Source organism: Protopterus annectens, chromosome 1.part2, assembly GCF_019279795.1.
Source record: "Protopterus annectens isolate FY-2018-M chromosome 1.part2, PAN1.0, whole genome shotgun sequence".
Taxonomy (NCBI): Eukaryota; Metazoa; Chordata; order Ceratodontiformes; family Protopteridae; genus Protopterus; species Protopterus annectens.
Genome location: NC_056727.1, coordinates 329,605,092 through 329,677,180, shown reverse-complemented (window position 1 = coordinate 329,677,180; position 72,089 = coordinate 329,605,092). Strand labels below are relative to the sequence as shown.

At 39.6% G+C, this 72,089-nt stretch overlaps 1 protein-coding gene across 4 annotated transcripts; it reads left to right on the top strand.

Annotated features, from left to right (window-relative positions):
• Nucleotides 1–39,955: 39,955 nt before the first annotated feature.
• On the top strand, nucleotides 39,956–63,560 carry NKX2-2 (NK2 homeobox 2). 4 transcript variants are annotated; one of them, XM_044056269.1, is made up of 3 exons: nucleotides 39,956–40,399; nucleotides 54,362–54,670; nucleotides 55,384–56,499. In XM_044056269.1, the coding sequence occupies exons 2-3, from the start codon at nucleotides 54,412–54,414 to the stop codon at nucleotides 55,941–55,943; spliced, it is 819 nt and encodes a 272-aa protein (XP_043912204.1). In that variant the 5' UTR covers nucleotides 39,956–40,399; nucleotides 54,362–54,411; the 3' UTR covers nucleotides 55,944–56,499. The 4 variants fall into 4 exon arrangements, with proteins under 4 accessions (XP_043912204.1, XP_043912196.1, XP_043912220.1 ...); XM_044056285.1 differs by lacking the exon at nucleotides 39,956–40,399 and adding an exon at nucleotides 63,141–63,227 and having other exon boundaries at nucleotides 53,837–54,670; nucleotides 55,384–55,573; XM_044056278.1 differs by lacking the exon at nucleotides 39,956–40,399 and adding an exon at nucleotides 63,141–63,560 and having other exon boundaries at nucleotides 53,847–54,670; nucleotides 55,384–55,692.
• Nucleotides 63,561–72,089: the final 8,529 nt, after the last annotated feature.

Sequence of the window (72,089 nt, the reverse complement as noted above, 5' to 3'; positions counted from 1 at the left end):
GGGAGAACCTGTGAGGCGACAATGCTACCGCTGCACCACCGTGGCTTCTAAAATGTGAATTACCATAACATTGTTAAAAATATATATTTTCCATTCACAGTGTTTCAGACAACTGGCAAGAAATTACTTAACAGAAAATGACAATGATACATTTTGTTTCATTAATTATAAATAATTTAGTGGTTACAGAAGAAGTGGGATGAATTAAATGTAACAAATCTGATAGCTTTCTACTATAAATGCACTTAACAGAGAAGGATACAGTGAGAAATGGCTTTAAAGATTATATAATCATGGCATAGTCTTTGTTTATACAAGATGAGTGATTATATTGTGGAGAAATAGTTCAGTTACACCTAAAGTTGATTTCTGGTTTACTGACATCAATGGGATGTTTATTGTGGCAATAATTAAATACCAAAATAACTTACCTTAGCTAATTCACGTTGTATTCCTGGATAGACGGTCTTTAAATTGTATGTATTAATCATATAATTTTGTCAGAGTTTTGATCTTCAGAGGAATAGCCTCAAAGACTGGCTTGTGTAAAACCATTACTTTTCCTCTAAGAGTCTACAGTGACTTCAATTTTAGATTAAATATTAATTACTAAAATGTTATAAAAGGATATCAGCTTACAAAATGAAGCTCAAGGATTCTAAACAATGACTCACAAAGCATTAGAGAATTATCCATGAATGATAAGAGGGAGGTGGCTTAATCCATGGAATAGGATTCCATGACAGTGTGTTTATATGATAAAATTACTAAATGTGTCAAAACAAATTAAATGGAAGGAATAAGCACCTAACTCAGATACCAGAGGATGTATATTATGCTACAGATTACCTACCAGTGGGGCAGATATTGTACTGTACCATGCTTTGTGCAATGTGTTTGTAGCCATGTTCCCTGTGTGGACACTATCATTGCTGGCCTGTTATAGACTATGACACCTGCATGATAACCAACATCTTGTCATTGTGGAATGTGTCCGCAGGGAGTAACATAATGGTGGGAGACATGGCCTACAGTAGTGACATGTATGGAACAACACCCATAAACAGTGCAACACCAGTGTATATACCTGTAGGAAAATGGCAACTGCTGCAGAGATACACTATGGCATAAGGCATTAACAGTGGTACACATTATCAGCTGGGATTAGGCTGTAACATGTGGTGTTCAGTGTATGGGACACTGCAAAGTGACACACATGTGTAGGGCTTACTTGTCATGCATCTACAAAAAGGCTGAAGGATGGGGAGGTGTCAGAATGACATGCCAGTGCACTGTAGCAGGGATCATAAGGATGCTAAGAATGGCTGTATCTGCACATAGTCAGGTTCAGGACCTGTGGCAGCCGTAACCCTACCCTCACAGCAATAGTGACGGCAGTGTATGAACACCAAGGGATGTGCACATGACTAGACCTTGCAATCATGCAGATTAGGGGGACATGTGTAGGGCAGGCTGAACATACACTGCTATGTGCAGGTGGCCAATGCTGGTATACCCCTGCCAGGAGTAGTGACAGCTGTAGTACATACAACAAGAGGTGCGACAAACCATCATGATAAGGGTGTGCACACATTTGCCCACACAGTGTGTATGCATCATGGTCAGCAGCCGCACACCTAACACATTCCGTAGACATTGCATGTGAAAGTACAGGACATATGTCACATATCTGGCTCATGTACTGTAAGATATGTGGTGATGTAGTCCCATGGCAGATCAAGGATGGGTGCGTCATATCAATAAGGGTGTGTACACCCCCCATAGCCATGGTATGCTTTAATGGTTGTGTGTAAGAGTATTGGATTGCTCATACATGGTCTGCTAATGTTGAGAGTTGTGAATCAGACATCAGGCATTCACAAATGACATCTGTCCACATATCATCCCAGATATGTGTTGCTGGAAAACACAGGGGCTGTGAGCATTAAAGCTGACATAACCAACACAGTAGTACACATTCAGCAATGGGCTGTACACCTGTGAGGTGTGGTGCACAGCACATTGCAGGGTGCAGAAGAGGTGCACAGCAATACTGTGTACATGGGTGCAGTTGTATCCAGGGAAAGGAGCTTCACCTAGTGATACAGCACATGCATCACACACATGTATACTGTTGCTAGCATGGATTGATTATAGCTGCACTGCATGCTGTTGGGTACCATATGTTATGCATGTTGACAGATGGGTAATAGGAGGACTGTGTGTACTATCATTGTGCAACCTCACCTGTGTGTGTGTGTGTGTGTGTGTGTGTGTGTGTGTGTGTGTGTGTGTGTGTGTGTGTGTGTGTGTGTGTGTGTGTGTGTGTGTGTCCATCCTGGTGTTTAGTTAGTTTATCTGTAGGGTCAGTCTGGTGAAGTGGAGGGAGGTTGATGCATGTAGGATGCATGTGTGTGTGTTTGTGTGGCTGGCCATGTATGCACATGTGTGATTGTGGGGTGTTAATACAACAGTACCTCCCTCTGGGATCATGCAGTACATGGACATGGACTGTCACATTACACACCAGGAATACTTGTCATGTGTATAATCACATGACAGCTGATAGTTTAATATGGTCTGTGGCATGGAACAGGCATTGAGAGGGAAGGAAGACACCAGGTACACCCTTAATATCGCATTCATCAGAGAGGTCACCTACAACCCACATATGCAGCACTACAGATGCATTGGGGAAGTACTAGACAACACCAGGGAGTGCATCCATATATTACAGTTGTCACATGATAGGCTGATTGAGCAGCATATCTGGCATGTACTGAGCATTACATACACATGACACACCAGTGCATGATATTATGGATTGAACATAGTAGCCCACACTTATAGGGGCCATGCTCATGATTCCCGGACATACACAGGGTGATCACCAAATGACAGCAGTGAGGCCATCTAAAACCACTACACACAGGTCATGCAGGTAATGTAGTAACAGGTCTTGTGTTGTGATCATTTGTGTAGGCATTTAGAGGACTGATATGTCAATGAGTGGTATCAATATGTGCATGTTACCAAGTGTGGTGCAGGATGGGGTACACATGGACATATACATGGGACTGTCTGTAAAGTCATGGACAGGTAAGTATTACAGTGGTGTGTGTGTGTGTGTGTGTGTGTGTGTGTGTGTGTGTGTGTGTGTGTGTGTGTGTGTGTGTGTATGTACTGTTAGGTGATGCTGTACAGGTTTTAAAGTGTTTTTATTGTTTTCCTCCACAGGTGGCAAGGTGGGTCAGGGTCCCTCCTGCATACAATCTGATGTTGGTGTCCATACAGACACTGAAGAGGATGACAGTACTGTTGAGGCACAGGTGGGGTTGTCAGGGGCCGACACTGTGTCATCATTTGACATCCCCCTTTTAGCCACCCCAAACCAGCACACAGTTTCAGTGCCTATACATACCCCATCACCAGTGGCCATAGCGGAGGGACAGCTGGCATTTGTTGGCAGTGCACAGGAAAGTGTGGTAACCATGCCTACTGTGTCTGGTCTCAGCAGGCATAGCCAGATGTCCAGCAGGGCACCACATAGGCAGATGTCCAAGGATGCTCTTGGTGGGGCTGTTGGACATCATGCCCCTGGCAGAGGCGACATAGCTGGTACCAGCAGGTGCATGTTTCAGGCTGTCATGGTGGTGCAGGCACGTATGGAACGTTACACCAGACAGGGCCTAAGGCTGCAGAGAGCTGATTTCACATCTGTAAGTGACAACTTCTGTGAACTGTCTGGTGCCATCCATGCTTATACCAAGCTCATGGATAGACAGTCTGGTGAGATGATGGTCCTCATCGACCGTGGTATGTCCATGCTTGAACATGTGGTGGGGGTGTAGCGATGGCCGTGTGGACATAGGCCAGCAACACTAAAAGCTGGCAGTCAACATGGATGTGCTAGGACACCAAGGGGCTCCCATAGTGGCAGTACCAGCCCCAGCAGTATGGGGGGGTGCTGTCCACACCACACCACAGCAGGCCACTTTCACATGGTCCTGGCCAGTCCCAGGGGGGACCTTGTACCAGTGAACATTTGTCATCGGCAAGTGAGAGCAGCACATTGAGGGCTGTACCAGGACATGCCCATGGAACCCCTGGCAGGCACAGTCTACATGTCTGTGGCCAGAGGCAGTGAACTGCACACCCTGCCAGGTATGGTCTGCAGCTGTCCATAAACACCTGTGTAGGGCAGCCACATGGCAGAACTATGTGCATGCATACCCACACACTATACAAATACACCTAGGGCAATCCCATACCTACACACACCACATCACCATGCCAAGCTCACCTCAGTACACCCCTCAGCCACACACATGGCTTCAAATGTATGGCCCACCCACGGCCTCTGGCAAACCAGCAACACACCCTGTGCATATGATGATTCCTGTGCCACATCCCTGTCATCCATGCCATCAATGCAGGGACAGACTAATATGGTTCTGATGCACACGGTGACTGTACTACAGTTACCACAGTACTGCAGTGTAACAAGTAAGGAGTAAAATGTAATGCATATCTGTCAGGTAGTGTAGCCATCCAGAAATGATGCATTATAGCTGTTAGTAACACTGATTGATTGTGGTCTCTATAATGTTATCTATTTGTGTTGTAGGTGTACATGTGTCAGTACAAGGATGGTCTGCAGTCATACTCCACAATGAGGTATGGCACTGTGGTGACACCATGGCTGTGACATATCTGGGGTACAGTTGAACACATTTCAGAGATTAGTATAATGGTTATTACCTGTGCCACATGGACAGGTGACCCACTGGGGAGTGTATACCCTGCAACCTGATGTAGACCCATCCACATACACAAACACTGTTACATGGCAACACTGGGACTAGACCCCTACCTGGGTATGTAGTGATACTGAAGTTTGTGGCTTACATTGCACACACCACACATCGTTTAGGGTGAGGTGTGTCCCAGGTTACATGCTACATGCAGAATATACCCAGACATGTACAGTATGCTAATGGGGGATGTAATGGGTGTATATGGACAATCTTCATATACACATTAACAGACACATAACAGGCAGACTCTTCCGAGAGACCAGGGCCTATTGCTGCTAATTAACTTGACCATGTGTCTAATGTGTTACAGGTAGGCTGCATTGTGGTATCAGTTACCTGTATGATTGATGGTGACAGTGGCAACCATAATGTGGTACGTGGGACATATACCAGGTGTACCTTGGTGTAATGACAGTGTACACAGCACTCTCATCCCCCAGTGGATATTGTACTCCCTGAAACCCATGATGACACTCTGCCATACCCGCTATCACACATTGGCCATGACTGCGATACAACCCATAGTATACCCCAACAGTGGTACTACAGGGATATGCATCTAATGCACATGCCACATGCATAGTAGGGTGTTGCATTGTAATGCCTCACCTATGGGCAGCAACAACAATATCTGTACTACTGTGTGGCAATGGTTATTGTAATAGGAGTGTGTGGCCTCAGAATCCTGTACCCTACAGATATACGGACATGCACACATACATGCACTTGCCAGAACACAATGGGTATCCCATGCCTATCAACCCATTTGTACAACACTGTTGTGCTGGTACTGCAAGGCTCATGTAGCTGGTATGGAGAGGAGCTTAACAGGGTACATGTAATATCCCATACAGCAGCAGTCACAAATGACTATGGCAATGGGTGTTGCAGTGGTTGTGAAGGCCCTCATGGAATTCCTAAGTACAGGTGTGCTAACACACAGACACTGCTATATTCAGTCATGCACATGTACACATGTGTCAGTACAGGGGTGCATCACTGCAAGTGGTCATAGCTGTGTACCTAGCTATTGTCCAAGGAGAGATGATTTGTGTAGGGGTTGTGTACACAGTGGTATCCTGCCACTTGCCAAGTGGCAGCAGGCAATCTATTGACAGACACTACTCTGGTGGCCCTCAGGGTGAGAATGACATACATCAGCCAATCCTCCAAGTGCCTTCTGCACATGGCCACTGAGGTGACCAAGTTGACATGTATGCAACATGCATTACAACACATGGTTAATGTCTGTGATGGAGACCTGTACCCAAGCATGCTCTGTTGATTGTGGTAGTGTAGTGGAGGTACCCATGGCATGTGGTCCGTACAGGGTGTCATCTCCCATATGTGACAGTTCTTACACAGCTGGGCAGACATGTCAGTGTCAATCAAGCTTAGGTTGCCTGTACATATCACAGCTGGATGCCTGCCATCTGCATATCTGCACAGGACTGACAGTCATCAGCTTACTAAGTAGCTATGCAGTAGGATGAGTGTGTTGACAGATAAACGTTTGACAACAATATGTATGCCATCACTGCATGTCAGAAGCCCTCAGTAACATGTGCTGTACAGACGGTAGTCTACAGTTACATTCCACATGTCGGATCATTACCCAGTAGGGGTTATATACTGTGACAAAGCTCACACACCAGGGATACAACAGGGAGACCTCAGAGTCCAGCTATGCCTGCAGGTATGCCTGTTGTCAGTACTACATTTAGCACTCTGCTCTTGCCTGGGTAAGCACTGTCAACAGTAGTACCATCATGATACTCTACATGCCAGTGTGACAGCACATACCATGGGCTGCTACCCCTGTATGTAACACATTCACATGGATAACAGTGCTGTATAGGCCTCATATATGTCTGTGTCCCACACATAGCACTCACACCCCTTGCTACTGTAATGACAGCACATAGGTGCATGTATTGTATATGGCATTACATACACTTATTACAGATGTCATTACCCTGCTATGTTATCAGACTGGGTGGTGTGAACTGGTTACCAGGGCTAAGTCATGCTTAGCAAGTATCAGCATTGTTGCAATATAACAGCTGAGCTGATTTACGCACTGGTAAGTGAAGCCTACACTGTGTAAGTGCCCATACATTTACTCATAGCTTAGCACCACTTAGCTTCAAGCAAACCCATGCAAACCCACTTAAAGCTGCTCAAAACTGCCTTAACTACTCTGTATCTGACAGCCCTGGTTCTGCCCAGAAACAAAATGAACAGCCCTTGCAGGTCTTGAACCCAGGACACTGTACACAATAGTCACAGCCCTTAATCACTACACCATGACCACTGTGAAAACAACTGTTGTTTTACCAATATATCTCTCAATACACATATTGAGTAGTATTGAACAATTGCCATTACTTCCACAATTGTGTAATACTGGTTATTAATATGACTGTTGCATCACATATGTTGTTGTATCATAATGTACACATAGCAGATACATACGGTGAGATACATCTGGGAGGGAATACACAACCGTGAAGTTTACACATGACAGGAATATGGATATATACATATAATAGGTCGATATATGTCTACATGTACATACACATGTATGCTCATACATATATCTGTATACACATCTGTATAGTGCAACATATATGGCCATGTGTACATCTCTTCGTATGTACATGTATATGTATATATATATATATATATATATATATATATATATATATATATATATATATATATAGGTATATGTATATATAGCTTTATATGTATGCACATCATATGTGTACAGATATGCCTATTTATATGGATATATATGTAGATATCTATAACTATATGTGCATACATATCTAGTCTGATATACCTATTACTGTCAATATATATGTAGATATTCATAAGTATATGTGCATATGTATCTCTATCTGTATATGTGTAGACGTATATTGCTCTGTATATGTATATATCTGAGTGTTTTTATATATATATATATATATATATATATATATATATATATATGTGTGTGTGTGTGTGTGTGTGTGTATCCATCTATGTATGTCGATATGTCTATGTGTATATATCTATATAGATATATGGATAATTATATATACATATATGTTCACCATATGTCCTGAACATGGAGTGGAGCCCTACCTCAACCCCAATAGTCCCAATCTCTTAGTGCAAGGGGATGGCAGTTATGTATTGCAGGTATATTTGTAGACTATGGCTACTGTAATAGGGATTTTCTTCACAGACATGTTGTGTGTGGGAGGTCACATCTGCTTTTAACATGTGTGCCACTGACTACTGACAGACATCCTAAGGACATCATAGTACAGTACCACTGCTAGCACAGTAATGATCCTGTCAACTACAGCAGAGCTATGGCCAATATATTTGGACAGTCTGACACATTCTGGTCAGTCCAGAGGTATACACAGAACCCCTTAGTGCAAGAAATGTGGACTAAGCCTGACAACCTGGATGTTAACAGCCATGTACATGGGTATATCATGTAAATACTGGTATACATTTGCCCCCATAGGTTATGCATTCACACACCCCTGTCTGTCCTGACACATAATAATCACTGGTACAGAGGTGCCATGGCCACATACTACCCACTAGTTAGTGACACACATCTGTACAGCATCCCACTGCTTTCTCTGACATACATGACTGTTATGATGGCCCAGCAGCAGAACATCTGGCAAGTATCTGGACATAACATCTCACTGGGTAAGTACACTAAGCTGCTAGGCATATAACAAATCACTGTGCAGGCTACAGGCAGACTGCCACAACACTGGCCAACATTTCCTATGGGGGAATATACATGTACCTGCATATATAGCAGGCATGTCATAGCACAGAGTAACAGACACCTGTGTGAAAGTGCATAACCACAACCAATTTGAACACAACCATGGCCACATATGGTAAGCTAGCGTAATATTACAGTATATGGACTATCTGATCAACACCATCCTCATATGTGCCACTCACACACTAACCCTACATATACTGGGCCACTACACAATGTGGTCTGATACCTGTCTGTGGTATGGCACGTGTGTGTGTTTGGCCCCACAAACATGTAAGCCGATAGGGTAACATACAGTGGAGCAGCATGTAACATCATATAGAACAGGGCCAAGAACAATTGCATCTTCCACAGTCTGTACATAGGCCAAGGTACATTTTCACAATACACACACTGTTGACAATCACCATAAGTACACAGACCTCAGTACTGTACACACAACCACACAATGCCCAGGTTATGTCCTGAAATATAACCCCTACTATACCTAACATGTGTAGCAGTCTGATATCTCACTGGCTTGTTATCAGATATGATGTCAATAAATATGGTGTACAGAACATATGCACCTCTTACTGCATGACATATGTACAAAGGTTGACAGAATTGTGGCTGGAGGCACAAACACAGGGCCAATATTGACATGTTGCTGTGATAACCTCATACATTTACTGTTGTAACAGGGTTTGTTGCAACATATGTCCTATGAGGGATATGAAGTCAGTAACTCTCATGGCTGTCACCATGTACTGACTGCAATCCTCACACTATGCTTCTGCAATGCACAAATAGGTGCAATTGTGTGCAAGAAACAAAAGGCACCACACACTGACCAGTCTGCATATGACCCTACAGATGGGGGTTTCCTCATAAACATAGCACTGACATCTCACTTATTAAAACATGTAGGACAGCCATATCCACACACACCCTGTTAAACCAACATTACTACAAATGCAGTATAGCAGCACTTACATTCTGTAGTCATTTCCAGGCACATCCCCTCCTCTGTATTGGCCTGTTTCCACAGTGTATGTTGTTAGAGGTAAATCCCCAATCCATGCTGTTTGCCAAACAACAGATCTAGGTCCTGCTCACAGTGAATGAAAAGGCCCAAAACCAACATGATGTTCCTAGATATTGGAGTGTACTTCCATGCAATTGGCTATGGGAATGTTACCACAGCTGTTCCACATGCAATCAGCTAGAGGAGGGCTGCAATTCGTGCAGAGGCCATCAGCTGATCATGAGAATCACTTACAATACACATGCTGCTGCCTAAACAAAGCAGGTGTAAGTCTTCACATCCACCAGAGAGGGATTGAGAGAGGCAGACAGAGGCAAAGATAAATCAGGGAGGGGTGGGAGAGTAAAACTTAAGCATGTATGTGTCATACACCTACCAGTACAGGGTATCAAACCCCTGACTGACTACACATTGCTATCACATGTCTATGCAGTTATTGGATGCACTACATAGGTTACATGTTGAGAAGCCCTCCAAACGTATATGTGATGGTGAGTGACATCTGCAACAGTGATATGGTAGCTATACGGTAGGTGTAGTACATGTGCCTGTCTGCATGAACAAGTGTCAGCATCAACACAGCCACACTCTCTCAGGGACCCACACATTGACACACTTGGCAGGGTCAGGAATACAACTCCTCACTAGTTAGATTGCCACAATACAGTATTGTGCAGGTATCACATGTGCCACAGGTGCTATCTGGAGGTTATATGGGCAAAGGGTATAAGGAGGTGTCTGACATCAGACATCATGCTTCAGTATGCTAATGGGGGTTGTAGTGAGTGTGAATGTGGTTATGGGCATCATACACCACACACACAGACACAGGGTGCCAATACTGACATGCATGGGTGCATTGCTTCATGAGTGTGTAGTGGTCGACTGTGCCAGATGGCTATACAAGGCTAGGTGATGGGCATAACTTGGCATCAGGCCACATGGCAATGGTCTCCTGTGTGGCTCAGGGGTGTAGTGTCTGGATTGGCCCACACAGGTAGGTATTTATTCACCACCCAGTCACCTGGGTAACTATTGTGTGTGGTCATTGCTGTGCATTTCTTGCCATGTATGTGTTCCTTAGTCCATAACATGGACAGTGTCTGGGATGTGCACATGTCCCACATACATGTACAGTGACATGTGGAACTGTACCTGGGGTGTCTGGCCCATGTTGTGTAGACAGATTGTTATCATTAGTCCTGGCCTCATGTGGTGGGAGCTGGTAATGGACAGCAGTTTGACCCTGCACCTACATTGATAGCATGATACAGGTATTCCCTGGTGACAGTGGCATCTGTCCATACAGGACATGTGTTTAAGGCATGGTATGTCCTTTGTGGGTCACATTTGATGGCACCACAGGTGTTGCAGGTGTCCAGTGGGGAACATAGGGAAGGTGCACTGTCTGTATGCACATGCCTATTGGACTGATGGACAGGTTGCCATGCCCTCTGTAGCCCACTGCAATCACACCATGATTATTATCAGTGGGCAATATGCAGGGTGCTACCAACATAATGGTTGTCACCTAGGCAAGTGTGTGTGTGTATGAGACATGGGTTGAGAGTGTTCTGTGGGTAATACAAGGGTTGCTAACTTTGTTCATCAGGCCTTGATGTCACATGTAGGGGTATAGATTTGCACCCCAGCCTCTCAGCTATTTCACATCTGTTATCCCTGGAAGGTGGACATTGTGACATATACTAGGGCCACCATATAAGAAATTTGCAAAACCCACTTCACAATGAGTCTAGTTGTTACATACTGACAGTCACCTCCACACAGGATACAAATGACAAACACAGACACACACTTCCCATGTCTGGGATTAGAACTTTGACCTAACTAGTTTATTACACTACAGCACTATGCCATTAAAGGATGTGTCACAGAGATTACTGGAGTACTTTTTCCCCAAAGGTGTATTTCACAGTGAATGACATCAGCAGGCTTGCCAAAGTAGGGCATTTGAATTGTAATGAGTGGGACTAGCCTAAAAAGGCATTGTTCCCTACACAGACATAGAAACACACACATCCACACCTGGCATGTGTGGGAATAGAACCCCTACCAAAATTCTATACCACACTACAGCATTATGTTGTTATAGGATGCACCACAGGGATTACTGGAATGCTTTTTCCCCAAAGATCTATTTCACAGTGAATGACATCAGCAGCCTTGCCAAAGTAGGACATTTGAATTGTAGTGAGAGTGAGTAGCCTAAAAAGCTGTGCTCCATACACAGACAGAGATGCACACAGTTGCCATGTCTGGGATTAGAACTACTACCTAACTAGTTTATCACACTACAGCAGTACACAGTTGTAGGCCATGCCATGGAGACTACTGGACTGCACTGTTCCCAAATATGTATTTCACAGTGAATGACATCAGCAGCCTTGCTAAAGTAGGGCATTTGAATTGTAGTGAGTGTGACTAGTCTAAAATGCATTGTTCCCTACACAGACAGGGACACACACAAGCAGTTGCCATGTCTGTGATAAAAACTCCTATCTAACTAGTTCATCATACTCCAGCAGTACGCATTTATAAGTCACACCCTGGAAAGTACTGGGCTACATTGATCCCAAAGGTGTATTTCACAGTGAATGACGTCAGCAGCCTTGCCAAAGTAGGGCATTTGAATTGTAGTGACTGTGATTAGCCTAAAATGCATTGTTTTTGACACAGACAGGGACACACACAGTTGCCACATCTGGGAATAGAACTCCTACTTAACTTGTTTATCACACTACAGCACTACACAGTTATAGGATGCATCACAGAGATTACTGGGCTTCACTGTTCCCAAAGGTGTACTTCACAGTGAATGACATCAGCAGCCTTGCCAAAGTAGGGCATTTGAATTGTAGTTGAGTGTGACTAGCCTAAAAAGGCACTGCTCTCTACACAGACAGAGACACACACACACACAGTTGAGATGTCTGGGATTAAACTCCTACTTAACTAGTTTATTACACTACAGCAGTACGCAGTCATAGAACACGCCACATAATTTACTGGATTGCACCTTTCCCAAAAGTGTATTTCACAGTGAATAACATCAGCAGCCTTGCCAAAATATGGCATTTGAATTGTAGTGAGTGTGACTAGCCTAAAAAGCATTCCTTTCTACACAGACACACACACACACACACACTTGCCATGTCTGGGATTAGAACTTCTACAGCAATACGCAGTCATAGGACATGCCACAGAGATTATTGGGCAACACCTTTCCCAAAAGTGTATTTCAAAGTGGATGACCTCAACAGTCTTGTCATAGTAGGCCTATGGGGAGGGCAGTGTGTGTGCATGGGCCATAACCCATTCATCTAGAGGTTGACACACCACATGCGGGCAAACGCAGGGTTATATTCCAAAGGTACTTGTATACAGCTGCTAGATGACTACTTTTCTTTACAGTTATATTGCACAAGTAGCACTTTCACCACATAATCTGTAATGCTGACGGATACTGGTGGCTAATGTCTACAGTGAGTGAAATTTACACCTCATGTGGTTGTAGCCATTTGGCTGTGTGCTGGGTGGGACACGCCTCATAATGGATGGCTCCTTGTCACAGTCACTCTCTTAAACACATCTATGTACGTCTACTTTTGATTTATTATAGTGTGTTGTCCTTAGATATATGTCTGTATTCCTATCCACTGTGTCTGCAAAGCATAACTGGTGCATAATGAAGAGTGTATGCACTAACATCTGAAACTGCCAGATATGTATGGTCCACTGTTGTTTGCAGACATTGGCTACATTTGTTTAAGTGTGTGAGCATGCCCAGTATGCCCTTCTGTACTGACTGTGTGGATCAATTCCAGGTAGTTTGTACTCCAGTGCAGACCTTTGTGTTGTACACCTACAGGTAGCAAACTGTTTCTGCAGGGTATCCGTCGATCATTTAGCAATATGGGGATAAACTGTGCAGGGGATAGTGTGTACTGTAGTTGATTGTGTCTGTGCTGCTTCAGCTACATGGTACTGCTGTTAGCAGAGATATTCAGACATCTGTACTGTTATACACTGTGATGTTTTCTGTCTTCATGTACTATCAGGTGGACATTCTTGCTCACAGTGATGTCTTGGGGGACAAGGGTGACTGCAGCTGTGTCCAGTATTGTGAGCAGACGCCTACATATTCATGGTAAGTTATGCCATTCTGGAGGGGGAGCTGCAGACACTTGCTGCTGGGTCTGTGTATCAGGTTCAGCACCTTGGTACAGTGCTGGCAGAGGATCCCATACTTGTACATCCATCAACATGACAGTATGGCCTTATCTTGCTGTAGCAATACCTCTCAGCTGTACAGATTCACACAGGTTACCCAGAGGCAGGGGCCATGTGTCAGGACATTACCCCTATTGTGGTGTATGGGCAGGTATGTAGCAACCCACTTATGTGTTTGCAGTCAGGGATAGTGTGTGCACACAGCTTTGTGTCAGACCTTGCACATTCCATGCTGCCCATGCTCCACGCCCCTCTGTTATTCGATCCTCTTCCATACATTATGCATACATTCTCTAATACTTTCCCTTAGGTTATCACCCCATCACAGCTGTGTTTTGGTGTTGGTCCACAGTTCATGCAGTGGGGCATTTTGGACATGTTACTGTGGTTTGTCCACATGGCCTTGCATATGGCTTATGTGGAGTGTGTTATGTTGTTATTTGGGTGTCCATGACATAACATGCATTGGCAGTACATGTGAGAGACAGGCCTTTGGCAGAGGCCTGTGGGCCATTTGGTGTTGATGCAGGCCAGATGTGGCAGGCCATTGCATTCTGTCAGTCCTACAGTCTCAGACCACCATACAGTATATTCCCCTGGCGTGACAGGGCAGGTGTGTTAGGCATTCATGCCAATACCTTCTCTCAGTCTTAATCAGGTGGTGTGGATGCTGGCAGGGTGCTACCTATGGCTAGTGACACACCTGCATGGGACACCTGCACTGCATGCTGCATTCTTTACTATTGCCATATACAGGTGGGGTCATATTGTACCCATTCCCCTCAGCAGGGATACAACTAGAGAGGTACCTGTGGGTGGTGTATGGGTGAGCTGGATGCATGTGTGCTATGGACACTACTTGCATCTGACAAACAGATATGCATGGGGCATTCCAGTTATTCTGGCATGTGCAGGTACATCAGCTGTTTCCCAATACATCAGTCCTACCTCCTTTGTGATCTGCAAGTGTTCGGGCAGACAACACCGGTATCCCCTATTACAGGACCAGATAATGTGATGCATACCTGTATGTACAATTCCAAGGGTGTGTCCATTTCACAGTTACACAATATATACTGTATGTCTGGGATACTTTCCCCTGTGTACTGCTTGTATATCTAGCCCAACAGCCATGCCATGTCAATCTTTCAGATAGTGACAAATATTACCACCATACATTTACAATGGCTTACTGCTAGCATGTGTTATACTGGTAGGAATTTTCTTTGGGACTGCATTTGTGAGAACTTGGCCCTGTCACCAGCGGTAGTGGGCAATGGCCACCAGGTCTTACCTCCACATGCATACATACTGACCACTCTCACACAATGTGAAACACACACCAACCTAACACACACATACCTGCATATTGTGCAAATGCTACAATCTATCCTGCTACCTTGGCCACTTCTGGGCATCTGTGCTCACTGGTATTATACCAACACATACATATTACTACATTTCTATATAGGGTTGTGGGGGGGGGCACACCTGACTGTTACAACGTGTGTACATCGGATTGGGGTGGGCACACCAGACAGTTGCTACATTTCTAAATAGGTTTGGGGAGGCACACCTGACTGTTACCACATTTCTATGTAAGGTTGAGGGGAGCACACCTGACTGTTTATACATTTCTACACAGGATTGGGGAGGGGGGCACACCTGACTGTTACTATATTTCTACACAGGATTGGGGGAGGGGGCACACCTGTCTGTTTCTACATTTCTACACAGAGGTTGGGAGGGGGCACACTTGACTGTTACTACATTTTATGCTGGATTGGGGGAAGGGGCACACCTGACTGTTTCTACATGCCTGCATAGGAGTGGGGGGGGCACACCTGACTGTTACTACATTTCTACATAGGATTGGGGGGGCACACCTGACTGTTTCTACATTTCTACACAGGATTGGGGGACACACCTGACTGTTTCTACATTTCTACATAGGATGGGGGGCACACCTGACACTTGTACACATTTGTTATGACTGCACTGGTATATCAGGTACTCCATTTCATTCTGTATTCTAACCTATCATGCTGACTAGAGGCATATCAGTGTACTACAGGTCTTAGGTTTGATTGAACTACATATTAGTTTCTCACTTCCTACCCTTCAGAACTAACATCCCACTGCCTGATCTGATGTAGTCTGTCTGTGTAGGCCTAGGGGGTTACCCATAGGCATCATTCAGAGGCCATAGCACAGCCTTTGTTTGTGTTTGTCTACACCTGTCCTGTTGGCTGAGTCTGTTGTTGGGTATGTGAACCTCCCTGACTGGCATGTGTGAGTCATATGGACACACATGTGGCCCAGCATACTTCCTGCAGTGGGTTTTGTCACCCTGTGTAGTACTGGCTACTATGGTGACACCAGTATTTGTTTCAGATCTCATGGTGCCACTATAGGTGTCTACTATCTGATGGCATACCATTCAGCCACCCGATTCCCTTGCATGCTCACATCCATAGCATACATACAGGTAACAACACATACTACTCCATTCGGCAATTGGTAGGTTGAGTGACTTACCTTGTGGGTGTGCCAATATTGAGGGTGGTGCTGCAGGGCTGCCTTTGTCGGATGCACATAGTACATTCCCTACACACTGTTGAGCACAGGTAGTGTCATGTTTGTCATCCCTTTTACTGTATTTGCGAGACAGAGAGAGGTGTCATTCCCCTGGGTTCCTCCTGTGTCAGTGTATGTGCTATGCGTTGCCTCTTTGCCAAAGCCAGGGCATACTGGGCACGCCTCCTTCTGCCTACTGGGGCAGGCTCAGGTTGTTCCTCCTCTGAGTCACTCTGTGCCTGTGCAGGCCTTGGCAATGGTGGGGGGCTGTGTGGCCCTGCCCCTTGCTGTTCCTGCAGCAGCTGTTTCTGCAGGATCATATTGTGTAGCATGGCAAATACGATGACAATTTGGGAACATGTAACTAGTGAGTACTGCAAGGCTCCACCAAATGTGTCCAGGCACCGGAACCATGACTTGAGCATCCCAAACACATTCTCTATTATAATTCTGGTCTGTGCATGTGCTCATTATGGAGTACTCATTCACGTGTGTGTGCATTTCTGATGGGTGTCATCAGCCACGGCTCCAGTGTGTAACCAGCATCCCCCACTAGGTGACCGTAAGGGATGTCCCCATTGGCAAATCTCTGGTACAGATGCTTCAGATGCCAGATGTGGGAATCGTGATAGCATCTAGGGCAGCCAGTTCACACATTCATTATTATGCCCTGGGAATTGCACACAACCTGGCAGTTCATAGGTTCATAGGTTCATAGGTTCATACTAGGCTATCTGCCCTAGGGCATTTATAAGCCTAGCCAGAGTGTGTTTGGCTTTCGCCACCCATTTTAAATTAATTTTGCTATGCCCTTTTTCGAGGTTAGTATACTGTGCCTCTGTCTAACAGTGACACAGAAGTGATACCCGGGGTAAACCTACGATCTCCCATCCACTCATCAAGATTCCTCTTGAAGAGAGTCAATGAGGGACTCTGCCTAACCTGGACTGGGATTTTATTCCAGAGTGAAGGGAGCCTCTGGGTTATGAATCTGTCCCTCCAGCATGTCCTATTTATTTCAGTGCTAAGGTTCAAGTCTCTCGAGTGTGTAGCTCGATGGGATTTGGATTTTCTGAGGTGCAGCATGTCCATTAATTCCGGGTTGGACATGGCTTTATATGTCAGGCACAGATCACCTCTGAACAGGCGATATGCCACTGAGTAGAGCTGGAGTTTCTTTAACCGGGCAGCATATGGCATCTGTTTGAGCCCTTTGATCCTCTTGGTGAGGTACTTTTGGGGTCTTTCCAGTTGCTGCAGGTGTCTGGTAAGGTAGATCCCAAAAGGGGCTATGTACGCAATTATGGGCCTGATGAGGGATGAGTAAAGAGGCACGATGACCTCCCCTGATCTAGATTTGAATCCCTTCATGATTAGGTGGGCTATATAAAATGTTTTTCTAACCACTTTGGCCAAGTGGCTGCCAAATGAGAGATTGCTATCAACTTGGGTCTCCAGGTCCCTAATTACTTCTTCTGTACTTAATGGATTACCACCTATGTGGTAATTTGTGGGCACTTTGTTTTTGCCAAAGGGGATGACTATACACTTTTTGGCATTTAGCTTGAGGCCATCGCTCTGGCACCAGTTATCTGTTTCTATGAGGCCCTTTTGGAGGATGCTTGTGTCGGCTGGAGAGTCGATTATGGCACCCAGTTTGCAGTCATCTGCGAACTTGGTCAGCCACAGTCCTTCCGTGTTGGCCTGTACCTCCGAAAAATATATACCGAACAAGAGAGGTCCCAGGACTGAGCCTTGTGGGATGCCACTTGTAACTGGTTTGGAGTCTGACATGGCTCCAGCAATTCTAACCATGTGGGTTCTGTCCTTGAGCCAGTTTGCAACCCATCTAGTGACATAGGGGTTTTTATTTAAGCTGGTGAGCTAATCTATAATGCCCGAGTGGGGTATTGTATCAAAGGCTTTTGCGAGGTCCAGGTAGGCTGTGTGGACCACCTTCCCCTCGTCAATGGCCTTGGTGACTGTTTCAAAGAAAATGACCAGGTTTAGGAGGCAGGATCTGCCCTTAACAAAGCTGAACTGGGTAGGATCCAGTGTCTGTAGGTCCCCAATATCTTTATTTATGAGGTCCATGATGATCCTTTCCATAGCTTTGCAGACCAAGCTAGTCAGGCTTATGGGGCGATAGTTTCCAGGATCCGTTGAGGCACCACCTTTGTGGAGAGGGACCACTGTTGCTGTACACCACTCTTTGGGTACATATCCTGTAGTAAGGCTGAGATTGAACAGTAGTTTTATGTTTGGGTTTAGCTCTTCTTGGAGTTCATGTAGGATGCAGCCTGGGACACTGCATGGTCCCATTGATGCTGTGTTTTTTGCTTTGGAGAGGGCGGTTCTTACCTGAGCATCTGAGATGTCTGGGGGCAGCACTCTGCTGGGATAGATATTTGCCCTTTTGGTGGGGAGGGGGGGAGTTTGTGCTGAACCTGTCAGCTAGGATGTTGGCAATATCTGTGGGTTCGGTGTATTTTTTGTCATTTTGGACTAATTCTGAGCATATCTGGGAATTCGCACCCAGGTTCCTAACATAACTAAAGAAAGCCTTGTGATTATCCTTAGCGTCCGGTGCAATTTTTCTCTCAAAGCTGGCCTTAGACGATTTTATGAGTGCCCGTAGTTTTTTGCTAATACTGATCAGAGATGCTTTCCCTTTTTGTGATTTTGCTTTGTCATGTAGTAGCTTCCTCCTTCTATTGTATAGTTTGTTTATGGCTGGGGTCCACCAGACAGGACGTCTGCCTTTGGAGGATTGGGTCTTGGTTTTATTTGGGATTGCATGACCCATGCATTCCTGAAGGTGTTCATAGAATGCGTTTATAAAGGATTCTGTGGTCTGGGCCGTATTTTCCACAGGCTCGGGGGCTTTGAAGAATTCCACCTCGGCTTTGAGGAGTGTGAAATTTGCTTTAGAGAACTTTTTCACTGTGGTTTTCTGGGCAGGGGGTGGGGTCGGGATGTGAATATCCAGTGAGATTAGTTTATGGTCTGATCTTACCAGTGAGGGATACACTTCTGGTCTGGAGCATAGAGTCCCGATGTTGGTGATGATCAGGTCCAGTATGTTTTCCCCTCTTGTGGGAGTGGTAACAAGTTGTTCCATAGCATTTGAGTTTATAAATTCTAGGAACCTTTGGGCTAGGGTGTTGGAGCTAGAGTAATGCTCCCAGTCTATGTTTGGGTAGTTGAAGTCGCCCAATATAATGGTGTTTGGAGAGACCTTCATATTTTCCAGTGTTCTCAGGAAGGCCGAGTGGGGTTCCTGGGTTTGGGAGGGTGGTCTGTAGCAGGCTATAAACTGGAAGGCAGTTTTACCCACTGTTAGTTGCACATGGATAGTCTCTGATGCTTCGTGCTGTGCCACCAATCTGGAGGTGTGGGTATCTTTGATGAATATTGATACTCCCCCTCCTTTTGTGGTTCGGTCCAAGTTTTGGGGCCGAAAAGCATGGTATGAGGTATATCCTGGTAGTGCTGGGGTGCTCTCAGGAGCCTTGAACCAGGTTTCTGTTACTGCACAGATATCGATGTTCTCCATGCTAAGGAGAGTTTCGAAAAGTGCATCTTGAGGTTTAGGCTTCTGGCATTGAGTAGCATTACTCTTAGTTTCTTATCCCTTGTGATACCTATGGAGGTGGGTTTGTCTTTTGAGCCTTGCCTAAAAAGGCACTATGGGGTAGCAAGAGCCTTTGCCAATATCCGAAAGCCCAGGGGTGACAGGTGCAAGCCATCCCTAGCGAAGCATCATGGCTTGTCGAGCATGTCATCCCAGGCTGACAGGCATTGGATCCCCTTTGAATTACACCAATACTTAAGCCAATTGTTGAAATTGATCATCTTGTTTTCATATTGTGGCATCATTCTTGGTGAGAGTAAGATGCTACTCAAGGTCAGGGTCATACCGGCCTGGGCTACATGCTCAGAGAGCTCCTCTGTCTCTTTTCTCATGTAGTCCAGGGAGGTACGTCTCAGGTCATTCACACCAGCATGGACAATGACTGAGTCATATTTGTACTTGCCTTGGAGTGACCTGAGTGCTTGTGTTATGTGGCGGATCCTAGCACCCGACAGGCAGCTCACCGTGACCTTCTCCTTGTTCAGCCTGGTGAGCGGGACATCAGTGTGCCTGACGAAACCTGTACTAAGTTGAGAGAGCTTAGCCTCCAGTTTGGCTATATGGTTGCATCTCTCACATGTGTTGGAATTTGTTGGGAGGAGAGGGTTGTCTGTGTACATGAGGCAGTTGTAACATTGCCTCAAGATTCCCAGATTCACCAGCTGGACTGGAGAGGAGATTGACAACTGACCTTTGGACATGCTAGAATAGTATTGGGAATTCCTTTATAATTGAAAAAAGGGCCAATGGGGAACAAGGTACTCAAGGGGAGTTTGTGAGGGTGTAGTGCTTTTAATTTTTTAGTGCTGACTTAGTGAGCAAGTGCCAGGTAGCTTAAATGCAATGTGTTACAGGTAACTTAAATGCAAAAATGACAAACAGTAACTTTCTTTCAAGTGAAACAAGGAAATAAGAACAGTAAGCAATGCAGATATCACTAGGGATCCACAGAAGCGCTGAAAAGCCGCGTTTTAGGTGGAATTCGCATTTCAGAGAAATAACAAGCAAACAAACAACAAGCATACAAACAAAGCTAGATTCAGCAGGCCTGGATCTAGTCTATGCTACAGCAAACAAGGTGTACCAATTTCAGTAAGAAACAGTTCAAATATGCAGGCACTATAAGCCTTTAACCAGAAATTCCCAGCTCAGAAGGGCAGAGTCCAGCCTCTCCTCCCACAAGAGTGCAGACCACGAACCTTCTTAATGTAAAATAACTGGCCTGAAGCCCAAGTGCTTAAACCAGAACTAATACACTGTTAGAATAACAGACACTGAGCCCTCAATCAGCAGTTCCCAACTTAGAAGGATGTAAGCTACCTGTCCTGCCACCACAGTGCAGGCCACAAACCTTCCTAATGTAAAACAACTGGCCTGAAGCCCAAGTGCTTAATCCAAAAGACATAGAATGATAGCTACACTTTAATCAAGTTACTACCAAGCAGTAATAAATACAATTGAATACTTTAAAGAGTGCCTGGATTAGTGCTCAAGTTATACAAACAAAGCTAGATTCAGCAGGCCTAGATCTAGTCAATGCTACAGCAAACAAGGTGTACCAATTTCAGTAAGAAGCAGTTCATATATGCAGCACTATAAGCCTTTAACCAGAAATTACCAGCTCAGAAGGGCAGAGTCCAGCCTCTCCTCCCACAAGAGTGGAGACCATGAACCCTCTTAGTGTAAAATAACTGGCCTGAAGCCCAGGTGCTTAAACCAGAATTAATACACTTTTAGAATAACAGACACTGAGCCCTCAATCAGCAGTTCCCAACTTAGAAGGATGTAAGCTACCTGTTCTGCCACTACAGTGCAGACCACAAACCTTCTTAATGTAAAACAACTGGTCTGAAGCCCAAGTGCTTAAACTAAAAGGCTTAGAATGAGTTACACCAAGCAGTAATAAATACAATTGAGTACTTTTAAGATGACACAAAAGCAAAATAAAGTAGGAAGAAACACAAATACAGTAAAAGCAGATAATTTTTTTTTTAAGTGGATGGAGAGGAAGCACTTGCGGTTGACGTAGTCCCTACCTTGCTCACTGGGTGGTGCTTTGATGCATATGTGCGTGCAGTCTATAGCACCCACTACCTCAGGGTATTCTGCTATTTGGTGGAACAGTTGCAAATTGCTGGCCAATGCCTCACAGGTGTTGGGGAAATATATGTGCTCACCAGCATGTGCTGACATGGCATACAGGAACTAGTGGAGTACCCTGGATGCTGATGCCTGTGAGATCCCCATCATATCCCCAGTTGGCCTGTGGAAGGTACCTGTAGCTAGTATTCTTAGGCCTACACATACCTTGGTATCCACTGGGATGGGTTCCCCTCTGTTAGTTCTGTGTGTCAGGTGTGGCCAGCACAGCTCAACAATTTGCTGTAAGAGGTCCCTGTCCACCCTATAGTGTTCCACTATCTCCAGCTCATGTAGGCCCTGGTAGGTTACCCTGGGTCTGTACACTCTTCTATGAATCCTCACTGTGGGTTGGTCAACAGCATTCACATCCTCACCACCCTCAGCCTCTTCCACATGCTGTTGTATGATAGCTATTACAGCCCCTATCATTTTGTTTTGTTTGCTAAAATGTCCCCGATTGTATACACCGGTGGTGAAGAGTATGGGAAAAACCAGAGGGAAAGGTGTTTGCATAGTTTATAGTAGTATTCTGGGCTGGTCTGGTCTGCTGCCTGTGTAATTAGCTGATTCTGATATATTTCACCTGCCAGCTATGCTAGTTCTCCTAGTTTACCTTCCTACTGCTGTTTCCCTTCCCATCGCCTTCCTGTTTAAGCCCAGGGGTGCACCGCACAAACACAGTGCTCAAATGTGTACACAGCTGCTATTTCCTGTTTTACTTTTTTTTTCCTTTAAAACCCAGTGCATGGCACGCACACCCGCTTAGGCAATGTAAAGACTGCTAGGCAGCCTCAGACACACACCCTTGCTTAGCTCTGCTAAGCTAGGAGCAGACCCGAGCCACAGGGCTCCATTCTGCTTACAGTATGCCTGACACACACCCCTATGATGTCAGCTAACTCCTAGGCTTGCACCAGGCTATTCCTACTCTTACACTGTTGGGTGCTGACTAGCATGCAGGGGAAATCTGGGATTCAGTATCATTCCCTTCATTTGCATAGGATTGCCTGCTAATGCATAGTTACATGTCCCACACTGAGCTTCCCCCCTTAGCAACCACTATTCACTGGCCATGTTGTCTTCTGCCTGCCATTGAGTATAATGGCAAAATAGTGATTTTGGTTAGAATGCTTACTTTATATTGTTTTTTTTATTTTTCGCACAATCCTGTTTGCACGCCGCTGCCCTACGCTTATACAGCCGAGATCGGCTAAAAAAAAAAGTTGATTCTTTTAATTTTGCAAATGTTTTCCATGCCAATGGCCTTAGAGTTGACCATTGGCATGCTTTCTACATGATATCCACCCTTTATTTGGAGCTGTCATGGCTCTATTTTGAAATTTGCAGAAATGTACTCCGTTACTGGCGGAGTACATTTCTGCAGATTACACTAGTCCTGCACAGCTGGTTTCCAGCTTCCTGGATCACAGATTCACCTCATTTGCATGGATTTCTCCTGCAAATGGGGTAATTTGCATACAGGGGCTGAGTCCGTGCAGGACTAGTGCAGGAGCGCTCATGCACGTCCCTACAGGTTATTTCTGGATCGCACGGCAGACATATTGCCTGCTGGAACTCCTGCACTAGTCCTGCGTGCCATGCAGAGCTTGCAGAATCTAGGGGAAAGTCTTGCTTCTTTATTCCTGTATCCCAATCAACACAGAATAGCCTTAGATTACCATATAAGAGCTTTGGATAACAGAGAAAGTGGGTTCCTGAATGTAGAATCTTATGTATCAGTCGCAGTTGTTAATATTATTTTACAATAGGTAGATAATTTGTATAGAACAAAATAAAAGAATTGCATGATCAATCTGTAAATCTGATAGATAAAATCTTATAGATATTAAAATGATTATACTGATGGCAGTCGAAATTCACTATTGATGATAATCAGATCAACCACACTTCAAAAATGCACATTACTGTGAATGAGCATTAAAAACAAAAAATGTTTCTCTCTTTTTTTCTCTTTCTTTTTTGTGGGCTGTCACCCCCTGCTCCCCTATAATTCATACATATATATATATATATATATATATATATATATATATGTACCAACTCCAAGATTGCACAATAGTGGAGTAAGGAAAAAAAATCCCTGTACCCCACTGAAACACCGCACTATGTCAACATTTAGCAAACTGTGAAATCAGAGTAAATTACTCACATATCACTTTATTCATTCAACCAAAATCAGTTTGGGAAAAAATAAACTCCCACCTTTAAAATGATTAAAATAATCGGTTAGTCTTTAAATGTGGTAAATAAAATGCTATGGGTATGAAACAATTATTTATTTTTTTCGTATGTAACACAACACAGTTTTCTTATATTAATGCAACTATAAAAAAATAAAAACTTTCATTTATAGATAATCAGTTCAGAAAAAAATAGATACGTTTCTGTTGCTGTTGATACAAAGTGATAGACAGCATTTGATTACAAAATGCAAAGAATAAAAAGTGAAATAATTAAGTAACTATTGAGTTATCTTAACCTTTAAAATATATAAAATATGTACTTTGTTTGTGTCTTTCGGCTTTTCCCGGTTAGGGGTCGCCACAGCGGAACTCCGGTTCTCTAATGATTGACAGTAGAGTTTTACGTGCTGGTTTGCCGGGCCTAACGCACAACCTTCAACGAAGGAACGCCCATTCACACATGTCACCACACAGAAGACGCTCTAACTGAGAATTGAACGGGCAACGTCTAACTGTGAGGTGACAACGCTACCACAGCACCACCACCGCAGTATAAAATATGTACTAATAGGTAATATTTCATCAAGATCAATTTTATCAGAACTACAAAAAAAAAGCTATTGTTCTAAATATTAGTGGAAGTTCTTAAAACAAACTACCCTATTTTTTCAAGTCTATATGAAAGCCAAATATTGGGATCAGCCAGTAAGACAAAACCTTACTAATTTTGAAAAGTTTTCACATGACAATTCTTGCACTGAGCATTTTACACTCTGTGTAAGATTAGGGAAATGTATAACTCAAATAACATATATTGTTGGTGATGTTGAAAAGAGTTAGTGACAAATGTATAATTTTTATTTAGCTTACTGATATTGTAGTCTAACAGTTTTTTGTGTTTTTTTGGAATTAAACATTTAGTATTATTTAATGTTCCATCCCCAGTATGTGTTGTAAAGAAGCAATTACCTCTCTAATTATATCTACTGATATTAGCAGGAAAATGATTACATTAAAATTGAAAGAAAACAAATGTACTTACTTATATGTGTGCACAGTACATTTAGAAGCATTTTGAGAGATGCTTAACACAACCACTGTTGTCTATGAGAAAAAAAGAAATGCAAATGTTTTAAAATGGATTGATACAATTATTGCGCATCTATGTATTACAGTGAAATTTATTTCTGGGTATACTCTTAGTGTTAAACTTCCAAGTGATTTGAAAAAAGGATGATTCTAAAGTTTTCCTTCTATATTTTGATTTCATGGTCAATTTTTTATGACCACATTCACAAAATGATATCAGCTTATGTATAGATAATAATTTACATACACCAGCACAACATTCTATATAACTAAAAACATCAAACATATTTAGTGGTGGTGCTATTTACTTGATTTTTTTTCATTAATAAATCTTTAAATGTTTATTTTCAATGTAGCGTGTTCCATCTTGGAGATTCAGCTCACATCTTAACTTACTAGGATATACGGATTCCCTGTTGCTGAATTTAGCATGGGAAAATAGTAGATTATACACTAATGAAGGTCATGAGACATTATGCTAAAAGACTTTTCAGCTTCAAGAGACTTTTCAAGGAGCCATCCTTATAAACAAAACATGGCATCATTCATGCATCAAACACTGCACAATCTGATATTGTGCATGGTAAGGGGAATACTCCCATCAGTAAGGAGAGAACGGAACATCTATAAACTAAATATTATTAGAAAAATTATTAGAAAACTAGAGGAAAACACTGTGAAAAATACACTTTGAGTGTTAAATGTTTAGAATTATAATTAAGTAAGATAAATAGAATAGTTGGGTATTAATGTTATAAAACAGTGGAAGTCTGACACACAATGCATCTAGCATACATAAGTATACAAATACAAGTATACAGATACAAAACAATCTGTGTACAATAATTATGCATTTATGTAAATTAGAGTTAAAGCAAGTATGCAAATATTCTCATGTTTTCAGACAATTATGTTTTTATCTACATTCTGACAATACTGACAGTAAAAGGTACTAACAGTGTAGTTTTCAAAACATAACATTTACCAGATTTCAATTATGCTTTTATCCGTGCTCAGGTAACACTGGCAAAAGATATTCCTTTAGTATTAGTTTAGTTAGTTTCCAGAATATATAGAACTATTTTAAATACTCAGTATAAATATGTATCACCTTAATGTAAATTTCAGTCAAGGTTCAGAATATGACATTTGTACTCAGTTATGAGTTCAGTATAATACATTTCAGTCAGATTTCAGAATATAACATTCATACTCAGTTACAACATGCAATTGCATCACGCTTCACATGATTAAGTTATTAGTTTAAGGGTAAAATGACAAAAATATTTGTAAACATTATTACTACATCACACATCACTTTATTCATTCATTAGTTTTAAGGGTAAAGTGACAGAATTATTTGTAACAGGTTTATTAAAATAAGTTATCTAAAGAATAGGTAGTAATAGTTATTTCATATACTCAAGGCAAACCAGGGCAGGTTTAATTTGTTAATTAATTTACAGATTACAGTCCATTTAACATAATTATTGTACATTAGATGGAAAGTTAAAAAACACTGGCAGAGTATGCAAAGGTATAGATAGGAAATACAGAAAGCATAGGTTTTATTAAACTTCTATAGCTCATAAATATTTGCAAGATATTTAAGACACAAATTTAAAAGGCAGACATCTAGTATAGCACATAAAAATTAAAAAGTAAATAAAACTATTAACAAATGTAGTTAAAAATGTACAGACACATGTTAATATAGTATATGGTAATTATGCTTCAGGACCAGCTATAACGGTATCCCTCTAGTGCCAATTTCAGTTAGCCTTCAGAAAATAGCCATTATGCTTGATAGACTATATAATAAAAAATGAACGAAACAATATAATGTTTAAAATTTTAAATATATAGACAAAAAAAATTAATTTGCTATAAGAGAGAGACATCATGGTGCAATAAGATACCAGTTCATAAGGTAAAAAATGTAGACAATAGACAATGTAATTTTAACAATTACAGCATACACAGATAAAAAATATAGGCAGAGTTAACAGTTCATACCCTGTCTATCTTGACTAAAGACTCCCAAAGACACGTTGCTTCATGCTGTTTTTAGAACAGCAGGACTGAAAAAAGGACCCAATCAGTTTAAAAAACACAAAATTAAAAGACACGGATTTTCAGAATAATGTGCAGGTTTTAAATACATCACACATACATCAGAACTTAGACTTAAAGACTCTAAAAGACTATGAATCTAGTAATGAGGTAATCACTGGAGCAGGTATATTTCCTCCATATGGAGCTGTTAAAGCTATTTGAAAATTGCATAAATTAGCCAGGTTGCTGGAGATGTTAGCTAATAGTACCTTGGAGACCATAAAGGACATCACTATCTATCAGGACACATCTGCAGATTATGAGTGAGATGACATAAAGCCCATATATTCAAACCAGATTACAGTAGTTAGTAACACAAATTTGAAATAACTACAAAAAAGGTTCCTGTAATTTTTTGTCATAGTCTCAGGAGAGCTGTTGGAATAGGCTTAAAAACATAGAATCAGATTTTTGTTTTCATTTATGCATGTTGCTTCTGGAAAAGACAGTCCGGTAAAAGGGAAAAGATAATCTAGCTGGCTAAGCATGAGATGTGCAGAAATAACAGCTCTCAAGAAAAAGCTACAGAATGTTCCTTTCTCAAGGGAAAGATATGTGTACTTGCAATGGAATGCTAGATAAAAAATGACAGGTACTGTGAGATGCATGCAAGACAAGCTTGAAAACCAAGGCTAAAGAGGCATGTAGAACTTTGCAGGGTTATGGTATTATTAAAAAATACTTCAGACACAGTCAGTTGAGTCAGTTAAGTTAGCTTTTGGACTGATATGCAAAAGATCTTTACAGTACAGACACTTTCAGTTTATATTATTCAGGAAAATCAGAATATACATGCAGAAACTGTGGATATTTATCATCACTGTTACTATTATCCAGCATTCCAGAATTTCTACAGGCTCTGTCAGCACTGTTATTGGAGACAGTATTCTGATATTGTTAAGCAAACAATAATACCCAACAAGATGTGTGTTAATGTGTAGTTAATGCCCACCCAGGAGCGTTGTGAGGCCCGACGCTGCAGGCAAAGGGCCTCTACACTCCTAAAAGTACATTAATTACACAGTAACATACCCTGGAGGGCATTATTGCACTTAGAGAATGAGCTCTCTGTAAAGTTGTTGTGTTTTACTTATTTATATATTTTTAAGTACTATTTTATTTTTTTATGTATTTTTGATGTAAAATAGTTCCTCCACCTAATGTTTTATTCTTCCTGTAGTATATGTTAATGGTACTGGAGGAAGCATTTTACATCCAAAATTTAACACTTTAAAAAAATACAGGTGTTTACTTTATACTTTTGGTCCCTTACTCCTAAAAGGTCATTGGAGACAGACGTTACTAAATAATGACATACACTTGAGTTTCAAAGTTTTATTTCTTTCAGATAAAGACATGCATTTGAGTTTCAGATTTCATATCCTTCAGAAAATATATACTAACAACACAAATCCTGTTCTTCTAGCAACTTTCAAAGTTTATGAGAGTAATATTTAAAACATGTTCCTATTTCTTAGCATTCCACCCATGTCAGGCTTTGTCCAGATTTCTTGTGCTAAGAGGTTGACAGGTATGTCTAAGAGGTGAAGAGGTATGTAAAACTGCTGCTGCCAGGGATCATTCTTTCACTCTCTCACACACGCTAATAGGGATCATTTGATCGCTTTCAGACTTTACTCATACTCTCTCTCTCTATCTATTTCTTTCTCTGTCTCGCACACACACACACACACACACACACACACACACAAATGCACACACATACACACACAGTCTCTCTCAGCTTTCATGCATGCCTTCACTCACACATGGAAAAAGAAACAGGAACACACACACATACTTTTCTGTTTTGCTGGAGTGATCGCTCTCTTTCTCTCTTACTCTCATATACACATAGCATACTCTCTCACACATACACTTTATTTTATTTTTTTTGTTTGTTTTACACTCACTAAACAGCAGAAGAGCTGCTTAGGGAGTGTAAAATAAAGGCTCACTTGCTCTCACTTCACTGATACGCATGCATACACTCACACACACACACATAAAGACACACAGTTTTGTTTTTCAGGTTTTTTTTATTTTTAATATATTTTACACTTGCTAAACAGCAGAATCACTGCTTAGTGAGTGTAAAATAATGGTAGTCACTCTGTTTTCTCAGTCCAAGCTCCACGGCAGCTTGATATGTTGCCATGAAGTGGTGGACTCATTTTTCAGTGGGCATTACATGTACATTAATACCCATCAGGGTACTGATGTACAGTAAGCCCATTCTCTAATATCTAATAAAGCATTCTTAAACTACAGGGTGTGCAGAACTTATTCTGAAAAGTACAAAAGGACTTGGCCTATAAAGGAGAGAATGGCAGCTGTTCGGCACAAGTTGGGGAATTAACAAATAAAGATGTTCATTCCAGTCTCATTTCAGTTATTTCCAGTTAATTCCAATATACTACAGTCTTATCAATTATTTTATAGTCCTATGCCTTTTACAAATTGTTGTTTACAGATGTAATCAGTTCTTTTATAATCCTATGTCTTTTACAAGTTGTTGTTTACAGGTGTAATCAGTTCTTTCATAGTCCTATGTCTTTTACAAGTTGCTGTTTATAGGCATATAGTAGAAATTGTTATTTGGTTCTTAAGACATTTAAAATGTATAGTTCTTTAAAGTGTATCTAACCAATGTTGATACTGTGTGTTATTTAACAATAGAATTTTGATAATGTTGTTATCAAAGATTGATTATAATAATTATTTGCACTGCAACACACTTCATATCAGCTAAAAGAATGTTCCCAAAACTAGGTATGGCTTTTCTTGTTGGCAGACAATTTGACATGGTTTTAAAAATACCATATTTGAACCTATGTCTGCACAAATGACTTCTTTTAATTTTAAGAAGACTTTTGAGATTGTAGGCACACTAAAAGAAATGTGATTTTGTTTCTTATGGTCTGCATCTTGCCATGACATTTTTAAAAATAGTTTTTAATGTTTAATGATAATAAAGAGGAGACAGATTATAAATGAAAGCAAATGAGAAAGACTGAAGGTGAGATTCAGTTTGGCAATACCAGCAATTGCATAAAATTTCATTCCAGTCAACTCAGTCAAAGTACTTCTATTATACAATGTAGGCAGGGTAAAATTGTTTATAAAGTATGTCTATAATGAGAGTTTATAACTACAAATCTAAACACAAATCCCTGAATTTCTTTTTTAGTATTTGTTTATTAAAAATTAAATTCTCATTTTCATTTAATATTGGTATCCATTTGAACTGACATTGTGTCCAACAATGTAAATAATCTAGGCCAAACTAGTGTGATTTTAAAATTACATCATTTAATTTGTTTCTTTAGTTCTACAAATGTTGACCTGATCCACCTGACTCTGAGTGCCCTTCTAGTCTTACCCTGTGTCATCACCATGCAAATAAAATAAGCCAGCATTTTTCATATGCATATTTTTTACCATGACATTATAGTTGGTGTTTAATCCTAATATCTAGTACACAGCTATATATATTTAAATATGTAAGCAGTGACAGTTAAAAAATGCATTTCACGGCTCAGAAATAGCTATCATTAAGGAATGAGATCCAAAGCTGTCTTAAACTATAATAACACACATCCACCAAATGTAATGTTATATAACTGAGGTCTTTGCTATAACCATAACACAGCTTAGAAAACATATCTAGTATCATTATTACTTTGAAATGAACAAAATGATGGCAATAGCAGTGGCATCTCCTGAAGATTATAATGAATACTATTGGCACAGGTAATAAAACCTTAGATTTTTTGATAGTATCACTAACTCAGGAAGTTACAAACATGTAATGTAAAAAAATGGATAGATAAAAGAGTCTGTTGCAGAAATAAATGTAGATTATTTTCCAAAGAAAAATGTATAGCTCCAAAACAACCAGAGAATGTATGTATGTATGTATGTATGTATATATATACATATATATATATATATATATATATATATATATATACATATATATATATATATATGGGTCTATTGCTTTTCATCGAATACCATGTATTCAAAAAAGAGCAGTAGACCGCTCAGTTATACAAAAGTGCACTTATTCAAAAGTGCACTTTCGCAAACTCAGCTTCTATGAATGGCTCGCACCACAGTGGAGGACAGCAGGAAAACATGCTATGTCCTCCACTGTGGTGCAGTAGTTACAGACCTTAGGGTTAGGGCACGGGTCATGATAAGGGCTATCCCCTTACCATGACCCGTGCCCTAACCCTAAGGTCCATAACTACCGCACCACAGTGGAGGACAGGCTATCCTCCACTGTGGTGCGGTAGTCACAGAACTTAGGGTTAGGGCGCGGGTCATGAAAAAGGGATAGCCCTACTAGCTATCCCCTTACCATGACCTGCACCCTAACCCTAAGGTCCGTAACTACTGCACTAAAATCAGTAATAGCCTGTTCGCTGAAGCAGTTTCGCGAAAATGCACTTTCGATTAAGTGCACTTTCGTGTAACCCAGGGTCTACTGTGTGAGTTTGAAGAAGTGTATTTTTGAACTTATAGAGTAGACCCATATATATATATATATATATAGAGAGAGAGAGAGAGAGAGAGAGAGACATATAGACATATGGGGATCTAAATAGGTATGAATCTGGGTTTAGTTGACATCTGTTTAGTCAACACTATTTGGTTGACTAAACAGACAGTTAACAGGTGTATAAGACAATTGTTGTATTTAGGGAATCTACTTTTTCCCTGATAATGTGTGATCTCAGAGTTAGTATTTGTATAATTAACAGGGCGTGTGGGGGTAAAGACTCTCACGTGGGAGGTGCAGGGGGGTCTTGCCCTCTCCTTGCAGAAAAAGATTTTTGTTTTTCTTTTTTTTTTTTTTTTTTTATTTTAATTTTGCATGAGTCAAGGTCAGTGCCCAGCACATGCATACTAACATGTTAACATTTGCATTGTTAATATTTTGTGCTTGACATCAAGCACATCAACATTTGGGTCTGTTGATCATTTGGATATTTTCAGTAGGCCCATAACTATATATGTGTGTGTATATAGATAGATGATTGCAATTCTTTTGGTTGAAAACCCACGTGATCTTCATGCAAATGATTGACAAAAATTGAGCAATAACACAAATGGTTGGCTGCACATATGAATGAATCACATTTGGTTGAATTCAATGTTTATACAGTGCAGATATGTAAAAGTGTGAAGGAAAATTAATGCTTGCTGAAATGATGGTGTTTGCGAGAATATGCAAGATTATGTTATAGCTGGTAGTGTGTATGTGTGAGTGCTCATAGATAAGATTTTAAGTTAGTGTTAGGTAAGAGGATAAATTTAGTGCTATGGCTGTTTGTTGTTCTGTGTCCTTTTGTCTAGATTAGTGGTATTTCTGGGGAAAAAGTTTTTAGCAAAGTAATGTGTAGGGTTAGCATTAGGGCACAAATAAGGGCAGGGTTAGTGTTAGTACCCATCTATAAGTTGGTGCAGGGGCGAATCCCCATACTCACCCTTTTCATGTGTGTTAACCCCAACTTGTTATCATACATTTGCTCTTTCACTTGTTATGGTCAAGGTTTTTAATGGGATACAGGTCATGCTCAAAAATATTCGACTAAGATACCACTAGCGTTAGGAGTGTTATTAGTATTGACATTATTATGTTATCATTATGGTTATTTTTAGTGCTGGAATCAGTCTGAGGATGTGGCCTTTGAAAGAGGGTATTGTTAATGGGAAGATGATGACTAGTTGTAGGATAATGGATTATATTATTTTTAGTGGTAAAGATATGGGAAAGCCTGAAGGTTTTAAGAATACAACTAAGCTTTCTATAAGGGTTAGGCTTATGTTTAGGATTAGGGTTATGATTAAGTAGTTTAAAATTAGAGGAATCCTGTGTATATGTTTGCATATGTGTGTGTGTGTGCGTGCGTGCGTGCGTGCGTGCGTGCGTGTGTGTGTGTGTGTGTGTGTGTGTGTGCATTCTGTTTATGATCACATTTAAAAAGAAGTATTGGGGCATGTGAGGTGTAAGACATGAGAGCAAAAATTGTATGTTTTTTCTAAATCTAGGCACCTCCATAATATAGGATAAAGTCCTGACTATAGCCCAAAACACCTGTGTTCATTCAATAACAAATAGGCTTAAAGAGCCAAAGGGTTTGCTGGGATTGAGTGGCCAGTCCTGCTTTCCACCCATGTGGAGGGATTAGTATACTTCCTACTGCAAAATCTGTGTTTCAAATCACAGGCATAACTCCATGTAAAAATGTTAAATAAGGTTCTGAGCTTGTCATGGAGTGCAACACTCTCTAACCAGGCAGCGTGGGTGTCTTGAAGTACATACTCAGACTAAACCTAATATAACAGGGGTTGTACTGTGCTCGTCAGCCAATGAGAGAAGGATTAGGAGCTAAACAAAAATCTTGTGTCTCCTTATAATTTAATTGCATGCGATCCCTGATAGTTTCCTTATGGATGCTGTCCGCTAGATGCTGAGAAGCAAGAACCAGTGGGGCAAGAGGAGATGGAAATTTGATGGTTGCAGTGAAATACTGAGGCCTAAAACAGCATCTAAAAAAGCATTAAGGCATGACATGGGTAATGAATGGGACCAAAGGCTAAGTACTTTTCTACAACTAGGCAAACAGTTATAAAACTACAACTACAACCATGAAATGCCTTAAAACTGGATTATTTCTGAAGTTATTCACATATAATGCTTTCAGGATGATTTGTATTGTGACTTGTAGGACTGCAATACCATAATGCTTCTCACCTACATACTGCATGTTCTGCAGTTTTTAAGCATTTCTACCATATTCATACATTTAACGCCTAAATCATTACCATATCAGTAGGGCACATGCAATAGAAATGAAAATTATAACAAATACTAGAAAATGTAAAAGCAGAATCACTGAGTAATCTGGCATGCCTTGAGTTGTTTCTGCATGATATAAAGTGCAGTTGTAGCATAAAAGTTATTTCACTCACTGTCAGAAAGCTTAATTTTTGAAGGAATAGTGTACCACATAAATGATAAAGTTTTAAAGCTGACAATGCAGTGAATGCTACTATGTAAATGATTGGATTCAGCAACTGATCATGTATCACTCTACAGTAAAAGTGTTTACAAATAATATTATTAGAAAATACACATTTTCCTTTGTATGTGTGATGCTCCCACACCAGCACTGTAATGTATACAGATGTGTAAACTGCACAGTAATAAATGTGATTCTCATAAAATGGCGTCCTTGTTACTAAGGTTACCCTACAATTCACATCTGTAGAATTGTTTCAGTGGAAGTATGTTGTGACTTCAAAAATGCTTAACCAGTATCTTTGTTAGAAGTAAAACACTTTGAAAGACTTCTGTCATAAACAAATGGGTGGCACTAGACTGGGATATGTTGGAATACATCCCCAGGCTGTGGGACTGTTTGTCCTGGTGAGAGCTCTTGTCCCTGGTTACATTTCTAACAAGTACACAAACAGGAGAATTCCCCTTCACTTGCTGTTGGTCTGTCCCCCTAAAACAAAACTGCTGATTCTGGTACAACAAATAAGCAAACAGAAGTGAGACACTCCCATGACAAATACTTTCTGAGGAAATTGCAAGATGCTGCCATATAAAGTGCTGTCTTCTGACCTTTTTCCACAAGAAACTACACCAAGAATGGCTGTGTTTTTTTCCATAACTCTCAGCATAGACCAGAGAACTTGAAAAAGAATATACTGTCCAGTTTTGAATAAATGAACTTACTGTTGACTGATTTTTCATTTCTGAGTGAAGTTGTGTCAGATTCATTATATCTGCACCAGATTCTGTACAGCATCTATATAGGTTTGTATCAACAGCTGTTATATTACACATACTGCTTTGTTGTTTACTTTTAAAGTTAAAGTGGGTTTGAAGTTTATACAGTTATGCACAAGGCAGCATAAGGTATTTTGGGGAGGGGAAGAGACACAAGATCTTCTCTGTATCTTGCTTGGAGATTAGGACAGTGTATGTATTTGAGCAAGCTGAAATACATTACTGTGGCCATTGTTCTTTCACTCTCATCCTACTCTAATACAAGAGGGGTACACAGAGAAGAACATAGGGTGGATACATTTGGGGGGGAGCACATGAAAACAAAATCACTCTAGAATGATCAAATAGCTTGCCTGGTTAGTGGCAGTGTATGAGCAAGAAGATGAAACACATTGTTGTTATTAGTTCCTTCACTTTCTTCACAAATAAATACTGTTGGCAAACAATGTTGGTACACACCATAACTATTTTTGGGAGGGGTAGGGGTGGTGTGTGTGTGTGTGTGTGTGTGTGTGTGTGTGTGTGTGTGTGTGTGTGTGTGTGTGTGTGTGTGTGTGTGTGTGTGTGTGTGTGTGTGTGTGTGTGTGTGTGTGTGTGTGTGTGTGCATGTGCGTTTTTTTCCTGGCCCATAATCCTGTTGGCAATGTGAGTACAAATATCACAGCAGGGACACTCCTACGCATGCACCCCACAAGATATACTATTACAGACATGTGTGGCTTTGCCCACAACCCAACCCATCCTGACTCTTGCTTCAGACAGTGCTATTTTGCCTCTGGTGACAGACATACCAAACAGAAGTCACTGAATCTCACCTTTCTGGTCACACATCTCTACCTCCCACCTCAACTCTTCCAGGACCTGAGCTGCAAGTTGTCTGGGTCACAGTCAGGGTTTTATCCATCCATGCTATAGAGCCAAGAGTACTTTCATCTCCATCTAACATCATAAACATATACAGAAAATAGCTTTTTTGAAAGGTAAAGAGGCAGGCTGCATCAGTAATCACAAGGCAGATGTGATCACTGCTGAGTAATCATTATATGGCTTTCCCCGGACAGTATGCTTTCCATGGGAAACAAGTTTGAATACATTATTCTGGTCCTGTTTCTTTCACTTTGAACATATGCTAACATCGGGGGTGGTACACAGATGGTGACTATCTTTTGAGGGTAGGGCAAAGAGGCATGCTAGCAAATATACATATGAGAGAAACAAGTTAAAATATATTATGATACTCATTTCTTAATTTATTTTCTTCACTTTCAGCCTGTGCTATTATCAGAGGGGTACATAAAAGATGTTTATCCTTTCTGGGGCATCTGGGAAGCAAACTGTGTGTTACAGCACAGGGTAATTACATTATCATTATCAAATTATCATTAACATAGCTTGTCAGGGAACAGTGCATGCATCTGACAATAGCAAGGTGAAAGATGTTAATGTGACTATCACGTCTTCCATTTTCTTCTCATTAAGGTATCAGGCATTTAGAGACTTTTTTATGGGTAGGATCTATACTGAACTCAGAGGTCACTTACGTGTTCATTTTTAAATGATCAGTAAAATGGCTTGCTAGGGCATGTGCAGTACATGTCTCTGAGAAAATGGGGGTATTATATATATGTGACCTTTTCTCATTTAAAGGTTATGTACCCCAACAAAAAGGATACATTTCTCAGGGATAGTATGTGCGTGAAAGGGGCTAAGGTTAGTGTCTGTCATTACAGCAGATGTAAAATTATTTACTTAATCTGAATATATGATTTTCCCTGCCAAAGGAATTATTCACACACACACACACACACACACACACACACACTATTCCTCTACTCATTTTAACTAGTTGATTAAGACCTTTTCTCAACCTGTTTTGACACACTGTACAATTCCTTTTGTAAATTCCAGTAAGATGTATTTTTTAATCGGTTTGTAGCTAGGTACTAGTCTAGCTGCCCTTGTCTGCCATTTTAAGCCAAGCCAGTTTTCCTTTTTATGCTCAAAATAACCTATCCCATTAGGATATAGATTGGCCTTATCCATCCCATGGTCAGCAATTGTATATTACTGACCATGGCATGGGCAGTAATTATATATTACTCCTAATGATAATAACTGGATCATACGATATATAATTAGCATGGGGTAAAGCATTTAGGAGCTGTTTCTGTCCATTACTAGTGTAGGAGACAGTCCTGGGGTAAATTTTCTGTTGCACATTCATAGATCTAAGTTGCACTTGAATATGGACAGGGATGAACTTTGTGTTATGTAGATAGAGAGTCTGTTCCAGAGGAGTAGTATCCTCTGCGAGACATACCTGTCACTCCAAACCATTCTATTGATGTTGCAGAAGAGGTTTAGATCCCTAGACCACTATTTCAGATGCCATTTGATCTGCTGACATTTAGTAAATCCATCAGTAATGAGTCAGAAGATGCCTTGCATGCCAGACGCAGGTCACTTCTTAGCAGTCTGTAGGATACTAAGTATAGTGACAGAGCTTTGAGACAGTTGATGTAGGACATGTTGTTTAGAACTTGTATCCTTTCAGTAAGGTATCTCTGCAGACATTCCAGTTATTGCATGTATCTGGACAGATATATGCCAAAGGGGCATTATATTTAATGACTGGCCCAAAGAGGGCTGAGTAAAGGGGGACAATGACATCTCTGGATCTAGACACAATACTTTTGTTTACAAGCTATGTAATATAGAAGGACTTTCTTAAAACAATGGACACATGTTGGTCAAAAGTTAGGTCACTGTCCACATAAGTTCCCAAATCCAGAATAACTTGGTCAACTCTTAGGGGTGTATTATCAATGCGATAGTTCCCCCCGGGGTAGATGACTTCCCAAAGGTTACAATAATACATTTTTTTACATTTAGTTTCAGTCCATGATTTTGACATCTGTTATTTATTTGGGACAAACCTTTCTGTAGGATGGCTAAGTCATTCTGAGATTCAATGATTGCTCCTAGCTTACAATCATCTGCAAACTGAGTCATCCAAAGCCCTTTGTATTGGCTTTTACTTCAGAAAAGTAAATGCCAAACAAAAGGCGTCCCAGAAATAGCAAACTGTATCGGAGCTTTACTTTGCACTTTATTACATTTTTCCCTTTGGTCTTCATGTGTCCCACCAGCAGACAGAAAAATAATTTTCCTCCCTGCCCAGTCAATCAAGTCGCAACCTTGCCCAATGAGTTTGCTAATATTTTAGCAGAAAATGTGCTTCTTCTCCAGAGCGAAAAACTGTGACTTTTTTACCGATAAAGAAGTAGAAGTTTGGAACTGCATTTTGTTAATTAGATGTATTGAAGTACAAACATCAGCCTCGCTTATTCTTGCGCTCCAAAGCAAAATGCATACACAAACAGAAAGTTACAGGAGACTGCATCAGCCAAACATTAACCACCACCTGATGGCAAACATTTTGTGTAATTGTCTCATTTAAAAAAATACGAGTTCATCACCATGCCCCTACCAACACCAGCTGCGTCGCCAAGTTGCATGAAGTACCTGCCTTACCGTGTGTTCAAGGATGCAGCTAGGCATACTCACTGTACTCAAGTGAGTACATTTTTTCTAAGAATCACTCAGAAACTTTACAAACAGTACATGATATTTAGAACTGACTGGACGATTGTCTACTGTACAGTTCTATCCAAAACATGCTTTCAAGAAGAATGTACCTCTGGAATAGTGTTTTTGTGGGTTACAAGTGACAACAATTGAAAATAAATTGTCCCCTTTCTGAAGTGCCTAGGGGCAACATTTTGAGAGTTGAGTACATTTTTAATGACATATTGTCCATAGGGCAACAGCGTAATAATGTAAGAGTGCAAAATATAAAATTTCTGGCTACACCCCTGCATGAGTTGATCCTTTTCTTGCGCGCGCGCGCGCGCACACACACACACACACCATTCCCTGAACCTTGCTGGTCGTTGATATCCCAAACTCTTTGCAAAGGCTGAAACAACGCTTGTAATTAAGTTTCTTACACGCCTACAACAGCTGTACTTCTGCCTACACCTTTTTTGTCCTTTCTGCAAACATTTAGGTCCAGCTTTCTGTCAGAAACAGTGTACTCAAGAACCGTCTATACAAATATTTACTTCCGGTTGCTGTACCCCAGGCTAACCCACCTATTAATGACAGCACTGCTGTCTCGGGACACTCAGTGCCTATTTTATGTAACAATTTTTGAGTGGGCCTGGAGTTCTAGTAGCAATGCTGTTCACTGCTGAGTTCTCCAAAGAGGTATAGGTTGTTAGTGTTAAGTGGTGGTGTCTCAGTACATCAAGTAAATTGGAGAGATCACCTCCAGAGAACATGTACATCTGGTAATCTGGTCCAGCTGTTTCTTGGTAACACAACCATTTATATGTGCAAACCACACTAATGATAAATAAATACGCCCAGCAAAAACAAGGACAAAGAGCGCGTGCAGGATGCTCGAGATTTAAAGTTTTGTGTCTCTCCGCTCGTTGCAACTATGGAAGAGAGTGTCGCGCATGGGTTTTGCACCCTGTTTCGTTTCTGTTTTGATTCACGTAACATACTTACAACTGCACGTACAGGCTGCCATCAGAGAGGAAAAAAGGTGTTTGCACTTATAACCAGTTTATTGCCGGTGAACATATGGCCAATATTTTAGCCCACGTCAGAGAGTAGGAAAACAAACAGTGCGGTGTTAAGTGAGAGAGGGATGAGATGCAGGGCTACTTTTGGCAGCTATGCAAACGTACTTGAGCAACATGAGGAGAGGAACCTCGCTTTGTGTGTATATAAAGCCCATCAGCCTTATCTGTGCATTGTCGAGTTCTGACTGCCATCGGGAGGTACCTCATTAAAGTCTCTTCAGTCAATCGAGCCTATCAAACTGGCAGCACCAAGTAGCCCCTCGACGCCTTCACCAGGTGAGGGTTCGATTTAATTTTATTAAAGCTTGCAATGAGCATCTGTAAACTACACTTCTATTTAAAGGTTAAAAACAATGATTTTGTTTTCAGTAGATGAGTACGTTTTACAGAATGTTGCAGTATCAACTGTTAAACATTGTCCTGTAACATTTAATGCAATTTGGGAGAACTGAGCTGTTTAAAATATAAAAGCAGTAGCAAACTAAAAGTGCAACGTAATTTTTCAATTGCAGACGCTATAGAACTTTTGTTATTTTGGAACATCGAACTCTATAACTGCGAAGCACAACTCAGAGTTGAATTTCCCAGTGGAAGATATGCAGTTATTGTGTGCTTCTGTAAGGGTGATTACACATTCATTTGTATATTCAGCAATAAGTGCTCTTCCTAAGAGCAGGTGTTGAGTCTTGTTTTACAGCCCAGTAAGAGCAGTTCAGACTTTTATAACATAGGCACTTAGCACTCCAGAAAGTCCAAGTTAAAGTTTGACTAGACGTGAACAAAGGTAGCATAGGCAATCCATACAGATTTCCCTACCATAGATTAACTAAAGTATGGGACTGTAGAAAAGGCCACTTATATCCGGAAAAAATAACAATCCCACCAAACTAAAACTTAGGGGAACGTGAACAACTCGGTATCCCGTCCAGCTTCTTTTAGCTGCTGGATTCAAATAACAACTTAGTTGGAATATTACAGTAATATTGTCAGGAGAGAAAAAAATCCATACACATATGCTGACAACCGTGTGTGTGTGCGTGTGTGTGGTGTATAACAATGCATTGCTCAGTATTCATTTCCAATAGGAAAACAGACTAAAGTATACGATCTGGCATGTAAAAATACGACAAAAGTAGGCAGTATTAAAGTTGCAGTAGAAAATCAAGAGTTTACAATGAATTCACTTTCACTTTTTCAACTTTTCATAAATTAATTTAGATGTGTTGAATGCACCAAAACTAGAACGCAAAGTCGTTTTCCTAGTAGATATTATCATTGAAAGAGGGTAGACGAAAATCTTATTTTAAGGAAGACAATTGAAATAGGATCCTAATTTAGTAGTAAACGGCTTTGGAATAAAATGTAGAGAAATTGGCCCTGCAATGTTGGTGGGTATCTGTAGTATAACTGATCTTCCAAGCGTCATTGTTTCTTACAATTAAATAATTACAGTTCTTAGTCAGCAGAGTTCACCACTGCTTTATAAATGCCGAGACAAATGCAGACTTGTATGTCCATCTCCCCCTTTCTTCACACTTATTTGCCTATAAACATGCGTACATTTTGCATTAGATATCTCACTTTAAATCCTGTTGAACCTGTTAGGTAGTAAGGGCTCTCGCTTCTGTTATTGGTACATTTTCGTTTATTATGTTCTCCCTTACTGCCTAAACAGATATGTTGCTGTTGCTATTAACAGTAGCAGTAGTAATAATAATAATAGTAGCAGTTGTATTAAACGTAACCCTGTCATTATTATAATGTTTGCTTAAAGTGTTCCTGGCTTTCAATAAGCTTTTTTTTCGGTAAATCACTTTCTGGTACTTGGCGTTAATTGTTTGACGTCTATGGCTGAGTGTCCTTTTGAACCTGAAGTGTTTATTTACTAGAGATTACAGTACCCACTGAATATGCTCAGATTGCTTCTTCCACGCTTGCCATACTGGATGCAAAATAACAACATGAAATTCTACAAAGGAAAAGTGTGTGCTTGCAAGTGTTCGTTTTGAAGATTGACAACCTGGGTTTGCTTGCTGGTGCTAACGTTTATCAATGGGATATGAAGGATGTGTTAAAGACAGATCAGCAATTTTGATCTTAACCCAACCTTGTTTCATCACTGCAGAGAAAGAATGAATAAAGCCAAATGAATTCCTGGAGGGGATGTATTGTGCATTTTCCTTCTAATAAAACATAACTGATTTAAAATTAATGAAAAGCCCTAAGGCAACCCCTGGCTGGACTCCTTTTTTTTCTGCAAATGGCTAATTCTCAGTCTCAATTAATTAAACCTCAAACTGCCTCTTAATGTTAACGCATATTACTGCTTTCTTATTGTAAGTTCCTTTATCATGTTACCTTACCGGGCTTTAACTATTCTGCCTTTAAGGCAATTACTGTTCTGCTGTCAGAATACTTAACACTGAGCCCCAAGGCAACACAAAACGCTGGAAGTCACTGATTAAACACTGCAAATCCTAAATCATATTAGGAATCGCCTCCTCTGGAGATTTTCTCTTTTTATTACTTACGATTACTGCTGTTTTATCAGACTTTCTGTGTTTCGGCACATTATATCAAAGTTTCAAAAAAACAGAAGATCTCATTTAAAATACCGCCCTCAAGGAGTAATACTTGCTTTAGGACAAGTATATATTTAACTGGCTTTATGATACATTAAAATGGATCTGACATCGCTTTGTGTTCTCCAAATATGATTACAAGCTTTACAATCAGCTTTCAAATGTTGTTGTCTTTTTCAAAATTCTGAAATGCAGTTATAGTCTGTCATTTTTAATTTTTGGTGATTCGATCGCATAAGAAGCAGAAAATGCATTTTTTTACAAAGGAGACATGTGAAGAGTCTAAAAAAATAAATAGATATGTTTTAAAAGCTCTGGTGAAACTACCAACATAAGATATTATATATCCATACCAAGAATGATACAGTGTAATGGTGTTTAAAAGTGCAACATAAAACTGCATCATCTGGGTCGCATTTATTGCCACTAACACGGTTGGACCCAAGGAACAAATGCTGTCTTGTTTTACCTGCTGATGTCAGCATATACATTTCATAATTATAGACTGAAAATACGTCTTTTTGAAAGTTGGATTTCTTGCTTAGCTGTGGAACACCACTATTACCAATACTTCTCACCTGTTTAGCGCTAGTAGGAATCTCAGTTACATTTCTGAGCAGCCCTTTCACTACCAAAATGATCTTCTGCTTTTCTTAGGAGCACTTGGATTCTGATGGGCATACCTGCAAGCAGTTTAAAATGGCTGTTTTTATTAATGTTGACAATGTGTACTGTGTTACGATACCCCAAACAATCGCTCACTAATAAAATAATGCAAGAAGAACTATAGGTATTAGACTAAATAGGTTTGAACATGCAGAATAGACCTTTTTGTATTAAAGACCAGATTGTTGCCTTTTCATTTTCTGCTGAGCTGTCATATTAACTGATCATGCGCCCATTGGTTGTGATAGTGTCTGAAACGAATTAGGGGGTTGTTGTTGCTTTATACTTGGCAATGACCCCTCCCAACACACCCATAAACCAAAACACACACACGCACGTTTTGGTAGTTTTCACATATGCATCCCTACTATCAGTTGCAAATGCACACACTTACTTCATAGGGCAAGATATTTTGGTAGCAGCAAGTCATACCCATTTGACGTCTCAGACCTCTTGAAAATATACAAAGGGTTAATGGGGTAAATAACAGAAGTTGCCGGAGTAAAGGAAAACATTCTTCTACCACCCAGGTCATACCTGACTTAAATTAGTAAAATCCCATGACTGAATCTGTATAAATTAAAGGAGATAATTGTCTGTGGTTGCACGGTATTAACTTGTGGCATAATAATTTATTGCCATTGCCATCCTTAAGGTGTGAAGATGACACATCTCCATGTTCTCGCTACAGCCTGCATTTCCCACCTTCCTTAAATAGTTTGACAGCTTAATGTTAGAATTAAAGCTGAGACTGTTTGTTACTGGGTTTCACCCTTTGCTTACTGGCACTGCGGGACACCTTGTAAGCTACTAGTGCTCTTGGGCCCATACCTCTCAAGTGTAGCTCATTACGAGGAATGTATCTCATTTCAGGTCTTGAAAAGTTCGTGTTCCTCGAACTTCCATATTGAAAGGGTCAAACACACATTCTGTGTTAGGATTTTTTTTAACTGATACCCATGGTAAATAGAAATGAACCATGTTAATTCATTAAAAGATCTTTTTTATAAGTAAAACCAGCATATTTTAACCATCCTATGACATTCATTGTTGAAGTTGTTAGAAAATTTTCCACATTTTGCCATTTGTTCCACATTATGAGGGCTGGTGTTTCCATTTTGGGAATGGAAGATTGAGAGCTATGTTTGGACCTTTACTGAAAATGGGCCTGAAGCGCTTAACAAAATGTAAATATATAAAAAAATAGAATTGTAAACATGATTAAGACGTAAGTCTGTTAAAACAAAGATATTTTTCCAATGCATCCGCTGCAAAAGTATTTTGCTATTGCAGTTACAAATAGCTACTTTAAATTCTTTCTGCCTTGATAGATATTAGCTATGCTTCCATTTGAAGAACAAATGAAATGTAAACTGTGTGCTTTACTGTTTTGTTCCACCATCGGGTTGGGCAGCCAGTCTGATGCAACAGATGACCCCCCCCCCCCTTAAAATAGCTGCACACTAGAAGCTCGAAGGACTTGGGTTATTATTATTATTATTATTATTATTATTATTATTATTATTATTATTATTATTATTATTGTTAACCGCCTTGGTGTTATAATTAGGAAAAATACTCATACTCAGATTTCTTAGTATAAAGGAACACCTATGAAATACAGCCAGCTAATACAGCACGTGGTTTGATCTGTAGTGCATGTGGGGACTTAACATTTGATTGAAAGAAGATACTTGATGTAATCCGCAGCTTAACCTTTTACATTTTTCTCTGGCCTTTGTTGTAACCACGAAACTTGGTTTATTTACAGCGCAGAAAACTAAGTTATTACAGAGCAAAATGTATGCATAAATGGAACAAACTCCTGCAAAAAACAGCTCAAGAGCAGTACAACGAAAAGTTTGTGCAAGGTTGGTAAAACACTGTTTCTAAAACATGAAGCAAGTGTCCTTGCATCCATAGGTAGTATAACAACCATCTGGACGTAGATAAGAGAATTAAACTAACAGCAAAGAACATATGCCAGAAGTTGGATAAATCAAGGATAACAAGTCTCCTGATAGATAGATACCAAGCATATAGTCTTTCTTATTTCAGTGACTGTAACTGAACAAGTTTTGTCTTGTATATTAAGTTCTGAGGAAATTCTAGAAAACGAACAGGGGAGGCCTTTCTCAGGAGGATAAAACACGCCGTGATTTTTCAACAAGTGTTTAGAGCATACTTCACCAGAACGTGCGAATATTATTCCCCTCATCTGCTAAGATTCAAACTCAGTGCTATGGTTTTAGCCCTCAAATGTAGGCTTACTTTGCCTAGATTTATTGATTTCATCATAAGGTTGGGCCTGGCTGTGCGGGTGTATCTTATTAAATAAATAAACGAAGCTTTTGCAAAGTTCTCCACGACAATTTACGGGGCATGGTATTAGAATAACTTTTGTTGTTAGAAATAAGAAAGTGTTCATAGTTATGATCCCTTGCTATGATTTTTAGTGTTCGGAGGCTGAGCGGTATGGTAGGTCTTTCGGACATTTCATAATTTAGCAGACAAGACCACAAGCCTTCTTCAAACAACATCGACAGCCTTTGCTGTCCGTCAGTCCATGACAGCCTGTGTGGGATGGACTGGAATATTACATAGGTAATTCCCCATGGTAGCCAGTCTAGATCCAGGATCGAAAGCATACGTTTGTAATGTGCCACCGTAGGCCACTGCACTCAAAAGAACTCTGTGATCTCGACCTCCTGCAAGCCTTGCGTGTAACAGCAAAACAGACCCTGTTGATTTTCTTGAGAAACTAATAGAAATACTTATGTATCTGTCAGATAATTCGCATGTATTGCCTTAAAAGTACATCACACTGAGAGGGAGTCATGAACCATTCTGATAGAGAAAACGGCTTGGGCAGGACCTTGCTCTACCTGACATTTGCCTAGCTTAAAATAAATGAATAATTTACTGGGAGAAGGCACATCCTATTATTGATCCTGAACAGAGCCCTCAAGCTTCAGTCTTCAGAATGTGGAACACTTCAGATCATAATGCGGAAAAACTAACAAGAGGTGGGACTCTGCTAACAGCTTACTAACAGCATCGACTAGAAAGTTCACAGGATGATTAAAAATGTTACTTTATACTTACAGAAATATTTTAATGAATGTATATGATTCAATGTTATTTACCAAAGTATATCGGTTAAAAAGTTCATATCACTGAATGTGTGCCAAACCCTTTCAACGTGGAACAATGAGGAACGTGACTTTTTAAGACTCAAAATGAGGAGCATTCCTAGTAATGAGGTACACTTGAGAGGTATGGTCCTGCGGTAGTCACACTAACATTAAGTGCCCATGAGCTAACAAATAGTTTAACCTTCCTTGCTGGTCCAGGCCCGCTAAAACACAACTTAAATGGTCGTCATCTTGTAGATAACTGATAGTGAAAGCAAATAATAGAATAGCAAATATGACTTCTTTTTCCCTTTAAGACCTTCTTCATTACAGAAGCATGCCATGGTAACACCCAGAAAGGGGTAAAGTAACTGATATTCTGTCAGAGCATTTAGACTTATTTTTGCTCCTTGTTGTTCAAACAACTATACCTTACACTTACGCATACGCTGTACGCACCCACTACTGCACCTAAACTATGCTTTTCTGGGCTTTCACAAAACAACCTGTCTGTCCCCAGGCATACGACTGCCTCCTACAAAATTGGCTTCCCACCCAAGGCCCAGCGATGTTCGCAGAGGCTCGCCCTATCCATTACTGGACACCATTACCCTTATCAAGGTGTTTTTAGCATCACAACTCCCCTACAGACTTAGACATGTCATTGTCCATTTTCACCAGCTAGTACCACTCTTGATATATATATATATATATATATATATATATATATATATATATATATATATATATATATATATCTGCAGTCTGCCCACCTAAGCAGCTCACCCTTATTTCAGTCTTACTTTCCGATACAACCTAGTCAATATTAAGATATTATACTGCCCAGGTGTGCAGCTAGGCATACTCGGTGTACTCAAATGAGTACATGTTTTAGGTACATCTCTTGGAAACGTCAGCACTCAAAAAGCACATCATGTTGAAAACTGTGTAATTTAATATTCACAGCACAGAATTATACAAAGAATGCTTGTAAAGGAATACGCCTCTAAAACATTTTTATGGGTATAGATGATAACAGTAGAAAATAACGTGTCCCCTTCCTGGGGGTAACATTTTCTGGGTTGAGTATGTTTTTAAAATGATTGGTGGGTGATGGGGGCAACAACATTAGGATTCAATACATAATGTAAATTTCTGGCTACACCCCTGATACTGCCACATGGCTATCATCAACGCGTGTGTCAGACTACCTACACAATCTGTATTATGCTTGTAAATGGAATCTGAAAATGTTATGTGGCTAGGCTTTTGTATTCTGTGCCTCGTTGCCTTGACTCTGGACTGTAGATGTAAAGGATCAGCCCTTACCTTCACCTGTCCGGAATTTCGCAGAATGCCTATATTTTTTTGCCTTATATTTTTGGTCTGTTAATCATAAAATCTGCGGTTTTCTGGTAAATCACTGAAAACTGATTTCACTAAATAATGACAGCCGTTTGGATTTCACGCTTCCTAATTTTCAGATAATGCATGCTAACGCAAAAGCTATTATTTCAACAACAGTCTAAGTTTAGAACAGCAATATTTAAAAGTTGTCCCAGATTTGGGGCCTTAGTCACCCCTCACCCTTGTTTTTGCTTCGCCCAGAATTCTCGTGCTAAAAAGTTAAGAGATATACAACCCTGCCTTCCAAGTTAATGAATTAATAAACAATAATTAATAACGCAAGAGCAGATTGGAGGTGGAAAGACTCAAGCCTACCTTTGAAGTTAATGACTTGATAAAGAATAACTAGCATATCCAGTGGCAGACTTGAGTAGCCAGGCACCAGAAATTATTCTGGAGTAGAACTTAAAACAAAATAACACCGTTTTTTAACAACAATATCTAAATAAAAGCGTAATTGTAAATCCCCCGCTTCCCGGCCACCCCGTTATGGATAAAGCCTGCTGTCGGGTAATGGATGAATGGGCCATTTAGTCGAAGGAGGACATGTGCTTGCCTGTTTTCCTTCCCATCCCCCATTTTTAGATCTGAAATAAATAGAGCTAGTGTCAACTTTAAAAATATATTCTATCTATTGCATTTAAGGCAAATGTATCAGGACACTCTCAGCACGCTTCTTGGCTGACAACACATTATCCACATAATTTTAATTTGCCATCAGTCACGATGTAGTTACTTGACACACGCACACACTATATGTATATATATATATGTATATCTTCTCAAAATCACTAAATAAACAAATGATAGCTAGAAAAAAACTAACTCGTAAATGACACCGAGCACATTGCTTCGTGTTGCTTTTATATGAGCGGAGGCAATTAAAAATTTCCAAATGTGGACGTGTGGAAATTGTCAAGCCTTATTTCCCATCCTAACGCAATGCCATAATGTCGTAAAAGACAATAACGTTTCAATCATAATAAACTTTAGAACATAAAGAAAAGAAGTCTGTACGCCGTCAAAAAAACAGAAATCCGGGTATATTTTAACATTTGAGTGAAACTGATACAAAGAACAAAAGATTACTGTATTTCATGTAACAGATAAAAGCAGCCATCATTTTTGTCTGCCAATTACATATGAAACAGAAAGCGTCCTGACGAAATTCTTATATTTAGACCACAGTCAGTCTGTAGACTGTTATAAATCTGTGGATAATTAAAAAAAAAACTTTAGTTGAAAAAAAACTTTGCTGGACTCAGTCAAGAGACTAAGAAATTAACTCTGAAAGTGGGCACGAGCTGCAATTAAGCAAAGCAGTGAGGTAGAACGACATTCCCATGTGACGTCATTAATGAACGCATAAATCCAAATGTCTGCTGATGACGATATAATGCAGATTTTAATTATCACCGTTGCCTCGTGGTATTTCTGAACCAAACGAAGGTCTAATTACACACACAAAACGTTACTTGGAATAAAGACATGTATAACATCTAAAATAATCCATGTTTTCCCTGTGTATGAAACGCAGATTGGTAATTATAGACACCACTGTGGCCCCAGTCCTCCTGAAATTATTCCTATATTTGGAATTGCTGTATAATGTTAACTCTCAATTTGGTGTTTGGGGGTTAACTCCATCCATTTTGAGATTGTTCGCCTAATCCAGCTGCATCTGAAAGTCATAGTAGCCTGCAACCATAGTCAGAACAATTTAATATGCACATAAATACAATGCATGGGTATGCACCAGGAAGGGGGTGAGCTTATAGCATTGCTTATAAAATACCCATTTCGAGCAATGTTACCTCCAGTAATTTCAGATTGCCTGGCATTCAACGTATTTCGGTTTCCTGTTCAATGGCACTTAATATAAGTTATACAATATATACGCATAGACTGAAAATGAACAAATCCTTCATAGCTTGATAAAACTGTATGGTTTTAAAGGCAAGTGCTGGCATCATAAAAGTATGAAATTACTTTTAATACATACGTATTAAGTTGTGGAAACATATGTGTTACCGTTACACGCACATTCAGTGTTCATTTCATTGTTTCTGTCACTGAGTGAATTAAACGACCCCCTTCAAATGTGTTTGGATTTAGGAGAAGCAATGGGTTGCAGTATAGTCTCCAGCTATTTCTTTTGCTGTCACTTCTAAGTCTCTTCCAAGCCTAGCAAAATGTTACCACTGTCAGGTTATAAAGGACCGGAACGGTACAAAAGCGTTGTGACTGATTCTGGTTGAATGACTTTAAAACCATTCCTTGTGGCTCGTGTTAATTGACACTACCAACCCCTCTATTTTAACACTTTACACCACAAGAAAAAAGTAGAGTAACTCACGGAGAAAAGAAGGCCTCATTAAAAAGTGAAAAGACAAATTGTTTGTCTCTGAGCTACCTGTAAAAGTAAACAGGTGAATAAAACAGGAGAGCACTTCAACTGAAGTACAGCCACTTATCTTGTGCACATTTACCTCTCCTTTCAGCCTCGTATTTGATTGTTCATATAACTCTACACCCCATAATTCTCTTCAACAAGGACTACGATTTTTATGAAGATCACTTATCCAGTTTTTCCTTAATGTCAGTTTAATAAAAGTTATTGCAATGTAACAAGACTAGGCTCTTGGAACAGGAGCAAACTTAAACCTTGCAGTAACCCTCAAGTTGCAGTGCTACCATTTTGGTAGGTTTTTTTTTTCGCTTTTTTTCTTGCTTCCATTGGATTCCATCTTCTATATAATGCAATATTTAGTTAACTAAAAGATATACTATGACATTAGGCCAGGTGTCTAGATATAGAAAGGTATTATTTGTTGGAAAATAAATGAATATAGCTGGTTTTAAACAACAAAAAAGTAAAAAGGGAGGGGGTTAGTAATGATTATTGAAAGGAGAGGAATCACAGAAGGAAGTGTGGACATACTTATATTTACCTACCATCTCTATATATGAATACACACACACACACACACACACACACACACACACTACCATTACCGATTATTTTCAATGGGTGCACATTTTAGACTATCTGTCCCATCTGTTATATGCACAAACACACATATGTGCACGCATTATAAGAGAAAATAGCAGAAAGCCTGAATTTGCCTAGTTAACGATAATTTACAATCGGTGCTAGTTATTGGGCAGAATTCAATGCCGTCTATTATGCGATAAAGCATATAGGTGAAACGCTTGTACATTTGCTCGATTTGGCACAGCAAGAGTTGTCTGTCTGTTGGAAATTGCTATAGCGTGTGGCCGTCCTGTACAATAGAGAATGCTGGCCCCAATCCACTGTGTTTACTCTCTGTGATTTCAATGGACCATTGTCAGCACTCTCTGACTGCAGCATGATTAATTCTGCAGAAGCTTTGCAGTTCCCTTAGGAAAATATTTACCTACCAGGTAATCAAAGCAAGTGGTGCTTAGTTGCGTACATGTTCATCGCACAACTGAAGACTTGAATCTCCTATGATAGCAACAGGTTCAGTCGGCGACTTCTTGTTCCTGGACAAACATAGCTTTTTAAGCAGCATAATTAATAATATTTTAAATGTGGGAGCCGGTGTACGGAAGCAGACCTTAATACAATGTCCTCAGTTTAAAAAAATAACGTTTGTTTTGAGCATTGGACGTAATATTTACCTTCAACATCTTGCCTTCTTCCCGTCCCGTTAAAAAAGCAATGCAATTTCTCAAGAAAATGAATAATGATTTCAAGTACTTGTAGACGACAGCTCCCAGAATGCAATTCGGCTGAAAGCTCCTTAGGTGGCTCTGCAACTCTTTCCAGGTGATGTATGGCATTCCACCGAAATCTGAAGGTTGTGTTTCTGCCTGGGCCGCTAAGTCCAGATGTATGCCAGACAAAACATTCCTTGGACAGTGAAGACTCGCTTTAAAATGCAAGATGTTCATGTGTGGTGTTAATAATGATTTCCCCTGAGTCTTGGCAGCCGACTGCACTTGTGAAAAAATATATATGTATGTATAAATAAAATGGTCTTTACATTGAGAAACCAAAGCATTTGTTCCTACTAATTAAATGAATATTTGTGTTACTAATAGCCATGTTGAAAATAGGTTGTAATGACTACAAAGAACAAGGGGAAATTACAAATGCTTGTTATACTTTAAACTTATATATTACCCTGTGTTTGCAATCTTATGTTAGGTGGTTGTATATTTACGAAATAGTTAATCGGCTCCCAACCAAGAGTCTGGAGTAAAGGGCGGGGGTGGGGGCATCAGCCTTAAGGAGTTTCCCTTAATATTGTGGAAGGATTCCGAAATGAATGAAGAGATAGTCCATTGAAAGCGGTTGAATGCCATGACAACTAGGAACAACCTCAGATTTATTCCAAACAGTTAGAACACATTGTACGAGGGCGTCAATCACCCATTATTTCGCCACTGAAATAAATGCAAAAACTGAGCTCGGACAAAGGCATCCAACAGGAGCCGGACATTTGTCTACATTTCGCCTATTGTCCGCAGCTTAGCAATCGGTTTGTATTTGTGTTTGCCCGGGTCCGACCACCCAGGAAGCGCACAGGGCTCGCTCAAACCGACACCATTGTCACCCAAATCACATACGAGATGGGAGGCAAACAGGGACAGAGGATGGTGAAAAAATAAACTGATCAACAATCCCAAATCCCACTGCCTTTTATCAGCACCTCAGAGTTGCATTAGCCAGCAAATCAGGAATTTTTGATTTCCTTAGCAGAAAAATGACATCAGTATTTGCTGTATATTAGCTACGGCTATATGTTTTACATTGCATTTCACAAGGAGTAGTTAAGTTAGTTTTTTTTTTTTTTTTTTTTTTTGTAAACTCTACCCAATACCAAATACAATAAAAAAATTAAAAAATGTTTTCTTCAGGCAGATTCTTACTCCCACTGATACAATGAGAAATAAGGGGTTTCAACTTTTCAAAAGCATTTCAATATGAGATCATATGTGGGGGGGTCGCACTATGTGGGTTTAATTACTGGATGAAAAATAATCGACAAATGCATCATCTTAGTTATTAATCGTATAGTAACTGACTTCACCATTTCCTTACCACCGAATTTCTTGCAAAATATACGGATTTTTCTATCTTTTCAGTCAGTCACACCATCCTTCTTCTTAAACAAAACTTCAAAACTTTTAATGAAAAAAAAAAGTGACTGAAATTTGCATAATCTCGAATACTGCAACACCGAATACTTGTTTCTGATGTGGAAAATGTTTCTAATAAATCAGCCTTCTACCCCTCTAATGTAATGTAATAGCTGCCTGTCAGGCATTTCTGCTTAGAACTTCATAAGCACCATAATGACGTTGCCACATGTCAGACAGTAATGAAATACAGAAATGTGGTGTAAATGCACCTAACAGTATATTGTGTAAGTTTAAGCAAAGGTCTAAACAGTGGTTTGAGTCCATAGTACAAGGTAGCCAGAGACTTTAGCTGAACATTTGGCAGGAGGCAATTGTGTTATATCGTATTTAAATAGCAAGTGGGAATCCAGGGTGTACTCTCAGCAGACAAAGTGTGGTTGAAGTAGGGCTTAATTTAATGTGGTTTAGGTTCTGGCGGAACAAACAAGAGTCAATTACTAAGTGTTGATTTTATACTACTCAGCCTTAAGCCTCAACCACAATATTGACCCAGCAGGTTTACATAAGTTGGTCTCTTGCCATGTGAATAGCATCTCATTTCAGTCCCAATAATTTTAACTAGCTGTGCTCGGACATCAATTGTTTGCCCTTTAGCTCTAATTTCCCATTTTACTGCAAACATTTCAACGAAGGAACACAAGATCAGATGAAATATCTAACCATAACATTTTTTTTCTACAAGCAATTTGCAAAAATGCTTTTTCAAGTATGCCGCATCTCAGGCTTCTTGGAGGCTCTTTGTATGTAAATATTGTGTAAAGAAGGCCCTCCCTGCTTTTGTAATTAATTGACACGTTATCCCTCTCATCATGGGCTGAAGCACCAATGGTGGAGGCTCCAGGCTCCCCCCTAACCCACAATTTCCCATCTGCAAACACTGTCTTCATCCACTTGACTCCCAGGACCCGCCCACACGTGGCCAACCTTTGGCGTTGTTCCTGCTCTTTCTCGGCAGGTTCACGGGTGTGCAGGACCAACTTTATATGAAGTGAGCCTCAACCTAGCAATGGCTTAGTTTGGTGCCAGCTATCAGTCCCTGTGCAGTGTACAACAGCCAGTTTCCTGACTAAAGGCACGTTGGCATTCTTCCTACACCTCCACTTTCTTTTTCAGGAGCCAGTAGCATTTTACGCTCCTATGAATTTATTCTATCAGATTCAGACCTTGTTATAATATTGACTAAATTTTCCCCAGTCCTTTACCACTTTTTGCTTTGTTTTGTTATTGTGTGTCTCTACGTGTGTGTTTTGAAACAGCGGATTGCCAGACTGGTGCTTCAACTTCCTTGCTTCCATTTGGCCAGAATATGTCGCTGACCAACACAAAGACGGGATTTTCTGTCAAAGACATCCTAGACCTGCCTGACACCAACGACGAGGAAGAGTCCTTGACTGAAGGAACAGAGGAAGATACTGATGGGACTGAACCTGCTAAAACTCGCGGACTGTTGGGACAAACTTCTTTGGAAACTGCTCAGACTCTGCCATTGAAGAACCCTTTTTATGACAGTAGTGATAATCCTTATACACGGTGGTTGGCCAGTACTGAGGGAATCCCTTATTCATGTAAGTATTGACTTAATTGCTACAAAAGTACTTAAGTATATTTATGGTCGTCTAGTTTAAGATTTTGTCTTATTAACAAAATTGAAATAAAGTAGCAAGTTATACAATGAATGTGTGTGTGTGTGTGTGTGTTTGACTTGCAACAGTAAAACAGTTTAAACGCCACAATGCTGTGTCCCTGATGTTTCAATTTAGTGTGGCGCAAATGGAGTTATTTATCTGCTTGATTAATAAAAGCATACAATTGCAAAACTTTTCTTCTTAAGAAAACACACCACTGATTAGAAAGTGCAAGAAATTCTGCTCAGACACCTTATTTTGCACAAGGAACACAATGTGGGCACTCCAACAATAATCAATGGCTAGATTGTTGATACGGTTTTAAAAATCAATCCACGTTCCTTTCTAAGACAGTTAAGTTCTGAATAAACTAAACAATTTCGTTGTTTTCACTCCAAATTGGTTAGGTTATATTTTAGTAATTTTTATTACCAGCACATGAATGACATTTTTCGTCAAGACAACTAATAATTAGTAGCATTTAGCATGCTTTCAAAAATCAAGATAATCATCAGACAGTTTATAAATAAGTACGATGTTGTGAACTGAATATTTTATATGGTACTGAGTTTCAGTTCATTGACGAACTAATAACTACTTGAGTTGTAAACCATCAAAGTGTGAAATCTCACTTCAGTCATTTTCTTTCCCAGTGCATGGACTATCCACCAGCAGTTCTCAACAGGATTCGCCCAGTAAATCTCCAGAACCTTCTGCGGACGAATCCCCAGACAACGAGAAAGAAACTTCAAGCAGTGGAGACTCTGGGAAGAAACGGAAAAGGAGAGTACTTTTCTCTAAGGCTCAGACTTACGAACTGGAGAGGCGCTTCCGACAGCAAAGGTATTTATCGGCGCCGGAACGCGAACACCTGGCTAGTTTAATTCGCCTGACTCCCACCCAGGTGAAGATCTGGTTCCAGAACCACAGGTACAAGATGAAGAGGGCTCGAGCAGAAAAAGGTATGGAAGTGACTCCACTCCCGTCCCCTCGACGGGTAGCTGTGCCCGTCTTAGTCAGGGATGGTAAACCATGCCACACACTTAAAGCACAGGACTTGGCAGCAGCTACCTTCCAGGCTGGTCTCTCCTTCCCCACTTACACAGCCCAGTCTCTACAGCATATGCAATACAATGCCCATTACAGTTCGGCTACCACACCCCAGTACCCAACAGCTCATCATCTGGTACAGGCCCAACAATGGACTTGGTGAATGCACTTTCTCATTTTCTTTTTCATCAGACTGATGCTCCCAGTCCATAAAATACAGGACCCCATAATGTACTGAAGAATTTTTTTTTTCATTTTCAATTTGGGGCTGAGTTACTCAAGTAGCAACCCGTTCATTTATTGATATCTCAGTGCGCCACACTTTCGAGGTTTTCAGCAGAAACGCATTCCTGCTTAAAACAGAAAAATATAATTCCAATGCTTTTGTGACTCTGTAAAGTATATGTGTGTTGTAGAGATGTGGTTATTGGATATAAAACAAGCACGGAAGCATTAATAATATAGTAAACTTTATTTCATTCTCTTTTTTATAAGAAGGTTTTAAATATTTATGGCCATGTACAAAGTCTGACAATTGTAAATAACTTGTGCTAATTGTTCGATGAATAGATGCCTTCAGGGCATTTGTTGAATGCAAGTTGCAGAAAATGTCCTAGTCCATATAAATATATCCTGTAAATAAATTCAAAGCAGAAGCGCGTGGATGGCAACCTACATTTTTATAAGAATTTTAATAAAATGAGATGTTTCAGAAATAACAATTGGTTTGGGGTTTGTTGATAAGACAACAATGCCGGTAAGATGATCACAGGTTGATAGTTTGGTTACATATCTGATGTCCCTTCTTGGTTCAAAGAAGGTTTTTGTTTTATGTGGTTCACTGTTGGTAGAGAAAGAGAAAGTTGCACATTCCATATATATTAATGTAGCATAAATGGAAGCATAAATGGCTTTAAACAAAACTACTTCATATGCTTCTTCCTGTATTGAATTATGCAGCGATAGTTATAAAACTGGAGGTAACCGTGCATGCTGATCAACACGAATATGTGCGAGCAAACACACACACACACACACACACACACACACACACACACACACACACAGCGAGCGAGAGAGAGAGAAAGAAAGACAAAAAGAAAGACAGACAGACTCCGTATACAATAATATTTTGCGTAATATGATACGTTACTGGAGTTGTATATGTCCTTTGTCGCAAATGACTAAATGTGATCATAAACTGATAATGGCATTAAAAAGCAAATTAGTTTGTTTCACTTATTTTACGCCTATCGGATGCAGAAGAATAATCAAATATGCTGTTATTCTGGAACTTGGTTTAACAACTTCTGCAGTGTTCAGCCCTTAACCTTATTCATCCTTAATGGTGTTTATGTTTTCCCAGACTGCAGCAAACTGCAGTTTACTAATGTCTTTCTTTGCTTTTAATTCTCTCTCTCTCTCTCTGTATATCTATATCTATATATACAGCTGTAATAAGTACAAACTATAATGTGAAGAAAAATGTTGACAAATCGGCAAAAATAAGAAACAAATAAAAAAAAGGAAAGAAAGAAACAAAAGAAAACAGGGAGAAGGTGCTCAACAAACAGGTTGCGATATATGAAACATGGCGATTTGCTTAGTTAATCTGAAATATTTCATAAAGTGGCGTAGGGACTAATCTTGTACAATCGCTTGCCAAATAGACAGATATATAGATAGACAGACAGTTATTGAACAATCAAAAAGGGGAAAAGGGCAAATTTAGTAAAAACACCTTCCTCCTGCCTCCCTCAACACATCCACACATTGCTAACCTTTTCTGTTTTTCAACAAACAACGATTCTATGGGTGGGATTGCAGTAACAGTATGCATGTTATAATGCTGTGTAAACATAATCGGGACTTAAAACAATTCTAATATAGCTTAAAGTGAGGAAACATGTAGAAGTCAAAGCAATGGATCCTAAAGTGTTTGAGTTAAACTATCTCTAAGGATCAACATATGAAATGAACAAGTCCTTAAAAGCCTTCTCAAATAAGAGCATGCATGAATGGACAAACATAAATGTACCTAAGTCAAATTGTTTTTTATAATAAACTATCTCCTTTTCTAGACACAGACAGATACAGACACTTTCGAATTTACAATTTTAATTTTACTCAAAATAATGATATATATAAGAGAGAGACTGCAGTAGTTAATACCACAGGTACTCCTGTCTGCCTGCTAATGATCCTTGCAATAATGTTTTGTTCCTGACTTATATCAGGTTACCTTGGTGGCCCTGGGTTGCTTTAAAGTAGTTTAAGCACTTGAAGCTGAGTCAGTCACAGAGCAGGAAATAAGCAAAACAAATCAAGTCCCAGCTGAACAGAAAGCAAACCGTGGCTGATTATCAGATTTAATTCAATATCTAAAGCAAACATGATTATTTGTAACAAAATCTGGATCTTTTTTATTGGCCCACTAGAGACTTGATCTGGCAATGGGGAGAGGATAAACTGTATAACACAGGCTCAAGGCCACAGTAAATTAACTGTAATAGTAACTATTATTTTATTTTTTCAACAGTGTAGTGTGTATACACATATGTACCTAAACAGAGATACCTGTATGTATGTATGCATACATATAGAGAGACACTCGCACATAGCAGATAGAGCTGCATGTATGCATTTATGTTAGTATATATATATAGAGAGAGAGAGAGAAAGAGAGAGAGAGAGAGAGAGAAGCACGCACACACACACACACACACACACACACACACACACACACACACACACACACACACACACATACATGTCATTTGCCATATTGTACATTTGCTGAAGCAACGTGTCTAATCATATGATTGCAAAGTTATTATGCATAACACTTAAATCATTCATTCTTTGTACTACAGTAATTTGCACCCCTTAACAAAACATAGCACCCAAAGATAGCACATAATATCGTATACTCCTTCTACTTTAGTCTTTGTTCCTTTTTTAATAATTTTCAGCAATTCGGATACCACGGAAAACATGGTCTACGGTAACATTACTGGACTCAAAGCCGTTATGTTTAATTCCCGGAGGCCTTAACACTAGTCAAGTATGGCCAGACATTTTATTTCTGGATTTAATTTGTCTGCGCATGAGTGGTAATGAATGTATCTTGTACATATTTATTAATATTTTTTTAATAAAATAGCTTTCTTGATCAACTGTTTTATTGAGCCAACATGAGCAAATTTAATAGTACAATGAAATGTTTCTTTAACATAACTATAACTTTGTATTAACGTATCTACTTTAAAGACAGGCTGATTTACAAGGTGCTAAAGAGATTAATCAAGAGTAATTTGCATTAATCTAAATTATTAATTACTGTTGCTAGTTAAGAAATTGTGACTAGTGGCTACATAATGCAAATGTTGATTACTCATTTGTAACTGATTTCCAACAGTAATGTAGTTATTTATTTCAGCGCAATACATTATACCTCAATATATATTCCGTACGTTTATTTGCCTCAGCATACCATTTAACACATCACAAACAACTATAAACATTGCAATTACTGTAATTAAGATAGCTTTATATTTATAAACAATCATTACCTCCCGCCTTCTCACCCCAGCACAAGGGTAATAACGTTTTCCCACAACTCACACCGTCACTGTCTACCGGTGTGTCTCCTCCTTAAATTTGGCACTTAGTACTAAAGACATAAATACAGCTGTTTTCCTTAAAAAGTAAGTATCCGCTCAGCGTACGTCTAAATGTAGAATCACACACACACACACACACACACACACATATATATATATATATATATATATATATATATATATATATATATATATATACACACACACACACACGCACACACACACACACACACGTGTCTGTATGTATGCAACACACACACATAGATATGTGTGTGTGTGTATATATATATATGTGTGTGTGTGTGTGTATATATATATATATATATATATATATATATATATATATATGAAACGCATTTTAAATGGCGTCGCTCGTAATTTTTGATGAATTATGTAACGGTCGAAGTTCATCATTTCCCCTGTTACATAATTCAAGGGGTTTTGCCTTTATATTGTGTTTGTGTAATCCATGAGTTAGTACATTTAATTTTCGGGGTGTTTTTGCGATGGTTTTACTGGCGGTTATTGGTAATCGCCGGTGAATTAATCCAATGTTTTCAACTTAGATCAAAATCAACATTTACTATCTATATATCAATATATCTCTTTCTTTCTATCTATCTATCCATCTATAGCCATCGGTACCAACCCCCTTTTCCCATTCTGTACTTGGGGTCTGGGTGTCACATCAAACCATCACCTACACAACAGTTGTACATACACAATAGGTAGAAATATAGATACATGTTGTGTACATAAATATCTCTATAGAGAGATACAGACACACATTATATGTGAAAACACACAAACACGCACAGAGATAAGTATAATTTTGCACACACGGGACATACTACGTGTATGTACGCACATGAGTAACAAATGTATGTGTTGGGGGTATGGATAATGCACAACCATTTTTCCCAGATAGATAAATACATCCATACATACATTGATATATATAAATATATATATATATATATATATATATATATATATATATATATATGTGTGTGTGTCTGTGTGTGAATAATCCATCCACAACACCTGAGATATAGATATAGATACATATTATTCTCATGCATGCATGCACGTAGGGTATGAGCAAGATGAGTGTGTGTGTGTGTGTGTGTATAAAAATTCTGAATAGGTTGAATGACAGCACATTTTAAAAGACTGCGGACTTTCAAAACACGTTGAATTCTGTGCGTCTCTCTTCCCCTCCCCTTGTATTTCACATATTGATGGGGGGCAGTTTGCGTAGTCTATCTTTGCACAATATACAGTACATGGCACAAAACAGTACAATGAAAGGGGCTGGTATTTAACAATGTTAGAGGCGTGCATATAAAAGAGGCTTGGGAGAGGAAGAGAGGAAGTTTCAGTCTCTTGAATAGACTGATCCAAAACTGGCCCCCACCCCACCCCCCAGCCAGGCAGAAGTAGCTTTGGGTTTTGTTGTGGCTGTCAGTTGGTGCCATTGTGATCCGTGTTGTACATGCTGTATTCCATATGGGCAGCTGGGCCTTGGGGAGGGCAGAGAAGGTCCTTCACAAAACCCAAATTGTGTCGTTCTTTCAAAACCGACATTGTTGTCTGTGAAAAGAAGAGGCATTACCAATTCATGCTATATCTAGTCGGACAACTCTTCTGTTGAACACTAACAGGGATTCTTTTCTCTGTGCCCACTGACAACACCCCCCCCCCCCCAACACACACACTTTTTTTCTGTTTTTTTCAGACCGGTCGAGTTCACAATCTGCTGCCTTTCATACCGACGTTTGTCCCGTAGCGAGATAAGATGATGTAGCAAGTTTGCTGTCTGCTGTCCTTAAGCGCAGTTTGTGCAAAAGAATCTCTGTTCACCCAGAAGTCTAAAAACTAAAAATAAAATAATAAAATAAAAAGGGATACGTTGGAAAACTGGAACATGTTAACCTTTTGATCCAGTCTTTTGGTTGTACTTTCAGATTCGTGTAATAATTGGTTTATTAATTATGCATTTTATAAAACTTTTTATATAGACTGCAGTCTGCTTTGCAATTATTCCGGTAATGTCTGATGCAATGATTGACGCATATCTCTGAAAGTTTCAAAACCTGGCTTTACTTCATCTTAAAAAAAATTAAAAACGTAGGTTCTTTCTGGTGGCAATACTTCCACTTAGAATGCAATTTTCCATTACAGTGTCCACATTTAAATACTATACGCACACTTCCCATTTCCAACATTACCATGATGTCTAGAAAATAAACTAATCTGCTTACTGCAGTGCATAGTTTAATAATAAACTAAAATAACAAGCACTATACTACTTTTGATTCCCTCACTGATTTAAGGAATTGTCTAAAGCACAATAATTCAGTTTTTGTAGTCTGCACACTGAACACTATCTGTCTCAATCTCAGACAGTCCCTTTTTGGTCAGTGGGAAAACACGAACAATGGCAGATATCCTGCAATTTTAGGAACAAGTATTTGCGAACTTTTCTTTAACTGCTGCAGAGAACTACGATTTTGTGAACGAAAACACCTTAATGTGATATGAATGAAACAATTACAATAACCACAGTTTGCAGTAGCGAGCCTTTATTTTATGTATGTATGTATGTATGTATGTATGTATGTATGTATGTGTGTGTATGTATGTATGTATTTATGAATGTTAAGTATGAGTGCATGTATGTATTAAAAAAAAGTCTTGCTCTAGGGAGCAGAAAAGGTGGCAGCCCGATATAACGCTAACTGCAGACTTACAAGGATACCAGGATATATAAGGGTGTTTTGATTTGCTGCTTGAACTTTCACAATGATGTTTTCATCATACAACTGTATTTCTTAAACCTGTTATGATTATCTTTTAATACTAGTGAAAAAAAGCAAGAAAACAAGCCAGACTTTTTGCAGTGATATGAATAGAAACAAAACACCGAAAAAGTCCCAGTTGTCAAACTTACAGCTGTTACATAACAAAGAAAACGTGCCAGACTGATGTGCCTTGTGCAAACACAAATTTTAGTCGACCTTTATTCGAGTAGTTAATCAACTTAAGAAGGTTTTTAGTATTCCAGTTTTGTTACACGCAGATTACAGTGCTGATTTTAGGACCAGGTGAATTTAAGAAATGTAACGATTTCTTAGAATTGAAAACAAAGTATATGATACCCGTGGTGACATGAACACGTTTTAAGTGGTGTAATCTTAATATGAGAGCCACAAATTAATGTTTTTTAACTGAATAGTTTTAAGCATAACACATTTGCTGATTCGGGACGGGGGAAAAGTCAAATAAATAAATAAAATATAATAAACTTGGATTTCAACACAGTAGTGCCCCGTATTAGTGGCTGAAGTCCTTGTGCCATTAAAGACACTAGAAACAAAAAATACAAAATACATTAAAACACATCGCACCAGTTATGTTATCTGACTTCCAGCTTTTTATTGTACATTATCAGAATTAAAGTATTCAGTACATCCCAAAATAAGCAACAGATCCAATGTTTTTATGGTAATAACGTAATATGTTATCATGAATATTAGGTATTTTTTATATAATGTATTGGAGCTGAATGTGTCTGGGATTACTAATGATTGCTTGAATAGTAGTAAAGACTGGTCACGTTTATGTGTGTATCTTCTGATATCAATAACATCTCCAAATAAAGTGTGAAGTTAAAATACTATAATGATAAGCCCTTCACTTTAAGGAAGCAATCTAATTTTATTGGCTTTCTGCAGATTTCCATCAGATTGTCATTTTCTCTTTGGCATCATTATTAAACGCTGCACGGGTCCTTCACTGCAAACCTGACACCACCACCCAGGTCGATACTTCCTTCTACCACAAGGAGTCGCTCGAGTTCTTCGGATCACCTACCAGTTTTTCAGGTCTTCGCAGATTTGCAGCTTGGATGAATTAATTCTTTCCCTTCAGTCATCAAGATGATCTCCGTTTCAGAGCTGGAAAATATTTCCATATCTTTTCCAATTTTATTATTTCAACACGCCGATGAGATACAAAAGAAGCCGAACCACTTCAGAATTATTGTCTGCAAAACTGCCGCACCAAGGACATTAACCTCAGCCTTGCTGGATGCATTTCCCTGTTCTCAACCATCTATTTTCTGATCAATAAACATATGTCGTTGAAATTTTAAAGCTAATGTTAGTTTTCTATGATTTCAGGTTTATGTATGTGTAATCATATGATTGTCAGGGACATAAGCGGAACACTATCATTTAATAAATATAGTTAGTTTAGATTAGGTCAAGCTGTATTGCAAGACGATCTGCTTATCCATAAAAAGGAACATGAATGTGTTAGAGTAAAATTAATGTCACGTATTTACTGTAGGACTGCAGAGGATGTTTGCTCAGACAGAAAATGTAAAATGCCTCCATCACATCAGTGGTTATAGTCATTGTCACGTTCATTGATTGTGCTATGCATATTAGCTGTGAGCATAGCTACCAATATGTCCCTGATGTTGACTAATATTTTTGCCCTGTGCCTCATATTTTTCTTTTTTTTTTTCCTAGTAAATCACCGAGGAGTATAAGTAACGCCAGATATTAACGTTTCGTATTTCTTATTCTTCAAATAGTAATGTAGCTGCAAAACCTGTTCTATTAACTTTCTAAGTGAATAATAGTAATATTTAAAAAAAAATGTCCGTGATTTTAGGCCTTTGCCAGGCATTATTTTTTGGCTTTATCCATAAATCCTGAGTATAGAAGACGAGAGCTATGAGAAAACTACGAACAGCAAGGAAGCAAGGGCAACGAAACTGCTATCATGCCTTCAAAATAATATATTTATTTATTTTACATTTGTTAACCGGGAGAGTCCGACTGGATACAAGTCAATTTTCAGCGGAGGCCCGGGGAGAAAAACTCCAATTACATATATTATATTAACTCTTCTTCTTCTTCTTCTTCTTCTTCTTCTTCTTCTTCTTCTTCTTCTTCTTCTTCTTCTTCTTCTTCCGGCTTTTCCCGGTTAGGGGTGGCCACAGCGGGTCATCTGTCCGCTCATATTTAATATACTTTAATAATTCATTCATGGTGGCTGCAGTGGCTGCTGCATTTATTAATTACATTTTTATCATTACGACCTCATGCCACAAAGGGGCGCCAAAGGTCTATAAAATGAACAGCAGCGGTGTGTGTGTGGGGTTGGGGGGGGGGGGGTTCCTTAATTCAGCGTAGATATGCCTCCCAATATTCGGCGGTGGGAAAAGAATGCAAATAGAACAGAAGTGCAGTGACATACATGACTATTGACTTTTGGATGTTTTAACCACTTGTACAATTGAACACCCAGGAGTTTGATCCTGGAAATAAGAAATACATGTAATGTACAAATGGGGAAAAATTCGATGCGCTAAAAACTACTTTCAGATTACCATGTGCTTCCTAAATATCGATTAAAATCCAGTTTATCAACTATAAAGCGTATCCAATAGACTCAACTGAGGTTACATTTTTTTCTAAGCATCTCTTAGAAATTATGTTGCTTAATAGCACTGAGAACACCTACAAATGGAAAAGTAAAATATGACACAGATGTGAGCACATCATTCATAGGTAGCTACTAGGCTATTGGCCCTAGGGCCTATATAAGCCTAGTCAAACGATACCCTGGCGTTTGCCACCCAAGATAATTTTTTTTCTGTGCCCCTCTCCCATCCAATCATCAAGATTTTTCTTGAAGAATGCTAATGAGGAGCTTTGTTTGATACAGATATGTAGTTTGTTCCAGAGTATGGGAAGTCTCTGAAAAAACGCCTCAATTTGACTTTTCAGGGGGCAACCGCTGAAAAGGAGCGTGATTGCATAAGTATATAACGATCAACTTGTGCAGATAACTGTAATGTTAGACTGGTGTAAGGGGCTACGCTGTGAGGTGTGTGTGTGTGTGTGTGTGTGTGTGCGTGTATACACGGGCGCGGGTGTGTCTGCACCCCTGCCGCTTTCGGAAAGTAAAATTGCGTCCAAAAATATGTTACCAAATATAAACACCACACAGTGTATTGCCATTAAAATGACACAATCGTATTATATTATGGCAAAATACACTGTATTAACAATGACGCATCTACTTCCCACTTGTCTGAGGTAAATAATGAATACGTGTATGTGTTTCAAAGCAGAAAAAACACGAGGGAAGTCCTGCCCCCTCTGGTGTTGTTCAAAACTTATAAATCTTGATGGTTTGAAACCTTTAAACGTCAATATCCGGCAACTGTATAGATTTCCGCAGAACTTCCACGTTTTTACCTCACGTTTTTGGTCTATTTATTGTACAATTTGTGTTGTTTTTTTTTGGGGGGGGGGGGTGGGGGGGCGGATGATCGTTGAGGACTGAAGGCACTAATAATGACATTACAGTTGAGTTTCAAACTAAGTATCGTTCAGAAAATGCATGCTTATACAAAACATATTAATCTAGCAACTTGCTAAGCCTTTAACACCATTAATTTTACATTTGTCCAGATTTCTTGTGCTTAGAAGTTGACAGATAAGGTCCTAGTTACTAAAATGCGAGCTATACTTAAGTAACAGGTCTTATAAAGATATGCAGTGTTTTCTCCTGTCTGTCGGCGCTGGTTTAAGACCTTGCATAGTCTTACAATTTTAATAAAATTATTTGTCTTGCGCAACTTCCTATCCCAAAGATACACATCAGTTGCACTTTTTGTCCCAGTGCCACTGTGATTGTGTGTACTGCCGTTTGCCACTGAATTTGTTTTTCAAATTAGCAGCTAGACAATGCTGTTTGCTTACTCATTTTCTCGAAGACGTGTCTCCTCAAAGAACACAGGAGCTAAGGAAATTGCCGAGTCGCAGACATCACACACACACACACACACACACACACACACACACACACACACACACACTATATTATTATATATTCTAATTGCCAATGTGTGCATCCTTGTTGTCTTGTTGGACATTCAGGTTCTTAAAATGAATACAATCCATAATGATTTAATGGTGCACTGGGACTGCATATACATTCGGTAGCACCATACCTCTCAACCTCTTAGAGCAAGAGAAAGTGGGAGTACAAAGTCTCGAAAATATGGACATGCTTTAAATATTGCTCTTATAAACTTAGAAAGTTTCTAGAACAACAGGATTTGTGTGAGCATGCATTTTTTGAAAGATATGAAATCTGGAATTCAATTGTAAGTGATCATTTAGTGCAATCGATCCTCGGTGATTTGCCAGAGCACAACAAATGCAGTGTAACACATCAAAATATGAAGCAAAAATCTGGTATGGGAAGCACTTCAGCCTGGTTTTGAACTCACTATTTTCAGTGACAAGTGCATTACTAAATGTCTCCGACTTCTTTAAATTCAGTGCATTTGCTGGCTTTCTGCTTTGAATTTCCTGACTTCCAACCCTTAGTGCAGCTCTGCTTAAATAAGTATTCGTTTTGTTGTGTTCATCTGTCTACCTGTGTGTGTCACAGTGGAATATTTCCATCATATTTGTGTATTGGCGGCTTTCCTTAATAGGTTGCTTATTTGTCCTGCTGTTTCTGACAATCTGATAATTTTTGTTGTTCTTACGCATTTTAGTTTATCTGCAGTTAGGTACCCACGGGGAGGATGCAAAGAGCAAACAGTAAAACTGTAGAGTCATGAAAGCAGTAGTGTTTTATTAAAAGCAGAAGATAAAGGAACATATAATGGCAAAAGAAACCGAAGCCTTGTTGCATTTTATTAAGTACATACGTCGTCCGCCCACATAGACAGATAGACATACACACATGTATGTGTCTGCGAAGGTGTGTGTGCGCACAAACACACCCCCACCATTTTTATTAGCACCTTGAATGGATCATTAAACGCCATTAGATAATGGTGGGGTGACCACAGTACAAAGTATTCTTTATTTCCGAACATAGTTTTTGAAGGAATTGTGTCTTGTGATCTGCATCATTACCACTTGTCCTTGTTTAGGCAGGACATTCCCTATATGGGCAGCTGTGTCACGGGGAGGGAGTTGGGGTGGGGGGCATGAAAACAGAAAATGTCCCGTAAATTTTTTTTGGGGGGGGGGGCAGAAGTTTCCTCAAATAGTTGCATAAAGCAGTTATTTTGTATGTTAAAAGACTAGCTCATGAAAGGTCAGAAAGAACTAAAATTCTACAAGAGTGAGCTTTTATTTTGGTAAAATGAAGTGAATTCCAGTCCTTGTATTGGTTGTGGCTGTGGAATGTCCCTCAACATTTTATATTTCCATTAAAATGTCCCACTTTAGAACTTAAAAAGGTGGCAACTATAGCATCATTTTGACTTGGTAAAACAGATCGAATATATTATTTTGAGGCGGTTGAAAGAAGCCTACTTAGCAAAGATTTGTGCATCTGCAACTTCTATTCTTCAATAACGCCTCGTGATTTACAACGGTGTTCACCCGCAAGTTGGGCACAAATGGTGTATTTTGTGACCTTTTATTTTATTTATTTTGACGTCGGGTACACTTTTGTGACAGGTGGCAAAGGCGTGCACTCAGCTATACACTTCATGGCATTGCCCTTAAATATCCAGATGGCAAGATTTTTAAACAAACACTAGCATTGTAAGATGTCTCTTTATAGAAAGGAGCTTGTAAGCATATATATATCTCCCAACTGCTATGGTTTGGGCCCTCAAATTTAGCCTTGGTCTTCCCAGATTTATGCTATTCCTCTTAGAGTCAGACCTGTTTATATGTACATCATTTAATAAATACATAAATTAAGCCTTTGAAAAGAGTCGTTATCACTAACCAGGGTCTAGTTAGTGTATAAAGAACCTTCTATTGTGAAAAATAAGAAAGTGCTTCTCTTTCTGACCACCTGGGTTTTAAATGCCATTTTTATTTGTAAAACTTGAAGCTCGAGAGGTATGCTTGTCAGCAAAGAGATGAGTTGTATTCAAATGATCATGAGGTGTCCGGATACTCCTGAGTGAATGCAATTATTACGTTGGACGAATTTGCTCTAATGCATTTTTTAAATACAACACACCTATTAATAAATGTTCCTAAAAATATTTACCATGACTCCTGGGGCAGAACTCTCCACTGCCCCTCATCTGGCCCCACACGTTTGCTGTCTCACGTTCTGTTGAAAATAATACACTACCTTCCATTCTGGTCAACCACCTCGGAAAAGAGGGAATCCTCTGAAGTACAGCACGTTCAGAGTTAGTATATTCCATCCACAAGCCCTTTTTCCAATTTTTTCACATTAGGACGGGGAGTCACATCAACAGTGGCAATCATTTAGCGCCAATGTACCTTTGCCCCCTAATCGCGCTTCCATGTCAAGCCAATAAATGCATACATAAATAAATCGCTTACCTTTACTTTACTTTACTCCTAGTTAGTGATTTGAGATGTTGATGTCCAATACCGTGGGCCCAAAATTCGTTATTTAAGTTGGAGGGGGCAGGGGTGCATTGGGGTCAGAGTTATGACAACAGTTAAACTCATGGGCGTAGCGCTAACATGGATTTTGGATTTTCTTGCATACATTTTTTACAGACAGCTCTAAGCAAATACACACGCACACACTGGCATATTTCAGACTTTTCTTATGTGTACACCATCCTCTTATGCCACTACCTCCCACATCGTAAACTCAACCACATTTTCTAGGGAGTGCTCATTTCATATGGAATTAAGCATGTAGTATTTTGATAAAGGTAGCTTGTTTGCTGCCTCGTCTGTCCTCTCTTCCTCTCTATTGTGCATGAAGGTGGGGTGTTCAGTGTCTGTGTTGGGTAGAATATTCCCCTTAAAATTAGTTGGACGTTAACCTGCAGATTGCCTGCCTGGCTACTCACAGACAGCTGCCATCTTTCAAGTGCATAACTCAACCAAGTGTTTTCAATAAATTACAGATTCATTTATTTTTTTTGTGTGTTTTGACATTCATACTGAACATAAGGTGGTAGGAGACTGGGGTTATGGCTCGGGGTTAAGTAACAAAAATGAAACCTACACAAGGGTTTCACTACCAGAAAGGCACACGTTAAAAATACAAATTGCTTGGTACTGGTAAACTTGGTATAAAACGTGCTGGATGTAGGACATTTGTGAGTAGACAGTGTCCAAAACTAGTAAAGAAGACCTAGGAAATCGAAGCTTGAATATATATTTTTCAAATAAATACCAGTTAATGTCACCGGCACTGATGCTTATTAAATAATGCGCTGATAATTATGTTGCCACTCTCTCAGGCACGCATTGTAAATATTATGTTGTCTATAAATGGCAACACTGCAATGGCCTGCAATTCTGATATATAGGAAACTGGGCACTGGTCAGTGAGCACAAAACACAAGGCCATGTCTGATGAGTACCCACACCTCTCAGCCTCTTAGTGCAAGAAACCTGGACAAAGCCCGACAAAATGGGTGGATAATGGCCGCAAAAATAGGGATATGTTTTAAATATGACTCATAAACTTGTTGCTAGAGTAACGTGGCTTGTTTTAGCGTATATTTTTTGAAAGATTTGAAGTCTGAAACTGAAATGTATATCATTGTTTAGTGACTTCAGTCCTCAGATCATCCCTGTGATTTGCCAGAAAACCACACATTTTAGGAGGAACAGACCAAAAATATGAGCCAAAAATCTGGGCATTCTGCAAAAAGCTGGACAGTTGAGAGGTATGTGAGCACAAGAGGTGAATACGTTAATGTCATTGCTCTTAACCCGCAAGAATCAGGGACAGAGCCCAAAATACCGGAGTACAAAGCCCCAAATTAGGGACAGATTTTAAATATTGCTCTTACATACTAAGAAAGTTGCTACAATAACAGGTTTTGTATTAGTATTTTCTCAAGGATACAAAGACTGAAAAACTCAAATATCTGCCTTCATTTAGCGACAGCGATTTTTACAATGATTTGCCAGAACACCACATATTTTATGAGGAGGAGACTATGTAAGGCAAAAACAAGGACGTGGTTTGAAACCAAGGACAGCTAAGAGCAAGGCAACAGGCTAACAGGTAGTTTTCCCCTTTGTGTCATGTAGATGCTTTCCACTTCTAGCCTGTTTTCGACAATGTGTCAATTTCTCAGCTCTGAGTTCCGTTACAATAAGATCTTATAAATGCCTAAAAAGAAAACACTAATATAGCTAAGCTTAAAAAACGTTATTACCATGAGGCCTGTAGACTTTTTTCCGTCACGGCTAAGCTTTAAAATGAAGGCATGTATACATTAATACTTAGCATTATTGCAATGCGTTATGCTTTTCAGCACTATATACCGGCAATCACAGGCTCTTTGTATTGTGTAATACTCTGCTAATCGTCATGCAAGCCAGTTAGCAAATTATGTAATAATGCCTGGCATCGCTGGATTTTATGTGGTGTTTAGCTAGATTTACAATTTTAATAAACATTTCCAATAGTTCCAATTAACACACACACACACACACACACACACAATTTCACTCACATTCATTGTTTGATAAGATACTGTACCCTTTACTAGTGTAAGGTTACTTTATGTCTCATGAATTACTGGTCCAACATCAACGAGGGGCACCGTCACCAAAACGGTCCACCCATTCATTTTTCTAATACCGTGACTGTACTATAAACATAATCGCATCCACTCTTGACCAGTTTAACAGTTACTGTTTCCAGAGACCGGGGCTCCCAGAAACCATTGAATCGTTTGAATCAATCAACCCCCTTCGTTAAAAAAAAAAAAAACTTATTGTTGCAATGATTTTTAATAATACGTTACAGGTGGCTTCATTTTTATTTCGTCATTTGCAGTTTAAAAGCCATAATATCACGAATGCAGTCAAAACGCATATAAATAGAGAGAGAGAGAGATTTATAAAGCAAACGCACCGCTTACTAGCTTAATTCAACACCATAATCATCCAAAGCAACCTGTTGCAGAGGGACTGTCTTCATATTCCTGTGACTTTCACTTATACATATAATATGTTGTAGTTAGCACGACTCTCATCTTTACTTGTGCAATGAGACAGTTTATCATTTTTTTTACTGTGACGCTCTGAAGAGTATATGGCATACAAGCAATTTCATTCTTAGTATTGACAACCGGGGGTGCTTTATGCTAAGGATAAGGAAGACTTCTTGTGTTAGAGACGCAGTATACAATCATTATTTGTATTGCAACGGTTATTGTCAAATGGCATTTTTATCTGCTTCCTGTTTAATTCCATTTATAAATATAAATGTTATCTTTTAGACAATATTATCCGTCAGCATGCCATGACTTTTCTACATTTTCTTCTGTTTCCAGTTGTCTGCTAATATAAGGCAGACAGATAGAGGAGGCACGCAGGGATTAAATTCAGGATGTCAAGTGCTTGTACACACGCACGCACGCACGCGCGCGCACACACACACACACACACACACACACACACACACACACACACACACACACAGTGTAAATTAGGGAATATATTTTTCAGGTAACATTTAACGATATCTGCCATGATGTAGTTTAAATCGCAATCATTTCTTTAGTTTGTAAACTGTTACACGGCCACATCATTCAGTAACATGCAATAATTATATATCACCTAGGCCATTCGTGTACTGTCGTTATATTAATTTGTAATATATGTTACCACGCTACTAAGTCATCACCCTTTGCTTTTTAATCAGTTATATAATATCAGTCA

Bases quoted from the DNA above. Each gene is read 5' to 3' on its own strand.
- NKX2-2 (XM_044056269.1), top strand. From the start codon at position 54,412: ATGTCGCTGACCAACACAAAGACGGGATTTTCTGTCAAAGACATCCTA. The intron at 54,671-55,383 runs GTAAGTATTGAC...TTTCTTTCCCAG, and splicing joins TGAGGGAATCCCTTATTCAT to TGCATGGACTATCCACCAGC.